This window comes from Corylus avellana, chromosome ca6 (assembly GCF_901000735.1).
Source record: "Corylus avellana chromosome ca6, CavTom2PMs-1.0".
NCBI classification, from domain to species: domain Eukaryota; kingdom Viridiplantae; phylum Streptophyta; class Magnoliopsida; order Fagales; family Betulaceae; genus Corylus; species Corylus avellana.
In genome coordinates, this window is record NC_081546.1 from 21,755,326 (window position 1) to 21,827,414 (window position 72,089).

Sequence of the window (72,089 nt, forward strand, 5' to 3'; positions counted from 1 at the left end):
AGATTGAATTGTAGTAATGTTGATTTATATAGTTTCTAAACCTATGTGTTCATAGAGTACCCAACAAGGCTGTGGCTCATTGGACCACAGAAAATGCTTAGTGATTTATTTCCATGGACTAATACAAGATGGGAAGTGCTGCACGTTTTTAAAATTTTTTTCCCCAAAAGTTGATTTTCAAATGATGTGTTACCATCACATGAGATTTATTATTTTTCTTACGTTGTTTTTTTTTTTAAAAAAAAAAAAAAGAAAAAATGTAAATCCATTATTTGAGGGATAAAATTTAATAAGACATTCTTTAACCTCTCGTATTTGTTTATTTCACAATTAGTTAAAAGCCATTTGAATTTTCACTCTTACGTGAAGTCATTGCTTCTTTATATGTGATAGTAGCCATGAGAAACGACCTCAATAAAAAGCCACTTCATGAAAACACCTATAAATTATGGATGATTTTATGCTCCATATCCACAAAACAAGAGAGGAGCCATGGCCACAAGTACAAGTGCTTTAAGCTTAATATTAATGCTTTTGGTTGTATCCATTAGAGCCCGAGAAGCTCCCATTCCTCTCCATTCGTCTGCACCTTCGCTGCTCTCTCTGCCTCCCCTTCCTCCTCCCCATCACCATCTCCATACTACTTCATATGATTTTAAACAAAGAACAAAACTGAGGATTTGTAAGGCAAAATGTTACGGGAAGAATATCATCAGATTACTTGATAGTTGGAAATTGGAAGTTAAAGCAGCCAAAACACGTGCTAGATGGTGTGTCTTCAATGAATGCAAGCAGCTCGAGTAACCTAATTAGGTAAGAATGTTGTTGTTTATTTTTTTTGGAAACTTCACTTTAGCCCATTAAACTTTCACGCGATTTGACAAACCTCTCAAACTTTCGAATTTCTCACTTTGGACTCCTGAACTTTCAATTTCTCTCAATGTAGACCCTTTCATTAATTTTAGCCCTTAAAAATACCAAAAAAGACCAAAATATCCCCAATTTTCGTTTTTTTTTTTTTTTAAATAAAATAAAAAAACCTTTGGAATTAAGGGTAAAGTTGAAATTTTATACAAAAGTCAGGAGTATAAACGCTGTGTAACTTTAAATCAATGATGGGTCCAACTGAGAAACTGAAAGTTTGTGTCTAAACGGTATTTAAAAGTTTCAGTGTCATTTAAACCCATACAAAGTTTTAGCGAACTCAAGTCCCCCCCCCCCCCCCCCCCCCCCCTTTTGTTTTTTTTTGTTTTAATTGAATGTTGTCTTTATTTGAAAATAAATAAGAAAAACTTCACAAATGACACTTGAACTACAATGCGATTTGAAAAGACCCCCTCAAATTAATTTCAAAATCTTTCAATTTCACCCCCCGGGAACTTTCAATCTGATGCAATCTACCCATCCCCGTCAAATTTTGAACTTTAAAAGTGATTAAATGACCTTTATACTCCTTAAACTTTTATAAAATTCTAAATTTACCCTTAATTTCAAATTGAAAATTAAAAAAAAACAAAATTGAAGGGTAATTTGGTCTTTTAGTGGTTTTCGTGAAGGTTTAATGGCAAAAATTGACGGAGATGAGTCAATTGCATCAAATTGAAAGTTCAGAGGGTAAAATTGAAAGTTTTTTAAATTTGAGGGGGTCTTCTTAAAACGAGTGGTAGTTCAAGGGTCATAAGTGAAGTTATCCATATAGAAATATGGGAAAAATACAAAATCAGCCTATGTGGTTTACTTGATTTACAATTGACTACATGTGGTATCAAAATGAGCTTAGTCTACCAAAAAAATTAATTTATTCCCTACAATCAAAGTCTGTTCACTGACTTAATAGATTTCATTAGTGTGATACTCACTTAAATAGGACATATGTTACAATTTTATTAGCTCTGATAGGTCACACTCTCGAAATCTGTTGTTAAGTCAGTTGATGGGATTTGACTGTAGGAAAAAAAAAAAAAAAAAAAAAACCTTATCTTTTCGGCATACTTCAGGAACTTCTGAGTTTATTTTGACAATACAAAGAGCTAATTGCAAATCAAGTAAACCACATTAATTAATTTTGCATTTTTCCCTAGAAAGTTTTTTAAGAAAATAATAAAAAGAAAACTATAATTTTAAGAAGTCATGAATATGTAATTCGCAACACTCCAAAAAACAAATAATGATAGTTAAAGGTAATTAGTAGCTTTGAAAGGCCAAAACTCAAAGGTATTAAAGGATGTCTTCAATAATAGAAATTATCACATAAATTCACTTGATTTCACTGCGGCAAATGCGATTGAAAGTAGGCCTGGGCAAATTCACCGCCTACTGACCGATAGCCAACCTCACTCTACCGACACCGATTGACTAATGGGCGGTAGGCGAAACATTTTTTTTTTTTTTTTCGACAAATTCGATTCGGTAGGCGAAATAAAATTTGTTAACCGAACCAACCGCATACCGACCGACTTCGCCCATAATTTTCAAATTTTTTCATATACCAACTTTATCGAACCGACTTTACTGACCACCTATCGATGTTAAAAAAAAAAATCGGCGGAATAAGTTGGCGAAATTTTCGACTTTACCGACATTTTGGCGAACAAAACTTTTTCTACCGACGCCCAGCCCTAATTGAAAAAGGGGGGGGGGGGGTGTTGATCATCTCTTGACAAGCATTTAAAATTGTTACTAAAGGAGCTTCGGTGATTTTGCATTGTTTGGCTTAATTAAATTAGTTAGGAAAAGCTTCATTTAACCCTCCTAAAGTTTTATCATTTTTGCAATTATTTTCTCCAAAAGTTTTAAAACTTTCAATTTAGTGAATTGATCTTCTATTTTTTTTTTTTTTGCAATATCACTCATCCGTTAGGTTTTTTGGTTAAATCCTGTCAAAATTCCCAAAATACAATTTTTTTTTTTATTAAAAATAAATTGCAAAGGTGTGGGTATTTTTGCACATTTCATTAAATTTGGGTCAACGCTTGAATCTTTGTAATTTATTTTATTTTTTCAAAAAAAAAAAAGGGATATTTTGGTAATTTTGACACTCCTCCGTTCGGATTTAATGAAAAAACTCAATGGATGAGTAATATTGCAAAAAATTAAAAATTTAATACACTAAATTAAGAGTTTTTGAGCTTTAAACTTTAGGGTGTACTTACAAAAATAACAAAAATTTAAAGAGATTAAGTAAAGTTTCCATAATTAGCTATTTCTTCAATCTTAACAAACTGTAAAAGGTTCTTGTCTATCAAACTCCCATCATCCCTAGCTAATTATAATAGTGACTTTGGCCACGTTAATAATGTTTTCAAATAATTTTTTGGGTTAAATACTAAAAACGTCCTTAGGGTTTAGACACTTTATTTTTTTCCCCCTAGGTTTTGATTTGTATCACAGGAGATACTTGTGGTTTTGATAAAGACCAAATTAGTCCTTCCATCCATTGACCGTTAGTTGACTTAACGGAAGTCCATGTCACTGACATGTGGACCAATTAAAATTCGACGCTTGGCATGAGTGGCCACGTCATCAGTAATGACGTGGCCACCTAATTAAATTTTTTATTTTAAAAAAAATTTAAAAAAAATATATATTTTTCAAAAAAAATAATTGCCACCCCTATCTCTGCCGATGGGTGGTCAAACCACCCCCAAACCACCATTAGGTTTCGGCCACCCCTTGGCTCCGCCTGGGTGGCCGAGGCACCATGGGCTGGCCCCCCAAACCACCCCATGGCCAAAGGTGGGTTCGAATGGCCAAGAGGCCATCCCCAATTTTTTTTTTCTTTTATTTTTTGAAAAAAAAATATATTTTTTAATTTTTTTTTAAAATAAAAAATTTAATTAGGTGGCCACATCATCACTGATGATGTGGCCACTTATGCCAGATGTCGAATTTTAATTGGTCCACGTGTCAATGACATGGACTTCTGTTAAGTCAACTAATAGTCAATGGATGGAATGATCAATTTGGTCTTTATTAAAACCACAGGTATCTCCTGTGATACAAATCAAAACCTAGAGGAGAAAAAATAAAGTGTCCAAACCCTATGAGGGTTTTTAGTATTTAACCATAATTTTTTTTATGAATTTGCTCTAAATATATAGAGAAATACTAGGGGTACTAACTCTTTTTGCTAACAAAGACTTACTAAATTGATATGTAGCTCCCTCATTGGTACTCGTTATATTTCTCTTAATTAATTGTTTTGTTTTTCTCCAATGAATAAGCTACACATCAGTTTAGTAAGCTTCTGCTAATAAAATAGTTAGTACCCCTAACATGTCTCAAATATATAACTGTAACGAGCAATCTTATTGTGGCAGATGTAGTCGTACAAGTGGAAGGTTAGGTCCAAAGTTGCTGCAACAATTGAAATAAGAACTACTTATATAATCAAGGAGAAGTGATGCTCTACCGAATAAGAAGTTGTTGCTTCCTATTTATTACTTTAATTAAAGGAAAAATAAAGAATTACACCACATATTTAATATTAATAGTGAGTTGTCTCCAATGGGTAACTCAATCGGCTATGAACCACGCCTCATGAAGCGGAGGTCACTAGGTCGAATCTCCCCTCACCCTTCCCTTGTATGGACATGTCAAAAATAAAAAAAAATAAAAAATATATTAATAGTGAGTTCTTTTAATCCATGAGCCGAGACAAATGGTTGTTTTAGCTATTTCTTAATGTAATATTTTTTCTTATTTTATTGCTCTAGTTGGAAATACTATTTCCTATCATCTTTGTCCACCAACTTTTAAACTTCATCAAACCACAAAAGGAATTGATGACTAAAATTATCCCTAAAGCTCTCTAAGTCATCACTAATGAGCGTTGGTGAAGAAATTTGTCATTGCTAGAATTGTCGAGGATGCTCATTAGCAACGACCTAAAGTAATCTATGATAACTATTATTAGCAACGACAAATGTCATCGTTGATAATAATATTCTTGGTCTTCGCTGAATGTTAGGCACATGAGCCGGCATGTCGTCACTGATATGTTCGTCTCAGCGATAAGAGGTCAGTGTCGCTAATAAGTTTGGAAGGAATGCTTCTTTTTTTTTGTTTATAATTTTTTTATATCATTGTCAATTGTCAATGGTTAGAAAAAGTAAGAAGGAAACTCATGGTGCACAAGGAGGCAACTATGGCTATTCACCAATATTACTAATTTGTACAATTTTTTTTAAAAAAATCAACTACATTCAAAAGAATGGAATTTAACAAAAGTGTCCAATAGCTGACAAGTAGGTTAACAATCAAGTATTAGGAAGAGAATTAGTTTCACATGCAAAAAATGTCCCTAGGACTTTCTTAATGCATGCTAAAAAATCATATTCAAGAATCGTTATTATAAAATTTACAGCAACACTATTTTGTTCGGAATAATTAAATAAAATACTTAACGTATTCCAAGTGACTTGCAACACTCCAACTATGATTCTAACATATTAAAGAACATGTCACAAAACCAAAATTGCGTTTCCAAGCTTTTACGTTTGTTGGAATCAAAATCCAACAAGAACACAATATAGCCGAATTTGAAGCCTATATATGTATGAAGTTTCACAAATTTTCATCTTTTCCATATTTTTAATAAAGCCTGCTCGAATACCATTTGTTGGGATCAGGTACATCAAATATGCACATCAAAATTATAACTTATAATCCCATGGAGCGGTACCTTACAAAGATAATGAAAAGATCATTTTGTACAATAATTAAAATTCAATAACAAGCTTTAGGCTTACTTTGAGGGAATCAATCATTTGGAGTTCTTGAATAACTTTGATTTTCTCCTTCTCTTCTTTCGAATTAGGATCCTCCCAATTTCAAATGAACTGATAGTATCCAATTAGTAATAGTGGAGGGGTATTTTTGTCCCCTCAAAAAATGAAAAGACAAAAATACCCTCCACTATAACTAACTGGATATTATCCAGTTCATTTGAAATAGAGAGGATCTTGTTCCCCTTCTTTCTTGCTACACAACTTTCTAAGATGATTGAGACCTATGATTTTTTCTCTTTAATGTCAGAAGATGACCAAAGAGTTCTGTGTGGGATCTTGAAGAGAGAATACAAATATTTTCTAGTGTGACTCAAGCATGAGAGGCTTCAAAATTGAAGTGGTGTCTAAAGCTCTTTAAGGCTCTTCTATTTATAGTGGAATTATTTGAAGAAGTAGAAAACTAGCTCCTACTCCACGTAGGAGAGGGTGGACGGCTAGAGTAATCCATAAAGGTGACGCATGGGATAAGGGCTTGACCTTAGTCCATGTTCCTCCTAGCTCTCTCCCATGGGCTTGTGTTTTGTCCCAAGCCCAATATTTTTTTGTCTCCTCTTAGACTGTGTCTCACACAAACTCAAATCACAGTCTCACAGTAATCTACATTTTAAATAAAACATAGCCTACTAGATAAATAAAAGAATGTCATCATGGTCAAATTATATCAGTTGAAAGAGGGACCAAAAGAAAAAAATATTTCTAGCTCCAAATAGGCATGTGAAACTTGTTATCTTATGACATGTTACAAATTACTATTAATTACAATTAATTTTACTAAATAATTGTAATCGAACTCTTATAAATATTTTCGAATTAATCAATTAATACCAATGACAAGTTTTATTTTGACATTTGATTCCTCTATAAATTCTATAGTCAAATTAAAGTCAATTAGATTGTCACTTTAATTCACTACATGATATCTTTGAGTGCCCAATTTAATCATATACCAGAAGTTAAGAATCCTACGCGAGTGACTGATTTTCGACCAATCAACCTTTGTAATGTGTTGTATAAGATTATTAATTTTCAAAGTGCTCACCAATATATTGAAATAGGTGTTCACCATATCATGTCTTACAACCAAAGTGTTGTTATTCCTAATCATTTGAGTTCTGACAACATATTGGCAGCCTATGAGACTTTACGTTCCATGCACAAAGGATTGTAGGGGAGGTGGGCTACATGGGAATTAAGCTAGATATTAGCAAAGCACATGATATGGTGGAATGGAATTTCTTGGAGGTTGTTAGAAGTCAATTGGGGTTTGCTATTCAGTGGATACGGCGTATTATGATGTGTATTCGTACAGTCTCTTGTGCAATAGTGGTAAATGGGCAACTAGTCGGGAGTATCAAACCAAAACGAGGAATACAGCAAGGCGACCCACTTTCTCCATATCTTTTCATAATTTATGGGAGGCCCTTAGTTCGCTCATTCATAATGCTGAGAGGTCAAGCTTCATTTCTGGAGTACCAACCTCTAAAATGGGCCCTCACCTTAGCCACCCTTTCTTTACTGATAAGAGTTTAATGTTCTGTAAGGAAAATGTTGTGGAGTGGTGTCGGTTGATGGGGCTATTGGAAAAATATGAAAAGGTATTTGGTCAGAAGCTCAATCAAGAGAAAACTTCTATTTTATTTAGTAGGAATACGAGTTCAAAGTGGAGATAAGAAATTATTCAGCTATCTGGACTCCCAGCAACACAAAAGTATGATAAGTATCTTGGCTCCCAGTGTTTGTTGGAAAATCTAGAATGAAGGCTTTCAAAGGAATCAAAGATAAAGTATGGAACCATTTGCACAATTGGAAGGTCAAGTTTCTATCTAAAGCAAGGAAATAAGTACTACTAAAAGCTGTGGTTCAAGCAATCTCATCATATAGTAGAAGTAACTCCCAATTAATTTATGTAGGGAAATAAATGGAATAATGATATAGAAATTTTGATGGGGGCATCAAGAGAAGGAATCCAGGATTCATTGGATGAGTTGGGAAAGAATGGAATATTCAAAGGATATAGGAGGTATGGGGTTCAGATACCTGGTGAGTTTCAATATAGCATTGTTGGCTAAATAGTGTTGGAGGATGTTGCAGAATCCCAATTCCTTGGCAACTAGCATCATTCGGTCAAAATACTACCCACACTAATATTTTGGAGGCAAACTTGCAGAAACGGCCTTCGTTTGCTTGGAAGAGCTTAATGTCTATGAGTGAGTTACTAAAAAATGATGTTGTATGGCGAGTGCGTGATGGAAGGGACATAAGGGTGTGGGGTAATAAATGGATCCCGACTCTAATATCTTTTTCTATCCAATCTCCATATAGAATATTAGAGACAAGGGCAAGGGTGTTAGAGCTTATTGATCAAGACACTAAGTGGTGGAACTCTAAGCTGATAAGTATAATTTTCCAAGAAGAGTAAGCATACACCATTTGTCAGATTCCTTTGAGCCCCTTCCAACCAAAGGACTTATTAATATGGTGGGGCACCTTTGATGGATATTTTTTAGTCCGAAGTGCCGATCATATAGATAAGGAAATGCACTTAATGAGGATAGGTTAAAATTTTCATGTGGACAACCTGCAACAACCTTCTACATACCTACAAAGCAGAATTCATTTAAAAGGGGTGTAGTTCCTAATACTTAGTGTCTATTTGTGCTAGGGAGATGAAACAGTAAAGCATATTATCAAGATGGCTAGGGGATTGGTACGGAGTTTGCAAACAAGTTCTTGTGAGGGGCTCACCTTTTATCATGTGATTGAGGAGATGTTGGGACAGTGTGAATTGGAGGATCTTGAGCTTATGGCCGTGGTGGCATGGAAAATATGATTTCAAAGGATCTCTGTGGTGCATGGGGGCGTTTTCAGCCACCCTAACCAAGTATTCCAAGAAGCATATAATTTTCTTGATGAATTTCGAAAAGTTAACATACAAGCAAATAATGTTTCCATGGCAAAAGCCTACCAGGTATGATTAAATTGAACTGCGATGTAATTGTAGACAAGTGTCATGGCCTTATAGCTTGAGATTTTGAAGGCGAAGTTGTAGCTGCACATTGTTTTACAAAAAGTATATTAGTATAACCTGTTGTGGCTGAAGCTTTGGCAGCTCTATATGTAGTGGATTTTGGGAGGGAGATGATTTTTTTTGATAATATGTTGGAAGGAGATGCCCTACAGATTGTCAATGTCGTTAAAGTGGAGAGCAAAAACTGAAGCAAATTTGGTCACATTGTGTACGACATCAAAGAGGGAATACGTCATGTTCGTTCTTGGAGAATTGATCATGTAAAATGAGATGCAAATTCAGCCACTCATTATTAGGCTCGTGAGGCCATTAAGAGTGTCATAGATAGAGTTTGGATTGATGAAATTCCAAAATATATCTATAGTATTGTAAGCGGGGAGAAACAAATCCATGCTTTATTGATTGTTTGTTATCAATAAAAAAAATAAAAAATAAATAAATAAATTCCAATAAAGATCAATCTCAAATTCAATGGTTATGTTAAAAGACACTTAAAGAAGTGAAAGAATGGGTATAGGGAAGTGGGAGTACAGGCAAGATTATGGTTGACAATTTTTGACATAACCCGCGAACCTGAAATGAACCCAAACACAAAATTAGAGGTTTACGGTTTGGCATAAACAGGTTCGGTTTACAAACGAGTCAACTTGCTTGACCCATTTAATAAACAGGCCAATCACATGTCAACCCGAGAGACCTGCTTGATTCGTTTATAAAATTATATATATTTTTTTATACAAAAAATATAGGTCAAAACAAGTCAAACATGTCGTGTTTGTGTAGAAACAGGTCAAATAGGTCATATTAGGTTAGTTCAAACGAATCAAACATATCGTGTTTGAGTTGAAACGTGACGAACAAGTCAACTTGTGAGTTATGTTAGGGTTGAAGGGTTTGATTCATTTAGGAGGGTAAACGAGCCAAGCTTGAGCGGGTAGTGCTTGCCCAAGCATGGCTCGTTAAATGTTTTGTTGAGCTCGAGCTTGACATGAGCCTCATTTCGTGTCCAAGCATGGCTAGGGTGGATACCGAGCTCGAGCTCAAGCTTTAGCTCAATTTTTTTGGCCGAGCTCGAGCCAAGTACTTGAGCTCAAGCTTGGCTTGCATCAGATTATTTAAATTTTGTATTCAAGTATAAAAAAAAATTCAAAGAAACATAAAAAAACTAATTTTTTAATGATACGACAATCAATGAAACAAGGTGAATGAGAGAGATCTATAGGGTGAGAGTATAAAGATTGTACCAAACAAGACCTATATTCACGTCATGTCACTGCCTCTTTCTCTGAACACTGTCATGACCACCGCCGCATGAAGCAGAGTTGGGTGGAGGCGTGGTCACTAGGTGTAAGGAGCATCAGACATTATAACTGATTTTGGATAATTTAGGGTTACATTCAAATGTGAATAGTGAAGACAGGAATAAGACGAAATGAAGAGTTGAAGCTGATTTGGGAAAAGTAAAGCAAAGCATGTGATTAATAAAAAGCGCATATCTCAAGATGATGTGTCAAAGAGAGATGAGCTCAAATTAAATAGTGGAATGCAGCTAGCAACCATTAAAATGAGCATGTGTTTTATGTGTTTCGGAATGTGTTTTGACGTGTACATTTTATGTGTTAATTCGAATTTGTTCTAAAGACTTAAGAGGGAAGATGTATCAAATATTCTTTTCCTTCTTATTTTTTATTTGCATTTTGGGCCGTCATGTGTCTAAGAGAAGTTGATTTTGTCTTATCAAAGTGCAATATAATAATAATAAAGTGCAATCTTCTTTCATCTATAAGAAAAATAGCTCTAATTGACCAATTTTGCAACTAAAATATGTTATAGTTTTAATAGATTAAATGTAATTTTAGAAATTATAATAAATTTATTCTTAAGCTATAATAATATGATTAAGTATAATAAGTTTCCATTCAATCATATGATTAACAATTCAAATTGCTAATTCAACTAGCGTTAGATACTTAATGGTTAGATCATTTAAGATATGACCATATGATTAACTTTTATCATTAAATTATATACTATATAAATCATTTTTATTAATTAATATATATACATATATTTATGAATTAATATATAAATATATAAATATATACGAGTCGCGCTAATAAGCGAGCCGAGCCCTTATACGAGTATGTTCACGAACTTTAAACAAGCGAGCTGAGTTTTACATGGGTATGTATCATTTAATATCGAGTATAGTTTCATGTCCACAAACGTCTCATTTAATGACCGAGTCGTGGACGAGCTGAGCCCAAGGGAGCACACAGGTAGTGTTGTGTCAAATTAAAATACTCGCAAGTGCACGAATCGTTTGCAATAAAGGGTTGTAAGTGCGAGGTCGATCTCACAGGGAATTGTGTTTTTGAAGAACAAATTATATATGAACTAATTAAATCTTAACCTAATTCCAAAAGAGGTTTTAATTTTGGTTTTTGAAAAAAAAAAAAAAAAACAACAACAACAACAATTAAATAAAACAAAATAAATCAAAAGATAAAGGTACTAAAGTTTTGGAATCCACACTCACCAAATCATAGTAACATATTCACTTAGGAATAGATTCACACTACAAGCCCACTAAATCTTGGGCCCAATGGCCATGGATAGGCCCACAAAGATATTAATTAAATAAGCAAGGGCTATTAATTAAATAAGAAGATATATTCCAATTAGGATAATATTGGAATAAATGACTCCTATTCAAAGTCTACAGAGAAAGAGGAGCACAATTCCAACTCAAGCTCCAGGAATCCTAATCCAACTCCAATAAGAAGATTCAGTCCAAGTCTACATCAACTCCCCAAGCATATAAATAGGCCCCTACACAAGGTAAAAAGAGATTCTCTCTAAGATCATAAATTATTGAGCATATTGAATTATTGTGCGCCGAAGCACAATATTTCTCTTAGATTCTAAATTTGGCATCGAAATGTCCACGACACATACGCCGTCAGACCCTTTGACGCTTTTTGCTCTTTTGTAGCAATTTGGAGTGCATACGATAACGTATTGAAGATCCCAAAGAACACGCAATCCACCATGAAGAAAACTGTTCTAATAGTTTGGTGCCGTCAATGGGAATGACTAGTTTGTTTCTCATAAAAAAAAATTCATCACGGTGTGAGAACGCATTCCGGCGACAACCAACCAGAAGGACTCGCCGATCTACTTTATCCATAGCAGATCTGCACAGATCTACCTCCAACATCTCAAATCCACATTCTAGTGAAGCAAATAGGAGTTGAAAGTTACCTGACAATAGCCAAACATGAAGCACGATTAGACTACCAGAGCCCAGACCCATAGCTCCGCCAACGTCGCCGTTCGCCAGACCCGCTGCCTTTGCCGACCTCCGGACCCGCGGCATCACTGATCCTTGGACTGCAGCACCGCCGAGCCAGCCAAGCAAATTCATCCCTAAAGCCGACCTCATCCTTATTCCAACTTATTGCATTTCAAGGATATCCTATCCTGGATATGAATAAAAGAAAAAAGCAAGAAAAAAAAAAAATTTTCGTCATGGTGGCCACAACACGATCAGGAAGCGTGGCAATCTGACAGTCACAGACGGAGCTAGCCAAACAGGTTGGAACATTGATCCAACCTAATCCAAAACCGGCCAATCGTACCCACTAGGTTGACCCAGTTCTCCCTCTACAATCAGACACAGTCATCCGCATCAACCATGTTAATCCCATAGTTCAGTAAGGACTGGTCCAACACAACATACCCCCTCCATCAACCGAAACCAGGAGATCCTGAACTTTTTGCGGCGATGGCAGCACACGGTAGAACGCATAACTCCTTCTACGGGTATTCGAGCAGTCTCACCGCAAGGAAACCCGTGATAGGTAGGAAGAAGAAGAGCACAATAGCCAGGTTGACACTCACAATCAACCCGAAAGAGGACACCAAGAAGACAACTTCGAGTAGCATGTAAAACGGGAGGAGAAAAATCGAGTGAATGATAACGAAGTCGGTGGCACCCGAGATAGAGATGACGAACTCAACCAGAGAATGGCAGAGTTTGACAAGAGGTTCACCATCATGGAGATGGATCGGAAGAGTAAAGTGAAGGATACTTTCGTGGAGAAGAAATTGCACGGAACCGGTTCACCTTTTTCCCCACATGTGGAGGAATACCAATTGCCCACAAAATTCAAGGCCCCTCCTATGGTGAGTTACAAGGGGGTCAGAGATCCAGTCAAACACTTAGAAGATTTTTGATCGCATGTGCGTGTCCTTGGCATCCCAAATGAGTTGGCTTGTCGGGCCTTCCCCCTCACTTTAGCAGGAAGTGCCTGAAACTGGTTCAGGAAGCTGCCCTCGGACTCAGTTGACAAATTTGAAGACCTAGGCTGGGTATTCCTAACTCAGTTTATGACTTCACGGACCCTAAAGAAAACGACGTCCTATCTGCTAACTCTAAAGCAGCGCAATGATGAAACCCTGAAGCAATTCATAACTCAGTTTAATCTAGAGAAGACGGAAATTGAAGAATCTTCGGATGACTTGATATATTCGGCGATTTATCACGGGCTCTTGACCAAAGAACCGGTGATGAGAAAGATGGTGCGGAAACCGCCGAGCAATCTCTAGGAATTGATGAGCAAGGTAAAAGAGTTCATCAATGAGGCTGATGTTTTGGAGGCGATATATAGCACGAGACATCTAGGACAAGAAGAAGATAAGAAGAAATAAGAAAAGAAGAAGGAAATTCGGAAGGCAGTGGAGGAACTTAAGCCCTCAAGGAAGAAGTTCCAGGATTATGACTTCACACCTCTCAACGCAGAAATTTCAAAGGTATTGATGGAGGTAAAGAGGGATCCAGAGTTTGTCCGGCCACTAAGGATACCGGGAAATCCTTTAGAGAAGAATAAGGATTGGTACTGTGACTTCCACAAAGCCAGTGGTCACTAAACCGAAGGATGCATAGCACTAAGGCTACTAATAGAGAAGCTCATCAAGAACGGTAAGCTGGTTCAATTCTTAGGAGAGCATAGGAATCAACCAAGGAATGACCGGGACAATCGGCCCTACAACAACAAAGATAATCGTAACTGAGAACACCGTCCACAGGATCACTCGCACCAGGTTGGAGGAGGTCAGGAGAATCACCCACACCAGGCTGGAGGAGGCTAGGAGAATCACCCACGGGGAGACAATCCTCGGGAACGCAGTCAAGGAAGGAGAGAGAGGAGTCGTAGCCGGCAGCACCGAGCGCTGAGAGACCAGGTTGTGATAGTAGAGATCTAGACAATAGCTGGAGGATTTTCCAGGAGAGGAGAGTCTAACCGCGCAAGGAAGGCTTATGCACGGCAAGTAAGAAACCAGGAGATATATGCAGTTGAAAGGCCAATGAAGGTTCAGAAGAAAGAATCATTAGTGATTGCATTCTCTAATGAAGACTATGAAGGGATATATGTCCCCCATACAGATGCTTTGGTAGTCACCTTAGCTGTGGCCAACCACAAAATGCACAGAATTCTAGTAGATAATAGGAGTTCAGCTGACATCTTGTACCTACTAGCTTTCAAACAACTCAACATAGGCCAAGAGAAAGTAGCGAAGTTCCCACTAATAGGATTCACGGGTGAGCAGGTTCAACTAATTCGCACCATTGATCTCCTGGTGACAGCCGGTACTATCCCTAATCAAGCGACAATAATGGTGAGATTTTTGATAATTGACCGGCCTTCATCATACAACACCATCATCGGTAGAGCGGCACTTAGCGAACTCCGGGTGATAACTTCAACCCCACACTTAAGGATGAAATTTCCTACTAATCATAGGGTCGGAGAAGTCAAGGGAGACCAGTGGGCAGCCCGCCAATGTTACAATGTGACCATGAAAGATGTTCCCGAAAAGACTACTTCTGGGACCAGGTGTAGCAGTGGCGAGAAATAGCAAGGAACACGGAGCATCTAAAGAAGTACTATTAGTAGTACGCCCAGGGTTTGGTTTATTTATGCTTTTATTATCTGATTGTCTTTCAATAATGAATTTGATTTGAATAAAGAGTAATGATGATTTAAGCATCGTAGTGTCCCCGGTCCCCGGGAACCCCCCTTTGACAATTACTATTTGGTAGATAGGACAAAGAGAAAACCCTAGGCAAAAACAAGAAGGCTCATACCTGGAGACAAGGAGAAAACCTTGGACAAAAATGAGAAAGTTCTCAGAGACAAGGAGAAAACCTTGGGCAAAAATAAGAAGATTCAGCAGGGTGCTATTAGTGGCACACTCGGGTACCATCGTTTGATTTATTTGTACTTTTTATTATGTGGTTGTCTTTCAATAATAAATTTGATTTGAATAAAGAGTAATGCTAATTTAAGCACTGGAGTGTTCCCGGTCCATGGGGACCCCCTTTGACAATTACTCTTTGGTAGGAAGGACATGGAGAAAACCCTAGGAAAAAATAAGAAGACAAGCAGACAACCTTGGATAAAAACAATTAACGGGAGACAACCTGGTAAAAAACAAGAAGACAAGGAGACAACCTTGGGTAAAAACAATTAACGGGAGACAACTCAGTAAAAACAAATAGGTTCACCCCTGGAGACAAGGAGAAAATCTAAAGCAAAAATAATGAATAGGGTGACAACCCTCTAAAACAAGGACAAGGAGAAAACCTTAGGAAAAAACAATGGATAGGGAGACAACCCTCTAAACAAGGACAAGGGAAAAACCTTGGGCAAAAACAATGGATAGGGAGACAACTCTCTAAAACAAGGACAGGGAGAAAACCTTAGGCAAAAACAATTAACAGGGGACAACCCGGTCAAAAAACAAGAAGATTCATTCCCGGCAACAAGAAGACAATGAGACAACCTTGGACAAAAACAAGAAGGTTCATTCCCAAAGACAAGGACAAAACCTTGGACAAAACGAGGAGCTACCCCAAAGCGAGAGGGAAGCAAAGGTTAATCTGTTGAAAGACTTATAAATCATTATTATTAGATTATTGTACAGGTTCACTCCCGGAGACAAGGAGAAAACCTTGGGCAAAAACTAGAAAATTCTCGGAGACAAGGAGAAAACATTGGACAAAAAAAAGGAATCACTCCAAGGCAAACGGGGAATAAAGGTTAGACTGTTGAAAGACTTGTGAATTATTGTTTGAATATTATTACGTAGGTTTGGAGCCGAGTTTGTCAAAATGGGCATTTGAAGAGAACCGGGCATGATCCTCGGGTGTCTCAAGGATATGACAGGCTTAAACCCCAGGCAAAGGAAAGAGTTGGGGGGTACTCTCGGCAACTAGGAGACAATGAGACAACCTTGGGCTAAAAACAAGCAACGGGGGACAACTCGGTCACAAAACTAGAAGATACTCAGAGACAAGGAGAAAACCTTGGACAAAAACAAGGAATCACCCTAAGGCAAATGGGGAACAAAGGTTAGTCTACTGAAAGACTTGTAAATTACTGCTTAAAGGTTATTGGATAGGTTTGGATTATCTTGACGACTCAGATAGAGACCTGGGCATGATCCCCTTGTGTATTAGAAGAATATCCGTATATCAAGCCCGAATGAATTGAAGGACGAGTAAACCTCCGAGCAAAGGATAGAGCTGGGGGGTGCTCCCGGGAACTCAGGCGATGCTAAAAACAGAGCTGAAGAGCTCCAACTGATGACCTCAAAGCACACTCACCCGAAGACACACGTCTCGGACAAGATCAACCAATGAGCCGCCTGAAGGCTTTGACTAAATTCCCGTTACCCAAATACCTCAGCTAAGGGAATTGGGGGTAACTGTTAAAAATAAATTCACATTACAAGCCCACCAAATTCTGAGCCCAATGGCCATGGATAGGCCCACAACGATATTAATTAAATAAACAAGGGCTATTAATTAAATAAGAAGATATATTCCAACTAGGATAATATTGGAATAAAGGAGTCCTATTCAAAGTCTACAGAGAAAGAGGAGCACAATTCCAACTCAAGCTCCAGGAATCCTAATCCAACTCTAATAAGAATATCTAGTCCAAGTCTACTTCAACTCCCCAAGCCTATAAATAAGCCCTTACACAAGGTAAAAAGAGATTCTCTCTGAGATCAGAAATTATTGAGCATATTGAATTATTATGCGCCGAAGCACAATATTTCTCTTAGATTTTAACTTTGACATCGGAGTGTCCACGACACATACACCGTCGGACCCTTTGAAGCTTTTTGCTATTTTGTAGCGATTTGGAGTGCATATGTCAACGTATTGAAGATCCCAAAGAACGGGAAATCCACCGTGAAGAAAATTGTTCTAACATGTTTCATGTTCATCAATATTATCTAAAGTTCTCACAATAAAATATTAGGTATGTTTTACTTTCGCTTCAAAAAGTTAATCAAAACCATCCCATGTATCCATTCTTTTACACAAATCATAAAAGAAATCCAATTTAATTTAAATCATCAAGCGTATCCATAAATCACAACAAGATATCCAAATTAAATCAAAACATCAGATGTGTCTGTAGAACACAAAAGATATCCAATTTCAATCAAAACACCAAGTGTATCCGTAGAACAAATCACAAGGGATATCCAATTTTTTTAGGCAATTAAAACCAAGTAATTAATTATGTGAAATTATCTCAAATCATCCGATATATCCTTGAATCACAAACGATATCTAAGAATCATTCCACAAATTGAAAAGAAGTAAAACAATTGAAATATTAAACCCAATAAAATTGGACAATAAAGACTTACATGAAAATACTGTTGCTCTTCATCGGTGAGGCTTCATCTTCAACCTCAGTTCAGAATTTAGCTCCATATAAATATGAAAAGTAAAACTTAAACCTAAAGAAAAACTAAACTAAAAAGAGAAAAGCTATAGAATTTTGTTCTCTCGAATTGTCTCTGGAATTGTCATCTTCTTCTTAAAGCTTAGAGATCTATTTATAGGGCTTATGAGAGTCCTAGAAGCCCTAGTAATCCTAGAAAATTTGGAGGTCTGTCTCTCAGTTAAATTAGGAAGCAATCCCAATACAAATTGGAATAGGATTCGTCCATATTTACATTGTTTTATTGCAGGACAATTTGGCATAGTAAACGTCCGAATTAGGAAAATCCTATTTCACAATAAATTGTGTATTTTGAGTTAGCTTTGTAATGCCTCTGGTTTCACCTCAATTAGATATTTTAGCGGAAAGTTATGGTCAAAATACTAAGATGTGTGTAGAATTTGAAATTTAATCAAATCCGATCTTGACTTCAATTAGAAAAATTCTGATTTAATCAATTCCTTGATTTGGTTAAACTTAACCACATCATCTAGGTCTTCTCATAGTATGCTTTCTTCCAAACTTTGCATTTTTTTTTTCCTTTAAAGGCATAGTTTTCCTTCAACAACCTACAAAACATCAAAAACACAAAACTAACACAAAACATTAGATTAAGACACTGCTAAAGGATTAACCAATCTAAATTAAGGGGTGCGAATATACAATATTCACCACACATCAAACACCCCCAAACTTACAATTTGCTAGTCCCTTAACAAAACAAAACAAAAAATAAAATGAAAGCAAGAAACATAAGTCCTCTATCGTGGGAGAGATGATTGCATTTAGCATATGCAACAAGCCTTTTAAACCCCTAAGCATCCCTAGTGGACGAGTGAAGTCTCGTGAGGGCTTAATAGGAATGATACCCACAAACATTGTAGCACTATGTCGTTAACAAGAATGAAGTTATACACAAACCATGGTTCTTATTCATGAGCAAACTTAAAAAGACAAACATCATCATCACAATCAAAAAGGCATCTAAAATCAAATCACTCACAAATAGACAATTGAGACATCATATGTTCTGATAAGTGCAAAGTGAAATTAGCATACAATCATAAGGCTTCCAATTTAAACTCAAAACAAGTTCCTCAAAATTTGTTAGAATTCCTATCAAATGAAACAACCAAGGCAAGATAAACATTTTTCTTCTTTTTCTAACTTCTCTTTTTTTTTTCTTTTTTCTTTTTTCTTTGTGTATGCTATGCAATGTTAAACTCCCTTAAGCTTTTTAATTGACCCATGTAACAAGTGTTAGGCCAGTGATTCCCAAACCAAATGGTTTTAGGACACTAGATGTAAACATCCCTAAGGACTTATTAACTCAAATAAAAAAGGCTACGAAACCAAACTAACGGTACCATCAATCAACTCAAACTTCACACCTTTTGACACGAATACTCAATGCTTAATGAGGCAAGAAGTCCGGTTACTCAGCAAAAAACTCAAAATGATATTTTTTTTTTTTTTTTTTTTTATCTTGCAAGCTAAGGTTATTCATCAATAGGTTATCTAACAAATCTCAAAGGAACAAGCTTAAGCTTAAACATCATACCTTACAAAAAACATGCTAATGTGCTCATTAAAATTCAACTCAAAACAAGTGAAAACTCTTTTACCTAAAAATAAGTCAAAGGACTTAGACTCCTAATGACATGATGATGTGTTCAACCTTTTAAGCAAGCCAATGAAATGAAAACCACATTTACAATTTAACTCAAACTTGACAACAACATTTTTTTTTTCAAAATTTTTTAGAAGAAAAGAACAAATAAAAATAAACAAATAAAAACAAACAAACAGACAGTGTCTTTTCATACCCCCAAACTTGATTTACACATTGTCCCCAATGTGTAGTATAGAAATACATTACCAGAAGTAAAAAAAATCTGAGTGTGAACAAAGCCAAGGCGTCCCCCAAAATTAGACATCAAAACACCGTCAACAAAACTAACAGCAATATTTTCTCACATAAATAAACATCAAAAGATTAATTGCTGTTCGAAACAAAAATAAAATGTAATTAAAAATAAAGTAAGAACTTATGGAGTGAAGTGCAAAAAATAAACTGGAAAAGAAAACTTTACAGCATTTTCCCCGATCATTCGGATGTCCAACCTATGGCTGACAATTTTGATACGACCCGACAACCCGACACGAACACGACACAAAATTACCTGGTTTGGGTTTACCTTAAACGGGTTTGGGTCATAAACGGGTCGACACATTTATTTCGTGTTTGGCGGGTTGTGTCGCGGGTTACCCATGGGTGACTCACCAGACCCGTTTAACTTCTTCTTCTTCTTCTTCTTTTTTTAAATATAAGGCATGTGGATGCCAGCTGGTGGAATATTGTTTTTCACGAGGAATATTCACGTGAAATGTTGTCCTCTTCCAGTGGTTTTTCATTTTTCCTTTGTTAGTCTCAACACATGGGTACTGTTTCCAATTCCCATTTCCCACTACTTGCTCCTTTTCTTTTTCCTTTGTTTTTTCTCCTCTCTTTTCTTCCTTTGCCGAGAACCTCCCCCACCCCCATTTGCCATCTCCTATTCTCCTTCATTTCTTTTTCTCCTCTTTCTTCTTGTTGCCAGTCCCAGTCCCAGGCTCCCACCTTCTCTCTTTTCTTCCTCTACCGACAACCTCACCATCGCAATCTCCTTAATTTCTTTTTCCTTTCTTTTTCTCCTCTTTCTTCTTGCTCCCAATCCCAAGCTCCAGCCTCCCACCTTTTCTCTTTCTCCCTCTCACAAACTTACTCTCTCTAGAAATCTCCTTTATTCAAAAATGGGTTTCAAACTTTCGAAGAAATCTTCTTCAGACGGACCAGAGAGAGACGGAGCCGAGAGAGAAAGCAAAGTTTTTTTAAAAAAATTAAATGGGTTAAACGGGTCGTGTCGGGCGACCCGTGAGATTCACGGGTCATGTCTGAGTTTGGTGGGTCGACTCGTTAACTAAACGGGTTGTGTCTGGGTATACCCTAAACGGGTGGTGGGTCATCACAGGTCGTAAACGGGTCGACCCGCCCGACCCTTTTTGCCACCCCTAGTCCAACCAATCCCTTCCACCCTTTCTTCTTCAAAACTTCATAGCACTCTGGAAGGATGTTTCGCCATCTTATATTGCCGACTTTCTTGTTTCGAAGGATATTCTTAGGAAAATGGTTCCAAGATTTGTGCACTTGGGTGCATAAGTCCTTGAGTATCTTGACATAAGATGGCTCTTTGAGACATTCAGGAGATGAAGCTATCGGTTCTTGATGTGTCTCAAGAAGGAGAGTGATTAGGCAGGAGCTTCAGTACTCACTTCCTTGTCACTGGGTAGATTAGGATATGTTGGGGGCTCACTGTTCTCAGGGTGCTCAACTTGCTCCTCTTTTTCTTCCTTCTCATTGTTATCCACTATTTCCTCACTCTCAAGTGTGGTGGTGACTTGAGCATGCTAATGATAAGAATTTTCGGGCTCATCCTCATCAATCATGTAGTGACCTTTAGCCATCAGCTAACCTTGAAGCTCTTCTTCCTCTATCCGATTGAATTCATCAACAAAATGATCGACCTGTCCTTCCAACCTTGCAATCGCTTGAGTGCTGACTTGTATAGCCTGACTATTGCTCATGGTGACATTCTTAAGCTCCATATTGAAATTCTTGAGCTCTTGTAAGGTTTGGGAGTTAATCATGTTGGTATTCTTCATCTCTAGCATAAGTGCTTGGAACGTGTCTTCCAATGATGACTGTTGAGAAGGATAGTTGCAGGGTGAAGGCATGGAAGATTGGTTACGAACTGCGAACATTTTGAATGGTGCAGTTCATCAGTTTGGGGAGCATAATTTTCTGTAGCCTGTGCTTGCCACTGGAAATCAGATTGGTTGCTCTAGTTCATGTAGATAAAAATTGTGAGGGTAGTTGGTAGGAGCGGGTGTCCTACAACTAGGAAAAGCATGTTGTGCAGGAAAATCATTAAATTCATTACACAGAAAATTCATGCTTCACTCTCACTCTTTAGCATGCAAATATCCCACATAAAACATAAAACATTAACCATTTGTTTGTTTGTTTTTTTTTAAAAAAATAAAAAATAAACAAAAATAAGTATTATAAAAACAAAAATTAAAACTAACACAAAAGCATAAAACAAAACTAAAATACCAAATATTAAAACTAAAACTTAAAAAATTCACAAAACGGACCAAAATTAAATTTTTCAAAATTTCAGGTCCTAATCCGTCTTGGTGTACTCTGCGAAGGTGCGCTCGAGCGAAGGATGGGAGGGATCGAGCACAGTTGCGCTGATCCGTCAATGATGCTGCGGTTGCGTGCGTGTGCTCAAACTTGTACAGGAGTTGGTCAAGCGCAGGTGCGCTGGATTCTCTCATGGTGTTGTCGGCTGCGCGAGTGCGCTCAAGCGCTGCTTGGATAGGATCGAGGGCAAGGGCGCTGATTTGTTTGCTGCTACTGGTGTGCTCAAGCTAAGGAAGGTAGGGATTGAGCGCAGGACGCGAGTGCACTCAAGCATACCAGATATGCGCTCGATTGCACTTGCATTGGTATGCGCAAAGATCTGCGGTAGAAGCTGCAAAACATGGAAAATAAAAAAACAAAACAAAACAAAAACAAAAAAAGCGAAGAAAAATCTTTTTTTTTTTTTTTATTAGCAACAGGAATAAAAACAAATTGCAAAATTAAAATCCTAACTATAACTAGTAGAAAGACAAAATCAATTTAGAAATAAATTGTTTTCAAAAATCAAACAATTTCCTGGCAACGGCGCAAAAAACTTGTTGTGTCAAAATTAAAATACTCGCAAGTGCATGAATTGTTTGCAATAAAGGGTTGCAAGTGTGAGGTCGATCCTACAAGAAATTTTGTTTTTGAAGAATAAATTATATCTAAATTAATTAAATCTTAACCTAATTCCAAAAGAGGTTTTAATTTTGGTTTTTGAAAATAAAAGAAAGCATAAACTAAGAACCTATTTGGGATTGCGTTTGAGAAATAAAGCTTTTAAGTCAAAAAGAGCTCTTGGGCAAAAGCTTCATTTTTAATCTAATTTTTATGCTTTTTGGACCCTTAAAGCGCTTTTAATTTTTTTACCAAATGATTTTTTTTTTCTTCAAATGGACTTTTTGAGTGTTAAAAGCACTTTTAAACCACTCAAACACAATCACAAACAGGCCTTAAATAAAATAAAATAAACCAAAAGATAAAGGTACTAAGGTTTTGGAATCCACACTTACCAAATCATAGCAATATGTTCCGTGTTCATCAATATTATCCAATGTTCTCACAATAAAATCATAGGTATGTTTTACTTTCGCTTCAAAAAATTAATCAAAATCATCCCATGTATCAATTCTTTTACACAAATCACAAAAGAAATCCAATTTAATTTAAATCATCAAGTGTATTCGTAAATCACAACAAGATATCCAAATTAAATCAAAACATCAGATGTATCTGGAGAACACAAAAGATATCTAATTTCAATCAAAACACCAAGTGTATCCACAGAACAAATCACAAATGATATCCAATTTTTTTAGGCAATTAAAACCAAGCAATCAATTATGTGAAATGATCTCAAATCATCAGATGTATTCTTGAATCACAAAAGATATACAAGAATCATTCCACAAATTGAAAAGAAGTAAAACAATTGAAATATTAAACCCAATAAAATCGGACAATATAGACTTCCATGAAAGTACTGTTGTTCTTCATTGGTGAAGTTTCATCCTCAACCTCAGTTGAGAATTTAGCTCCACATAACTATGAAAAGTAAAACCTAAACCTAAAGAGAAACTAAACTAAAAAGAGGAACGCTGTAGAATTTTGTTCTCTCGAATTGTCTCTAGAATTGTCCCTTTCTCCTTAAAGCTTAAAAGTCTACTTATAGGTCTTAGGAAAGTCCTAGAAGCCCTAGTAATCCTAGGAAATTCGGAGGTCCGTCTCTCAGTCAAATTAGGAAGCAATCCCAATACAAATCGGAATAGGATTCGTCCAGATTTGTGTTCTTTTATTGCGGTATGATTTTGGCATAGTAAACATCTGAATTAGGAAAATTATATTTCACAATAAATTGTGTTATTTTGAGTAAGCTTTCTAATGCTACTAGTTTTGCCTCAATCCGATATTTGAATAGAAAGTTATGGTCAAAATACTGAGACATGTGTAGAATCTAAAATTAATCAAATCCGATTGTGATTCCAATTAGAGAAATTTCGATTTAATAATTTCTTTGATTTGGTTAAACTTAATCACATCATCTAGGTCTTCTCAAAGTGTGCTTTTTTCCAAACTTTGCATTTTTTTTCCTTTAAAAGTGCAGTTTTCCTTCAACAACCTACAAAACATTAAAAACACAAAACTAATACAAAACATTAGATTAAGACACTGTTAAAGTATTAACCAATGTAAATTAAGGGGTTCAAATATGCAATATTGAGCACACATCAGGTAGCTTTGTTCGTTTACAGCCCTAAACTCGTTTAACTAAACAGATCGTATTTGGATTGGTTGATCAAACGGGTCAACTTGACCGCAACCCGCCAACCTGAATTGCAATCCCTAGGCAAGATTTAATTAGACATTCTTTAGCCTCTCGTTATTTTCGAGTATTTGTTTATTTTACAAGTTAATAGGCACGATTCATATAATAAGTTTAACAAATTGAAATCACCGAATTGTAACAATCACCTGATAAGTCTTGCGAGAAGTCATATATAATTAGTCTATGTAGCCATGAAACACGACTTCAATGAAGAGTCACTTTTTATCAAAGGCCACAAAGACGTATAAAATAATAATTATTGATCAAATCTTCACACATGCAAGACCTATAAATGAGGATGATTTATGCTCCATATCCACAAAACAAAAGTAAATTAATTAAAAAATAAATAAATAAATAAATAAAATCTCAATACCAAGAGAGAGGAGCCATGGATACAAGTGTTATAAGGACATTTATAGTGATTATGATAAGTTTAAATATTTTAATGGTTTTTCTTGTAACCGTTAGGGCCAGAGGCGACCCTGCAATTCCGCTCCATTATTCCTCTGCGCCCTTCGCCGGCCTACTCATCTCTTCCTCCTCCTCCTCCCGGCCTTTCTCCTCCCCATCTCCTTACTCCTCCTTCATATGATGTTGCCCAAAGAGCAAGACTATGGATTTGTAGGGCAAATTGTGCTGGGAAGAATCTTGTCATACTTGGTGATTGGCAAACAATCAAATTACTTACTAGATGGTGTATCGCCGATAATTGCAAGAATTTCATCCTCTAAGGTATGTTGTGTCGATATGCACGATTTTAGGTATGTTGTGTCGATATGCACGATTTTATGTATATATATATATATATATATATATATATATATATTAGAGATAACATGAATTTAATAATAATGTTGTCTTCATTTTCAAATAAATAAGAATAATATAGGAAAACTTTATAGGTAAAAAAAAAAAAAAGGTGCACTTTTGCAACCATTTAAATTCCTTTGACTTCGCAATTTACCTTATTTGTGTTAAAGTATTAATTAAATAATTAAATTTACCAATTTCTATTGACGTAAACTTTTAAAACAAATGACGATTTAACAATAATGGTGGGTTTGGCCCGTTAATAATGTTTTCAAATAATTTTTTTATGAATTTGCTCTGAATATATAATTGTAATGAGCAGAGCTTATTATGGCAGATGTGGCCGTACAGGTACTGAAGTGGAAGGTTACGAGCAAAGTTGCTGCAACAATTGGAAGAAAAACTACTTATATAATCAAGGAGAAGTCATGCTTCACCGAATAAGAAATTGTTGCTGCTTGTTTTTTTTTTTTTTTAATTTGTTTTAAGTAACCTGTTTATTTATTCGATTAAAGGGAAAATAAAAAATTTCACCACATGTATTATATTAATAATGAGTGCTTTTAATCCATGAGCTGAGACAAATGGTTGTTTTAGCTATCACTACTTAATTAATGTAATAATTGTTCTTATCTTATTGATACTACAAAAAATATGGGTTTCCCTAAAACCTTAACATTTGTGAGAATTTTTATTATTATTATTTTATTATTTCTTTTTGTGTTTTTTTTTTTTTTTCATTTTCCTAAAAAAAAAATCTCCCTACTATGTCACAATTAGGGGTGGCAAAACAGGTTGACGTGTCGAGTTCAGGTAGTTAACCCGCTTGACCTAAGTTGCCAACCCGTTTAGATCGACACACGACTCATTTAATAAACGGGTCAAACATGTCAACCTGAACACAATACCCTAATTTAACGGGTAACATAACACGACCCGTATGACCCATTTAATTAATGAGTCACATCGGGTTGACACAACCCAAATGACCCGAACTTAAGGTTTTTTTTATAGTTTTACCATTCACATTGTCTATATATAAACGGGTCAACCCGCAAATTTGTGGGTTGACCCATGTCACATATTTATTAAATGGGTCATCTGTTTATAACTTAAACCCGTTTAACCTAAACAATAACCTTAAAATTACGTGCTGTATTGGTCAAATTTGCGGATTGTAGGTTAAATTGCTGGCTCTAGTCCCAATCCCCCTTCCCATCTATGAGTTTTATGGGTTTTTTTTTTTTTTTTTTTTTTTGGAACTGTTGACAATGATATTTGGTTGTCTAACATTTTGAGTGGTTTCCATTGCAATGGAAAAATAATTTTCGTACCAAGCAAATAACCGAAATCATTTTCGGTATTATTTTGAGGGTCTTGATCAAAAAATGAAAAATTAATGATTATTTTTAATGGAAGATTGAATTGTATTGAGGTTCATTTACGTAGTTCCAAACCTATAAGTAGTTCATAGAGTGCCAAGAAGGTTGTGGCTCATTGGACGACAAAAATGTTGTGGGATTTATTTCCTTAATTAGAGTAATACAAGATTAGGGAATAATTAATTAAGGAAGGTAAAGGCAAATAAGAAGTTCTATCCATTGAGGGGCAAGATTTAATAATACATCTTTGGCCTCGTTTGGTTCGTGGAATGTTTTGTCCATTGAAAAATGATTAGCTACCGCTGGGAAAAGAAGAGTATGGAATATATTAGCTATTCATATTCCTTTGTTTGGTTGTAACGCTGGAAAAGACAAGCTAATTCTATTCTTTCGTTTGGTACAATGCAATATATTGGTGAATGAAATCATATTGTGATTAAATTTCCTAAAATACCATTATAATACAAATACAATTTATATTATTAAGGACTTTCATTCTTTTTTTTTTTTTAAACATAAACAACTTTACTATAATTTCTTTTTCTTTTTTGTTTTTAATTATGTCAGGTATGTGGCCTTTTTTTTTTTTTTTGCAATTATGCTACAAAGTCAAATCAATATTGAAATCAAAAATATAATTGGAGAATGTCTGGAGAATCAAAATAAATCAAAAAAACAGTTATATATTTATTTTATAAAAACCTATGATTATGTTTAGTCAAGGGAAAAAGAAAAACTAAGAAAAAAAGAGATAAGAGGGGCTATAATGAAAAAAAAAAAAAGAAGGGTACATAAATAAAAAAACAGAGAAACGGAGAGAAGAAAATCATAGAAAAATGGTATAGAGAATCAAAAGAAATCAAAAAACAGAATTTAAAAAAATAAAAAAATAAAAAATAAAAAAATAAAAAAATTTGGGGAAACTTCACTTTGACCCCTTGAACTTCCACTCGATTTTACAAACCCCACCTGAACTTCCAAATCTCTCATTTTGGACCCTTGAACTTTCAATTACTCTCAATGTGGATCCCTCAGTCAAATTTTAAAATCTACATGACGTTTATACCCCTGACTTTTGTATAAAATTCCAACTTCTAAAACTTTTTTTATTTAAAAAAAAAAATGAAAATCAAGGACATTTTGGTCTTTTTTTTTTGTATTTTTAACAGCTAAAATTAACGGAATGGTTCCAATTGAGAGTAATTGAAAGTTCAGGGTCCAAAATGAGAGATTTGGAAGTTCAGAGGGGTTTGTAAAATCGAGTGGAAGTTCAGGGGGACAAAATGAAGTTTCCCCAAAAAATTTCGTTTGCACTTGCAGAAAAACTGTATCAGAAGAATACGAAATATAGAGACGGAGAAAAGAGAAACGGAGATATATATATATAGAGAGAGAGAGAGAGAATGAAATTTAATCCCATAGGAAAGGATTAGCTAAGCCACTCATTTTTTAGTGGCTTAGCTAACCCTGTGTATATGGGATTAGTAGTCCCATAGAATAGAGTGTTACCAAACAAAGGACTAGCCATACTTAGTATTAGCTAGTCCAATCCAAGGGTCTATTCCGCAAATCAAACAGGACCTTAATGTTTTTGAAAATATAAAGAGTGTGAGCTTTTGGAGAGAATAAAATTATTCTCTAGTATGACTCCAATGTGTAGGATAAAGAATGTATAAAAACACCCTATAGTTTCCATTATTTATAGAGTTGAGTTTACTTGAAGAGAAGGAAAAACTTGTTGGTAGTAGAAAATGATTACTTCTTGTAGTAGTAGTAGAAAAATAAACTCCCTACTACAACTATCACTACAAAAAAAAACATGGTTTAGGGATGTTTTGTATTGGGGTTGTTTTAACAAAACGACTCCACCAGGAGTCATTTTAATAGTGGAACAACCCCTCTCAGTGAGAGGGGTCGTATTTACTGTAGCAACGTTTCCACTAATTGAGTGTCCCTAATTAAATAAAGACATTTTTTGACCTTAAAATGTCACATTAAAAATGTCCCTAAATCATGTTTTTTTTTTTTGTAGTGTATGTAGTTCACGGCCAAGAGGAGAGATGAGGTTTGAAAAATGTCAAACCTCATCTTTTCTCATAGAAAACTCATAGGGCTGGGGTTTTGTTAAGGATAATGATAAGCTAGTTCAAATTCAAGACAATCTCCAAGATTAGGATAAAGATCACACAGTTACAATTGATAAGTATTAGAGAGTTAGAATTTAATTATATATGTTGATCTATTTTAGAATTCGAAATGTAATCTCATATCTCATATCTGTAAAGTTGTTATCTCTTGTAATAACTTCCGGTATAAATACAAAAGCCTATACCAGTGTTTGGTAAGGCAGTACAATACAGAAATCATCTGAGTATTAAATTCTTTAGGTTTTGACCCTAGTCCATGTGCTCTCATGCTCCTTTGGCTTTTGGTTGTATCTTAATCCTAATCCTTTGTTTTTATTAAATAAACATGACAACTAAATAAATAAAAAGTCCGTCACCATGGTCAACTTACATTAGCTTGAAGAGGGATCCAAAGGGAAAAATATTTTAGCTTAATAAGGCTATAACACTTGTCATCAGGTTACTATCTAATTACAATTAATTTTACTAAATAATCGTGACTAAACTCTAAATAATTTTTTTGAATTCAATCAATTAATCCCAAGTGCAATTCTTAATTATTTTGATATTTGATTCTTCTATGAAATATTCTATATTTGAGTTAAAGTCAATTAGACTGTCACTTTAATTTACTACCTCTTATGCTCGAGTACTCAATTTAATCACATATGTGAAACTAAATTTCACAAAGAACAAGTATTTTAGTAATCCTAGTCAAATGCCATGGTGAGGGACTGAGAATAAATAATCCATTAACTCTATCTCAAGGGGGAGATTTATTGTCTCTTTGATCTAATCTAATAAAAGGACTTGGATTCCTTCTTGAGGATGGAGTTTCCACAATGCTTTATGTGATCACTCAACATTCCAAGTATGTTGACCACAAAAATGTCTCATTCTTTAATGCATCAAAGTGACTACGAACTTTTTAAGGTTTAGAATCAATATCATAAGAAACCTATAATGCATCAAGCTATGGTGGTTTGCTAGAGGTTCTAGCCTTTAAATAATGCTCCCCCTGCGCATTTCTAAGCTTTTAGATGTATTATTGTCGCATGCAACATTGTTAAGGTAGCATCGTCCATACGTTATATGGATTGTCCGAAAATTTTTCTTGATTCCCAAAATTCTAAGTATTTTCTAAGACTAAGTCCCTAATACTAGTGTTCCCTTGTTAATCATTAATCCATTTTGTGATTTCAAATTATCAAATAATATTAAAAACTACTTTCAATATTGTTTTTGGTTATTAATAAATTATTCCAAAAATTGGTTTTTGCCACGTGTTTTAGTGGGGTATCAGTACATGGCCACCAAAAGTTGATGAAGACCACCACATGTGCGTTAAAAGTTCAGGGCAGCAACTGTAGGGCTACTGGAAGTTCATATCGGCCACAGCAAGGTTGCCAAACATTCATGGTGGCCACTGTGGAGTGGTCAGATGTTTGTAGCAACCACTGCAAAGCCACTAGATGTTCATGTTGGCCACAGTGAGGTTGCTAGAAGTTCATAGCTGCCATCGTGGGTCCGGCAGAAGTTCGTGGTGGCTATTGCTAAAAGTTCCTAACGGCCACCATTGGGCCACCGGGCATAAGGAAAAAAAAAATACTATTAGCTCCAATGGGCATGTGACCATATTTATCTCGACCATGTCACACAACTCTATTTAATCACAATTAATTCCATTAAATAATTGTGATTGTACTCTAATAAGTATTTTTTATTTAATCAATTAATCATTATAACATACTTTATTTATTGCATGTTAACCTTTCATGAAATTATTCCATATTCGAACCAAAGTCTTTGTACTATCACTTTGTTCACTACCTATTTTCTTCAAGTCACTAATTTAAATTTATAATTATTCCTATGTACCTTATGAGAATGCATTTTATCTTGTACATGTATAAGTTTTCAGTATACCTATTGAAAACACTCAGACCCGAGTTTTAGGATAATTTTTCCCATTAAATCTAAAATAATGGGAATATTCCTTATCGCTTTGTTCTCTGACAAATGATTTGGATTCCTTCTTGAAGTGAGTGTTTTCACAATACTACATACGATTATGTAATGTATCAAGATTATTTTGACCGCTAATAGGTCTCACTCTTTGATATATCAAAGTAACATACACTTCACATCTAAGTTCACGAACTCCTCAGGATTTAGAGTAAATGTTATAAGTCGTCGTGTACGTACATCATTTTGTATGACAACATTTATAAACGAATGAGGCATGTAAGAATACAAATGTATATGTCTATTGTTCTATAATAATATTAAAAAAATAAACAATATTCATCAAAACACCATCCAACCAATTAGAGTTTTGGACACCATATCCAATGGAGGGTGGTGTCAATAGAAACAAAGGGTAAGCAGCAATGAAGGGAGATGGAGCGGTTGGATTGGGAGATACGGTGGATGTAGGAGGTGATAGTTGAGCTGTCTAAAATGGAGCATGTGGTGAAGAGGATGGTAATGGAGAGTTCGAGCCCGTAGTGGTGGAGGATGAGCTTGCCAATCTCAACCATGGACATTGTGGCTAATGCCTTAAGTTGGGAATAGGATTATTCTATCTTGCGCCATGTAATTTGGCTTCACTGAGTCTATTTTTTTGCTTGGTGTTTGAACAACTATCTAAGTGGTAGCAAGTCTACAGAATCATCATTAGAATTAGACGTTGGTACCATTTAAACAAAGAGAAATGCTAATTGTACTAACTTTTTTACTAATAAATGGGTACTAACATGATGTGGAGCTTATTTATTAGTATTCATAGCATTTTTCTTTATTAATTGTTTTGATCCTCACCAATAAATAAGCTCCACATCATGTTAGTACCCATTTGTTAGTAAAAACGTTAGTACCCCTAACATTTCTCTTAAACAAAATTGTTAGTTCCTTTAAAAGAAGATTATCGATTTTTAATAACAGTTATCCTGTTCTTTTATTTTATAAAGTAATGCTAGAAAGAAGACCTATTAGGAGTGAAAATGCGGTTACGATTAGCGGTTATTGTTTAAAACCGCTAACTGTAACCTCCTAGGCCGTTAACCGGCAGTTAATAACCATAATAATCGCTAACTGTTTTTTTTTTTTTAAAAAAAATGATGTCATTTCTATAATAATACGATAATACCCTACTATATACGACATCATTTTTAGATTTTTATACATTTTTATATATATATTTGAATACAAAAATGACCTCATTTCATTATTTGTATATAAAATATATAGGGGTTAGCGAAAACTGTTAACCATAACCGCTTAGGTGATTAGTGATTTTTCTTAATTGCCTTCATAAGCGGTTAGTAGTTAGTTGGCAGTTAATAACTACTTACCTTTTCACCCTTAAGACTTTTATGTGTTAGCTGTGTTATCTCAAAATTAATATGACTTTTAAAATTACTATTGAATTTGTTATAGATAATTAATGAATTTTGATAAAATCATAATATCGTATGCTACATAAATTTTGAAAGAACAAAAGAAAGACATGAATCTTCTCCTAACATTAGTTACTCTATTTTATAATACAGAGCGCAAATCCATGACAAGACATATAGCATTACTTCAAAATATGTATATATATATATATATATATATGCAGACATCGGTCGGGTCGACTACTGGACTGGAGGCCCAACCGCAATTTACCGATTATCAGCATAGACATATATTATAAGCGAACGCCACCCCACCCGTTGCAGGCTAATCGTATGTTCCAGACCCCCTCCGACCTCACACGCTTCCTTCACAGTAGAACCCTGCTTTTCTCTGTCTGGTTCTCATTTTTACAAAAACCCTAGTGTCCGTACCGAATCTTGTCGCCGACTTCACCATGGGTACGTCGCCAACCCTTTCTCTCTTGACTCTATTTTATTTTCAATTATCTATCTGAATTTGTGTTTTTAACTTTCACTTGTACGTGCAAATTTTGTGGTAATTTTGTGATTGATCTTTGTGATTTATCTGAGCTCTGATCTGAATTATCCTAGTGTTATTTGAATTTCTCCGTAAATTTTGTCAATTTTTGTTTCTCGCTTATTTTTTGTTTTTTATTTTTATTTTTTCAGGGGATTCCAATATCCTCCGTTTGGTTGATGAGAAAATAGAAAGAAAAAAAGATTGAATTAATTCGAAATTTTGTACCTTTCTTATGTTATGTACATTAAAAAAATTATAAGTAGTTAAACGATCTTGGATTATTGGAGTTTCTTTTTCTCTCAGGGTATTAATGTTGATGTTGTGGTGAATTAAAAAAATTAATGGATATGACTTGTTTAAACTTTTTTAAATGGTAGATGCTGATGAGAAGAAAATGATAGATATTGAGGAGGAGATACGTTCTTTGCAGCTTGACTCGGCAGGTACTATTGAGATGGCACATAAACTGGTTTTCAATAAATAATATGATGGCTGATTATTCTTCTTCATTTGAATATTTTTGTCTGTGTTGTGATTGGAACTTAGAAGAAGAAAATAATGGGGTTGTTAATCCTGAGGATGCAAAGGCAGAAGAAGTTGAGGAAGTGGATAAGATGGAGGAAGGTTGGTAGTCCCATTAAAGGTTTTCTTAGTCCATTGTTATTGTATATTATTGTGAAAGATTTTTTATTTTGTTTTGGCTTTGTATATCACCGTGTGATTTGTAGGTCACGAATATGTTGTATGCTTCTCTTCAAATGCATGTGGTTTCAGGCTGAGTTTAAATGGTATTGAAATGAGGAAACTATTGAATGGTTTAAATGAAAATGAAGATGTTGAATTTGAAAGATATTTCATGATTTAGTTCAAATATGATAAGTCTTAAAGTGGATACATGAATGGGCATGGGAAACACTTGCCTAGGGGAAAAAAATTGCATGGTAATACAATTACATTGCGTGTGCAAGAGTTCATTAGACCTCCATTGGAGTTGGACTTGGGCATGTTGGCTGCTGTTTTGTGTCAACCCAAAGGAATTGTTGTTTTGTGATCCAGCCGTTGAGGCCAATGGTTCCCCACTACCTCCGAGGGAGGCTAGTGCCAGCGTCTCTGGGATTGTTTTTGGGTTAGCCTTTGATCCTTCTAGTGAGGTCTCGCAGTTGCCGTTTCACCTGGAGGGGAGTAAGGCGAGATCTGCAAATCTTGCCAAAGATGCTGCAGAGCCTTTGGGTCATTTAGATGTTGTTGACAGTGATGGGTTGAAGGAGTCGCACATGCAAGTGCTTTTGCAACCACTTGCTCAACCTTTGGTGTCTTCGCTGGTTGATTAATGTTGTGGCCCATGTGGTGTGGAGGCTTATAGCGGTTCTGTGCGCAGTCTGGAGGCTCCTGGTGGTGGCGTGGAGGCTTTTGGTGGCCTAGGTAATGTTTTAACAAATCAAGGCCTTTGGGTGTTTGTTTGCCCGAATCTCAACCTGGTTATTGGTTTGAGAGCCTAGTTACAGGTAATTGTGCCTCCTTGTTGGGGGTTGCCTTCCTAGAGATGTTGAGGTTGGAGAGGCTCTTCATTGTTCTTTGTTCCCTCTCTTTGAAATTTTTCTGCGGGTGTTGTGGGGGAGGCTAATGTTATTGGAGATATGGGGAAAGGTTTGGCTATGTTTGCCTTGGCTAGGATGGATTTGGGTTGTGGTAGAGGTAATTGGCAGCTTGTGTATAATCCGTTTCTTTGTGGGGACGTGGATCTCTTAACTAGGGAGGAAGCCTCTCTTTGAACTCCTCTTAGACCGGTGTTGGGAAATTCCGGCTACTTAGATTTAGGGTATTCAAATTGGGTGGTGCAAATAGCGAAGGCGATTCATCGGGTTTTGGGGGTCTCATGTGTGGGTTTTGAGAAGCAATTTATGGCAATTCTGATAGTTATTGAAGCTAGCTGTACTAAGAAGGTTTATCATCCAATTCTAAGCCAAGGAACAAAGGTAGTTTTCAGAATTAAGACGGTTGGAGTGCTCCATCAATTATTATTCAAAAGGTGGGAGCTCAAGCCGTGGCAAAAGAAAGGAAAGGGGGTTATTAGTTCTTAATGAAGCCTAAATCGAATACATGGGATAGTAAGGTGGTGGAGAAGATCAACGAGTGTGGGGGAATTAATCTTGGTTGTCACTTTCAAAATCGTTGAGCATCATTTCACTTGGGCTTTTGCGGGTATTTATGGACCTAATTCTTATAGGGATAGAACTCAGAAGGCTCCGCTGGGATGAGTTGGCTGGCTTGCTCAGTTGGTGAAATGTGCCTTGGTGCATTAGGGGTGATTTTAATGTAACTTGATTCCCTAGTGAGAGATTGGGAGAAGCTTGTTTATGCTCACCTATGGACTCTGGCTTTATTTTTTATCAGGCCTGATGGACCTCTCTCTTTTTGGTAGAACTCTTACTTGGTCGAATAATCAAGACTTAACCTTTTGGTCTAGAATTGATAGATTCCTTGTCTCTTCGGTGTGGGAAGCCTGATTTTCTGGTGTGCCTTAGAGGAGACTTCCTAGGCTGTGTTTGGTAAACAATTTCGTTTCAATACCATTCATCTCACTTTTTTCATTTTTACAACATTCTCTTACTTTTTACATCATATCAATCACTTTTTATTACTATTCAAATAAAAAAATCACTAGAAAACAAAAAATTTTCATTTTTCCATACCAAACATTCTTACTTTTTCACTTTTTCAAAAAAAAAAAAAATTCTTACTTTTTTTTACATCAATCAATTTTGCTATAGTATCAAACCACTAAAACCCCAAAACCCTTTACCAAGCGGACCCCTAGACTTTGCTCGGATCATTTCCCAATCCTCCTTGAATGTGGTGACATTCTAAGGAGTAGTGGGTTTGAATTTGAAAACATGTGGCTTAAGTTGAAGGTTTTGTGGATAGGGTGAAATAGTGGTAGGACGCTTACCATTTGGAAGGTTCTCCGAGCTTCATTTTAGCGAGTAAGCTTAATGCTTTGAAAGTTGATTTAAAAAGATAGAATGATGAGGTGTTTGTCAATGTAGAGAGGAAGAAGAAGATCCTTGTGGAAGAGCTACGTGTTTTTGATATCATTGAAGAAGAGAGGGACGTTGGTGTTGAGGAGAGACTGAAGAAGGTAAAACTTGTCAGGGAGTTAGAAAGATACATTCTCATGGAGGAGGTGAATTGGAGGCAAAAATCTAGGGTCTTGTGGTTAAGGAGGGTGACAGGTGCTGCACAAATGTTTTTCACAAAATGGCCAACTTTAACAAAAGGAAGAATTCCATAGGCTCGTTAATCAATGGTACAACTTCCATCAACCGGTTGGAGCTTAGCGAGCATATAATCAAGTTTTTATAAAAAGTTATACACCGAGCAATTCAATTGAAGGCCTTTGTTGGATGATCTTTCCTTTGATTCTATTGATGAGGCTGGGGCTAGTTGGTTGGAGAGAGATTTTGAGGAAAATGAGGTGTTAGAGGTAGTGAAAGCTATGAATGGTGAGAAGGCGTCGAGTCCTGACAATTACTCTATGATGTAATTGTGTAACCTTTTTTTATTTTTTTTAGGTATATTTTATGGGTCATTTGTAGTTGTAAACATTAGGGGCCGTATCAGAAGATGGTTGTCTGCTCTTGTTTGGAGCAAAACCAGCCCTTGCTTTGCCACACAGAAAATAAAATGAAATATTTATTAGATGTTGATCATGTGTTCACTGATTCAAGATGCCTGCATGTTTTTTTTTTTTTTTTTTGCCATTTTATTTAATTGGTAAGTTGAACATGGACCTAGTGGGTTTTGAATCCATAATGCCATTGTCCACCCTATTCTTGTGGTGGGTGGAAGTGTTATTTGAGACAAGAAATATTTGCTTGAGTGATATGATTTTAGTACATAAAACTTCACCTGAAGATATTTTTTTTTTCTTTGGCTGGTTTCAGATTCGAAGGAAGCTGTCCATAAAGAGGCAGTGCAGGTTGAACAAAAAGGTGTTTGCAGAAGTATTTTTTTATTCTGACTTTTTGGTTATAATTATGTGCAATTTAGCTTATTGTTCTATATCTAGGGGTTTTTGTTGTTAATATTTACTCCAATTATAATTTTCTTGTGCTGACTTCTTGGCTTGGAATCATAGTGAAAGATAAGGAAATCTCTGCCTCAGTTAAGCCAGTGGTTGAGAAGGAATTACCCAAGAAGAGGCACTTGAATGTTGTCTTTATTGGCCATGTTGGTAGGTTGATCAATTTCATGGTTTTTCTTTATTTAAATCTGCTGGGTTCAGGATATATTCTGTCTATCTTTTGTGATGTTTATCTTTGAGTGACCATCGATGTTGTCATAGATAATATAGGCTGGTGTGTTGTCTGCAATACAGATTGACATAGCAGTAGTCTAGATGAGTTGTTATGACTGTTACTTTTCTTTTCTTTTTCTTAATTGTTTTTTGAGGGGAGGAGAGTAATGCTTCGTAGCCCTCATTCCCTGACCAAACTTGTACTAATGAAGTTCCTTTGTTTTCTTATGTCTGGAAATGAAAAATATTTTGGCTGTATTGTCTTGGTCAGGTTGAGAATGAAAAAGCAAAATTACATAAAAATATGGGAATGTATCTGCAATGCTAGAAATCTAATGCAAATTTTAGGGTGCGCGGAAGAATTTAAGCTGTAGGGGGCATATACGGCGAAGGGGGATCTCTAGGTTTCTTATGAAGTTCAATTATGTTTTCTGGAAATAAAGTGGATGTTACTACAGGGTTGATTGTCCATTTGGAACTTGCTTAGCTTGGTAAGGTTAAATGTAATTACTTTGCAAGAGATCATAGTGTCAAAGATGGTTAAGACGCTCTGATAAATTGGATTGAGCAGGACTATATAGTATATACTAAATGGGGAGAATTCTCTGGGATGTGATTCTCTTTGAGTGGTCCTAGATTTGGCTTTATTTTATTCACATATTCTTTGGATGGATTTTCTATGTTTTTAACAGGCTTCTATGCTGCTATCACAAATGTTATGGTGATGTAACTCCTCATTACAAATATCTATTACATGTAACAAGGTGGCAGTTGAAAGTGAAATGATATGGTGGATTCAACTTTTTAATTATCCGGTTGTTGGGTGAGAACAGAAAGGGATCTTGGAATTGCTAATATCTTAGGCTTCTTAAATGTGAGGTTTTGGTAGTAACATCAGCTCTCTCTAGATTCAATGGTTTTTTCTTTCTCATGTTTGCTGTGAGAATGTGTAGTTGGTGTGAATTGGGCTCATGCTCCAAATCCAATTTCCAATAGCTGCCCTAATTTTTAAGTGGGAAATGTACATAGAGAGGGAGTTAAGCCTAAGCCCATCATGATGTATTTTGGAGGTTTAAAAGTTTTGCTAAGTGTGAGATTGGTGGATTCCTCTACAGAGCCTCTCCGGTGCGTGCATTGGAAACCAATGTTTTTAAGTATTGTGAGAGGATGAAGGAACTTAGAAGGGTTAGTGCTTACATGAAAGCCTTTTCAACTAGAAATGAGATTTCATGGAAGGAGATACTTTCGTCAGCAGCAATTGAGATGGTTTCACAATTTAAGGAAGTGGTGAATTTGGCTTTTTACTCATTTTAAAGAAAGCAATTTGTAATAGTAGTCTTGGTTAGCAGCGCGTGCAGGCGTGTCCTGCTAGAGTTTCGGTTTCTAGTTCGTGAGATGCGTTCGATTAGGGTGAGATGGAACGTCGTTTCGTGGTGGAAGCTAAATCTTTTTCTCTCTCGGCGACAAAAGGCAAGTCAGAGATATGTTTGGAGGAAAGGAGAAAAAGATTCAGTGGATCTATTTCTCTGGGGATTCGGTGCTCCGATTGGTTGGCGAACATGGTGGAGGAGGCAATTATGTCTCAGGGGAAGGAGGAGTTTGTGAAATCCTTTCGTGTGGAGGTGGAGGTTCTGATGGTTTGCAAGGGCAGCAATAAGGCAGGTTGCTTCCTTCAGGCGACTGTATTTGCTAAGGGGGGCTGGAAAGGGGTTATTTGGCTAACCAAGGGCTGAGGAGGATGGGGTTGGTGTTGTTTCGTGGGTGAGCTACAGCATTTACTAGTGCTCATTGTCGCAAAGGAACAACAGCTGGCTTCTGGAGTTATTTTCGGCGGTGGTGGTTTCTCGTCTCCTCATTCCTATGCGGCAGTGCTTTTTGCGGCACCTAGTGGTCTGAAGACGTGGTCCATGAATCATGTAGATCTAGATCCGATGGTGGGTTGTAATGAGTTGGTGAATGGGAGTGAGGAGATGAGATTGCCACTTAATTGCTTCGAGTTTGAGTTTGGTGCGTCGTCTCTGGAGGAGAAGGCAGGACCGAGGCTGGGTAGGAGATCTCTACAGGGAGGCGGCGCTCATGTGAGGCAGATGATGAGGTTTCTACATTCTCTGCAGTGGACCCTCGAATCCTTTAGGGCTGACGTGGATCAGGTTCTCTACCGGGTTGGGCCTAAAGCGCAAAACACGTTGTGGTTTAAGAATGAGGGCTAGGCTTAAGGTCTTACTAAAGTAGGTAAGGCCTCTTATCCTAGGTTCGGATCTAAAACCTGTTTCTGGGTCATTTCTGGGCCTTAGTCCTATCTTGGGAGAGGAGTTGGCTCCCGGGTTTGGAGCAGGTCACGAGGATGTTTCGACGGAGAGGCCTCGTCTTTGCGGTGGAGTGGAGCCTGAACTGAGCTACCGGCGCTAGCTTCGATGACCTTAGAGGTATCCGATGGCTTCTCCGACGAACCTAGTGACATTATTGCCTTTGTAGTGGAGTGTTCGTCGAGTTTTCAGCCTTTGGTGAGTTCGGATCCAGAGAAGATGGAGGCTGCAGTGGCTTCTATATCTTCGGCGGTGGGAAAAGCTTTCGGCAAGACTGATCGTAAGCCTGCTCCGGCGACGAGCTGGAGCATGGTGAGTGTGGAACCTTTTGCGGCTGCTTTGGTTTTTCCGGGGGTGGAGGAAGCCCCCGCTAAGATTGATTGGAAACCTTCTCCGGCAAAAGGTTTGCTTCGGAGGGGATTTCTTGGGTCGAGAACTATTTCTCCATCTTCACTTGAAGTGAAGGAGGTGTCCTTGTAACTTGGACTGCTAAGGAAGACTCTTTTACTTTTTCTCATAAGATGGGTCCTCCGATAACAGAGTCACAGGCTAGTCATACAGTCTCGGAGGTTGCTCACAAAGGGCTTTCTGATGGTTCTTCCTCGGGGGTGACTGAGCTGGGTATGAGACTTCGCCTCTCTCATCCTGGAATGACGGAGAGTGGAACACCTACTTATTCTTCTGTTTCCAAGTCTCAGCTGGGGTATTCTTGGAGAGTGAAGAAGAAGATAGGTAAGCAGCTGAATAAGAATAAGAAGTTGCTGGCTGACACTGTGGAGGGCACTCCGGTGGTGAGGGCGGAGGGCTATTCCGAGGGGGTGCTCGATGCGATGGAACTCGCTCCTAATTTGGGATTGTGGCACTAGTAGGGTCAAAGGCTGGGTGGTTTAGGCTTGCCTTGTGAGCTTAGGGCTGTTTTGTGTGTTGGGCATCAAGGTTTGTTGAGGCTTCTTTTGAGTGTTAGGGTCCTTATTTGGGTTTTCTTTTGTGGGATAACGCTGGTTTTCCTATGTATACTTTTTGTGTACTTAGAGGCACATTGCATTTTTTTTTTAATATATACAACATTACTTATCAAAAAAAAAAATAGTAGTCTTGGTCAAATTAGAGTATTACTAGGTTAGGAGAGTGTTATCTGCAATAAAAGTCTTGGGTGTTGTGTTTAACGAGGAAAATGATCACAGGTCAGTTTTGTCAAAGAGCTGCTGAGTCAGGAATGAGGATATTGGTGGAAAGTGGGGCCTTCTGAAAGAATATTATGGAACTGGTTTCCAGGCTTCCACTGGTTTACTTTGGCAGTACATAAATGGGGGTCTGCATGAATGTCTCAATTCTTTCTCTGATCCAGAAAAAAAGAAAAAAAGTGGACATGCTCTATGTCAAATTTCTGGCATATTGGCTTGCTTAGTTGTAGGTATCAAATTATTGTTGATGTGTTGACAAGCAGTTAAAAGATGGTGCTGTTTGGGATTCTTATATTCTCTCAAAGGACCTTTATGAGAGGAAAGGCATGCTTTGACAGTGTTCTATATTGTATAAATGTACTCTTCCCAGGAAGCGTAGTAGTGAATCAGGTTTTGTTAGGATTTAACTTAAGAGGATTGTGTGGCATTCTATTTCTTGTTCTTGTGCCAAATGAAGTGTAAAAAATTAGGGAAAATTACAGTTTACCCCCCCAAAGTTGACAGCGTTTTTCAATTCAAACACCAAAGTTTCAAGTTTTGCAATCCACCTCCCCCAAAGTTCCAATTTTTTGCAATTTGATCAATTATATCCAAAACTTCCCATATTGCCCCTATTTTTTTTATTTTTTATTTTTATAAAAAATTAAAAATAAAATTCGGGGTGGCTATGGCCATCTGGCCATTTTTGCAACTCCAAATTTATTTTTTTTCATAAAAAATAAAAATAAAAATCAGGGGCAATATGGGAATTTTGGGATAATATTGGTCGAATTGAAAAAAATTGAAACTTTGTGGGGGTGGATTGCAAAAATTGAAACTTTGATGTTCGAATTGAAAAACGCTGTCAACTTTGGGGAGTAAACTGTAATTTTCACAAAAAATTAAAATGAGGGTAAATTGAAGGACGGAGATTACTCCAGAAATAAAACAAGATGATTTATGTGATTCACCAAATTAGTACTTGGTGCATGGGTGAACTTAATTTACCTATACATATTATTACAAAGTTTGCTTCAGCCAAATTTACTAAATTGAAAACATTCCAAAACAACCCCTGTATACAAGCAATTGTAAGACAGCAAGTGTTTGACCACTGAAATCACACTAAGTAATAGTCCATGCTCACAACCATAGGAGTCTGTCTTGGACAATGGGATTCACTGTCTCCCCCTTTTGGTAATAATGACTTGCTCCATCATACCCTAAATTTGCTCAAATCTGTAGCTAGATCTGGTAGCTGCGACTTTCATTAAGTCGCATAATTCTTGATGTTTTGGACAGTTGGTGACCGAAATAGGAACAATTGGATTTATTGGTTTTGTGGTATCTTGTTTATACATTGCTTTTTGCGTTATTTTATTTTGTTGTAGTGTATTTAGATGTGGTTGATCCATTTTTGTTTTGGTTGCAGATGCTGGTAAGTCCACTATTGGAGGCCAGATACTTTTTCTTAGTGGTCAGGTGGATGATCGTACAATCCAAAAATATGAAAAAGAAGCAAAGGACAAAAGTAGAGAAAGCTGGTGAGACCTTGCTTCATTTCATAGCTGCTGTTAATTAAGGCTGACAATGTGCGTTAGAACATTCAAGAAGGCAGATTTGGTTGTTATTTTACTGTTAGTTTTGTGTATAGAACTTTAGCGCCCTAGTATGGCTATACATTTATCGAATGGAAAAGGTGGGAGATGTTAGGTGACTTGAAGCAATTTATTAAACACTCACAACCATGTAATGGACTTCAATGACATGGAGTGCCATGAACTAGAGCTCAATGGTGAAAATCTAAACTCTCTTGAGAACTTATGTTTGAGTAGGACGTTCTGTATATACATTTCAGGATGCTTGAGCTAATGCTTTTCCTTGTTATTAGCTTAATAAGACACACAGCTACTTATTAAAGAGGTCCTAATAAGTTTTTTTCCTTGAGAAAAATTGTAATGCCAATCTTCCATAAGTTCACCATCTCAAAAATGTTGAGAATAAAAAATGGCCACGACTTGCATGCAAACTTAAGGCTCTTAAATTTGACTTAAAGCATATGAAGTTGAGTTTGGCAATATAGAGAAAAAAGTTCCTTTTGGTTGATCTATGAGTCCTTGAAGGTTTGGAGGAAGAGAGGTTTGGTTGAATGATTTGGAGAGGACTACGCTTTTGGAGGAGCTGAGTTGGAAGCATAAATCGAGGGCACTATGGTTAAGAGAGAGAGACAAGTGCCACAAAGTTCTTCCATCGAAGTGGCTAATTCTAATAGAAGTAACAATTTCATTGAGCACCTAGTGATTAATGACTTTGTTTGTTCAGTTTAGGCAGTGACCAGAGATCACATTGTGCAATTCTATGATAGCATATTCACCGAGTGGTTTAGTTGGTGCCCCAGATTGGACGGTCTCTCGCTTGACTCCACTGGGGGAGGAGGCCAATTGGTTGGAGAAACCCTTTTGAGGATGATGAGGTCTTTCGAGGTGACAAGGCCTCGGGATGGTTTTACTATGGGTTTTTTTTCCAACCTTGTGGGGAGGTGCTTAAAGCAGACATCATGAATGTCTAATCTGATTTTCATGGTAGAGGTGCGTTTGAAAAATGATTCAATGCTACCTTCATTTCTCTTATCCCAAAGAAATCAGGGGCTGTTGATATCAAAGAGTTTCGACCTATTAGCTCAGTGGGTGGCACTGGCAGAGACAGAAATGTAAGGTTGTAGGGGCGGAATTAAACTAATATGAACCAGTGATAAAATAATTGTTTTCTTAATATACTATGCCTTTTTTCTTTTCCCTCGAGAAACACCCAGAGCTAGGAGGTGAATGGTGACTAGTCTATTTACTCAACCTTATCTATCAAAAAGTGCGGAGAAAGAAATTATGTCAAAAATAATTTTACGTCAAAAACAAGCATACTGCACCTTGAATCCACTGTTTTTATTAGTCTTCCTGCATATCTAGAGTAATAAGCATACTTCAGCTTGTTTAGAAAGATACCACATGCACACATATTCCTTAAGGGTACCATGGTCCCGACAAAAACTCCCCACTTTTGTCATTTTACCTGGCAAGCATATGAAAATTGCACACCAACCAGCCCCCAACTTTTTCCTTTTTTCAGTGTCTGGCACAACTTCTATATTCCAGATTATGTTTTTTGTTCATTATGATAGTAATGTATTCTTGAATATGAATTCCAAACATCACCAGGAATTGGTGGAAATTTAGTTGTGATTTATTTTTGCCTTATTTGGTTTTAGTCATCCTTCCTCCCCTCTTTTCACCTTTGACCTCCTTTCCCCCTGATGCATGAATATCTTTGAAGTGTGATAAATAATCCTTTTGGTTGAAGTTGCATGTAATTATATAATCTGAATCCATAGCACATATGGTAATCGCCTGTTAGTTTATTTTCTTTGGATGACCACAACTACTGTTATTGTGCTAGGTATATGGCGTATATTATGGACACTAATGAAGAGGAGAGAATCAAGGTATGATTCAAATATTATGCTAATAGAATTTGCATAACTAGCCAGGCTATATTGTTATGTTTGGTTTGTAAAGCATTTTTATTTTATAGATAGTGTCTTTTGACAAGTATTAAGAGTCTTATACGAGAGGGGGGAAAATATTTCTGGTTGGAATGCTTTTTAACTTATTGTCTCCACCCTGTATATACCATTATTTAACTAATTTGTATTGCTGATTGCAGGGTAAGACAGTTGAAGTTGGAAGAGGTCATTTTGAAACTGAGACAACAAGATTTACAATTTTGGATGCCCCGGTGAGTGAAATTAGCATCAACAATACTGTTTCCAGACACTGTTTTTCCTTTTATTTTTAAATCAAATGCATCTACTAGAATAATTATACACTTAAGGATGGGTTGAGAAGCTAGAGAAAAAGCTTAATAAGCTTTATAGCTTTGATCACATTATCAAAGATGTTTGCACCACATAGTCTTAATCACACATGGCATATTACAGTTTTTAAAACTTTCATATGATGTTTGATATTTTGTGTGTTTATTGGAGACTTTTTTGGTCTGTCCTTAATTTTGTTAGCTTAGTTGGATTTCCACATAGGGAAATTTGGTTTGCTAGACGGATGCTTTTAGGTAATAGTTTGTAGTTTGTGCAGTTTGTTCATGTAAGATGTTTGCACCTCATGTTCTTAGTCACAAACTCCAGATTACAGTTCTTTTAAAATTACCATATGCTTGTTTTAATATTTTTTTTGTCTTTAAGATCGTTAGTCCTGTGATCAATTACTGGGCTTCCATATCTCAAAGCTTTGAAATGCTGTTTAAATTGAGTTTCTTTGTTTGGTTTTTCAGGGTCACAAAAGTTATGTCCCAAATATGATCAGCGGTGCATCTCAAGCTGATGTAGGCGTACTGGTAAGCTTTGTTATAAATTTCATTCTTGATACTCAATGATCCTGAATTTTGGATATCTATTCATTTCTGCATTGATCTTTGATGGGTCCTACGTTATGGATATTATTACTCTCTCTCTCTCTCTCTAGGTAATTTCTGCACGAAAAGGGGAATTCGAAACTGGATACGAGAGAGGTGGACAGACCCGTGAGCATGTTCAGCTTGCAAAAACCCTTGGTGTGTCTAAGCTGCTTGTAGTTGTGAATAAGATGGATGATCCTACTGTCAATTGGACAAAGGAAAGGTACTTTTCCTCTCTCTCTCTCTCTCTCTCTCTCTTGTGTTTTCTGCTCTACGCTTGTCTTCTCCAGTAGTATCTTCATGTTGCATTTCTCCCAGGTACGATGAAATTGAGTCAAAGATGATACCATTTTTAAAGTCTTCAGGATACAATGTCAAGAAAGGTATTGGAAGACATTTTTTTATGCCTTATATGGTTTTTGGCTTTCACAAATCTTATTATTATCTTTCATTTATACTAATAAAAAAAATTATTCTCTTTCATTTTGTGTTAGCTTCTAGATATATCATATATGTATGTGATTTTTCTAGGGGTATTAACATCTATTGATAGAGTTTTTTTCCCTGGAGTGTAAAGATTTAATTTAGTAGATAAAATAACTCTTGATGGAGGTCGACTGAAACAACAAATAAGATTGTCTTACACTTCTCCAAGAGCTTGCCTCCTGGTATCCTTTCAATGGTGATCATTCAATTTGATATTGGAACATATTTTTTATGGCATTTGTAGATTGGTAATGAGAATTCATCCATTGTGGGATCCTTTACTGTAATTGTCTATATGATATGACGGCTCGACTCCACCTTGCCTCTTTTGATGCTATGTTTGCTACACTGTGTTTCAATTCCTTAAAGAAGATTGTATGGCTTTTGGGTTTGCTATGAAAGTTTGTTCGACAATGATTTGTGTGCTATTGATGAAGTGAATTATTTGGATTCCTATTGAAGTTTAAGATTGGATACTTCTATACATAGTGAGATCATGGAAATCTTCCCCAAGTTTTAAATTTTATCTTTAAGGAGTATTTGAGCTAAATATCATTAGTGGTATTCAGTATGGGTTTTCTAAGTTGGTTTTATTTTGAAGCTAATGCTTTTAAGCTTTCGGTTGAAAGGGGCGTTTTGTATTTCGTATTGTCTACGAAAAAAGCATAGGAGCTTCCTGAATAGTGGGTCATGGGCAAGGTTAGCATGGAGTGGTTGTTGGCTACTGTGGAGGTGGAGGCACTGGTCCAAGGGGGAGGGGTTGAAGCAGTTTTTCAAATCTTCTAGGGGTCGGTAGTAAAGCTTTTCTTGCACAAAGGTGCTCACACAGTCATGGCCCGGTTCCTAGCGTTGGCAGAGTACAGGGATCGTGGCTGTAGGAGTTTCATTGCCATCCTGGCGGGTCTTGAAGGGAGGGGATGGAAAAGTTGCATCGCTGAGTTGCAAAAGGTGGCAACTATTCTCTAGTTGTCATTCGAAGAAGGAAGGTCACAGTCTCGTAAGTGCCCTCGATGCTCCATAGTCACTCGCTTTGGATGGCCCTTCCTCTTTGCCTGTGTTTAAGGCTTCGGTGGAGGGTGATGGTAGTGGTAGGGGTGGGAAAGCTTCAGATTTTGCCACGTCAACTAGGGAAAAGTGGGTAACCTGATGGACAGAGACATGAGGGACAAGGGTGGTAGTGGTAGGGAATGTTTGGCAACCATAATGTTTTCGTTGTTTCTGTTAGTGCGGAGCACACAAAGGATGTTGAGGGTGATAATGCAAACAAACAAATTTGGAGATAGCCTTGGAGGTGTGTAAGCATACATTGGGCCCATGGTAGATGGGTGCCTTGCGAAGGACTCTAAGCCTCAACCTGAGGTGAAGGAGAAGGCCCCGCTCATTTCACATGCATTCTCAGGTGATTTTATTCTAAGCCCAGGCATTCGGGAGGGGGGCCCTCTATTGTGGGTTTGAGCATAGGAGCTGGCCAAAGTTCTTGTCAGCCCGGTTTTACTAGTGTTGAAGCCCAATTCTAAAGGGAGGGCCCATTTGCCTGCAGGTCATGGTGTGCTCAACTCCAACCCTGCTAAGGCACGACCCAAGGGGCCATGTCCAAATCGGCTTAAGTCTCGGGTTATAACCCATGGCCGGTGTATCCCAAGACCACCGTAAAGTGGAAAATCAAAACGGGCACCATGGATCCTCACGAGTAACAAAGCTAGTTTAGAGCCTTCCTCTGTTGAGGCTGTTGATAGTTGAGTGCCTCGTCGCCTTCTCCAGACCTCGCTGCCAATCGTTCTAGTTGCTACCAACAGGGGTGTCATGATGGTATGAGGGGAGGGTTCTATTACTTATGTCGATGCCTCTCCATCAACGGTGGATCCCTCATTCTTCTAACGAAGCCATCCTCCTCTGTAGTTCTTGCAAGTGTCTCACCCCATGTTGACCATGCTTCTAGTGCCGGAGCTGAGGGCTTTTAGCCTGCAATCTAATGGGTTGTTGTTTATGGGTTCACTTTTGAACAATTCCTCCACTGATGTCTTGTTAGTCGTCCCTCCATTTGGACTTACAAGTGACATGGGCTTTCCTAAGGGCAATGGATTGGGTTTTAGTCTCAGAGATGGGAGGAGAGTCGTAGTCCCAAGTTTTAGTCCCGAGGCATTTCTTCCTCCTTCTGGGAAGAGCTTGGGAGAAAAAAGGGGACTATCATCAGGCATTCGTTGGGGTTTACGAATAACATTTTGGTTACTTTGTCTCATCTCCTATTCACGAGTGACACTTCGATTTTTTGTGAGGCTACTCTTGATCATCTCCGTAATTTGCAATGTCTCTTCTTATGTTTTGAAGTTGGTGTCCTGTGGCTGAAAATTAACTTGGTCTAATCAAAGTTAGTTTTCCTTGGTGTTGTGGTTGATGTTGGAAGCGTGGCCAGAATTCTTTGTTGTAGGGTGTCCTCTCTGCCTATGAAGTATCTAGGCCTTTTCATTTTAGCCTTTGTTTTAGGCAAAATCTATTTGGAATGGTATTATTAGAAAGATAGAACGACGTTTGGCAAGATGGAAATGGCTTTATTTTTCAAAGGGTGGCAAGATCACTTTGATTAAAAGCACTCTCTTTCATTTGCTTGCCTATTTTCTATCCCTTTTCCCCATCTCAATTGGAGTTGGTAGCCGTATCAAGAAAATTCAACAGGATTTCTTGTGAGGTGGAGTCAGTGACGAGTTGAAATTCCAACTTGTCTGCTGGTCTAAGATTTGTACTTCTTTGTTTTAGAAGGTTCGGGGGTTAGGAACTTGATTTTGTTAAACCATGCCCTCTTGGGGAAGTTGTTGTCGCATTACACCACAGATAAGGCTTTGTGGAGATCTATGGGGTGGGTGGTGCACCAATGCAGTGCATGGGTTCTACGGGGTGGGGCTGTGGAAAAACATTAGGATGGGGTGAAGGGATTCCTCTAGATATGTGAGATTTAAGGTGGGAAATGGGACTTAAGATTTTGTTTTGGCATGACATGTGGGTTGGAAAAGACCTTGAAGGAAGTTTTTCGGTGTTGGTCACTTCATTCTTCAACCTCTTGTACTCTTAGGTTCAAACGAGAAGGCTAGGATATATGATTTGTTTGCCCCTTTCTAAAAGGTAGATACTCGAGGTTAGATCTTTTTGTCATGCGCTTAGCCCCCCATTGATCTTTGTTTCCTCTGGAAGAGCATTTGAAGAAGTAAGGTGCCTTGATGAGTGACTTTCTTTGTTTGGATAACAACGTTAAGGAGAATCTTGAGCTTAGATACTCTTAAGAAAGAGGCATATCATAGTAATGGACTAGTGTTGCTTATGTGAGAAGAGTAGGGAATCCATTGATAATAATTCTGCTCCATTGCGCTTAGCCCTTAGTAGTCTTTCTCTTCAAGAGGAGCATTTGGAGAAGGTGGCTTGGAGAGTGACTGACTTTGTTTTGAAAACAATGTGAAGGAGAATCTTAAGCTTAGATGCACATTATAGTAATGGATTGGTGTTGCTTGTGTTAGAAGAACGGAGAATCCATTGATCATCTTTTGCTCCATTGCAAAGTAGCTAGAGACCTACGGATATCGGTTTTCCATCTTTTCCAGATAGAGTGGGTAATGGCCCAACTGGTAGTGGAGTTATTGGCTAGTTGGAAAGACCAGTTTGGTAGTCATTGCAATTTAGAAGTCTGGAGAATGGCTCCCCTTTGTGTGATGTGGCGTATCTACAGAGAAAGCAATTTTCGAAATTTTGAAGATTGTGAGAGAATAATGGTCGAGTTAAAAGATATAATGTTCAAAACCCTTTATGGGTGGACGGTTGCTACCAATAGTTCTCGTTTTTCAAATTTTCTCGAATTGTTGGATTTGTGTTCACTTTTTTCTCCCTAAGTGGGTGTCTCTCTTGCATGCTCCTTTTGTACTTGGGTTGTGCCCCTTTGCGCCTTCTAACAAGATTGATTTATTTATATATAAGAAAAAAATCATCATTTTTTCCCAGTGTTCATTGAAATTAATGTCGGAAAAAGAGGTTTTGAAGATATGGAGGTTGGCTTCTTTTTGTGTTTAATGTGAGGTATTTGGAGAGAACGCAGGGACCTTTGAAGAGCATGAGATTGTGATGTTAGAGATGAAGAAGATGATGTTTTGATCCCTTTATACTTGGAGAGTAGCATGGAATAGTTTGCATGTTTCTAATTTTTCTTAGTTTTAGGAGTTATGTTTTTCTTTTTCTACATTTTAGGGGTTATCTATGTATATTTCCTGTGTACTAAGGTTGCACCCCTCTGTACTTTGAATGAATTTGCATTATATATATATATATATATATATATATATGTAATAGGAATTTCGGGCAAGGTTTCTGATGCATGCTTCAAAATTATAGAGCATTTCTTTTTAAAATTCAACTCAGCTAAGTTTCGAGATCAATTTTTGATTTATTTGAATGCATTTCCTAAACAAATTAGTCAAAATTGTGGGGAGCTGGTATGCTCTGACCTGACTGAACTTTAATTAATGGGTTTCAGGAACAAAGCTTACTATTGGTTTACTTGATCCATATTTTTGAATTTGCTTCTGAGTCTGCCAACCTTTATTCAATCTAATTGGTTATCTGTTAATTGATCATTTCTTGGTGATGTAAATACTAGATATGTTTTCAATGTTGTTGGATTTGTTGTTTTGATTGAGTATTAGTTTAATACTTTTTAAGTATGGCACTAATCATAAATGGGTCTAGGACATACTTCACAGTTTTGATCCAAACCTCTCTTCAGGACGTGTAATTTTAGTTTTATTGTTGTAAGAAAAGGGGAAAATAGTAGTGTGGTGATCTTAATCAAGACAAGTCCATGTACAAAGCTTTTGTCTGTGTGGTACGTTAATTGGTATATATTGTGCCATGGGAAGGCTGTAAGAGAAAATGGTTTATAGGAATTAAACTTGTTAGAAAATCACATCATAAATTTAAGTTCAATTTCTTTTCTCTGCAGAAATGATATTATTTGTATGTTTTTTACATGCAGTAGTCTGGTTGCATTGGGAAATAAGTGATTTCTCGGCTGCGCTAATTGCTATTTGACTTGCAGATGTCCAGTTCCTGCCAATATCTGGTCTGCTAGGTACAAACATGAAAACAAGATTGGATAAAAACATTTGTCCATGGTGGGATGGTCCCTGCCTCTTTGAAGCCCTTGATGCCACTCACATTCCTCAACGAGATCCCGAAGGTCCATTTAGGTGTGATTCACTCTCTATGTTTCTCTTTTTTTACCCCAACTCTCTCTCTCTCTCTCTCAAGTACTATTTTCTCCCCATCCTGCTTGTGGTCGAGTGGAAGCCAGTTCTTTGGTTAACAAATTTGATTTTTGGTACATATTTCAAATGGTGTGTATTGGATTAGAGAATGCTTTACTTTGCCAACTGCTTTCATGCCTCTGTGTTGTTATGTTTATCATTAATTGTGTCTTAAGAGTACATTAAAATCACAAATCCTTATTTATTTCAAGAGTTATTTTATTTTTTAAAAGTATTAAAAGTTTCATTAAAAAGAAAGCAAAATGGTTGTCCTAAAAGTAATAAAAGTGAAAAAAAAAAAAAAAAAATGAACTCATTTCAAGAGATACATGAAAGGAAAAATAAATAAAACTAAAATTCTACAAGTTACAAATGTCTTATAACTCCAAGAAAGACGATGATAAAGTCCCCCACAATTGCCCTCATTCAATCCAAAATTGACATAAGATAAAACTCTTTCAATATTAAATTGGTCTTAAATGGGTTCTATACCTTTAGAAGTCCTGGGTCCTCTCTCTCCAAATACTTCACGAGGCAATTTGGTATGCATTTCAAACAATGCTACACTTTTTATGTACTTCAAGTAATACTCTCACAATTAGTTTTTAAGTATTAGTGGGCTCTAATGTGTTTTGGAATTGGTTGATCTCAATGTAATCTAGTTTCTCACCAAGTTTTTTTTATATATGAATTGGTTTTTTTAGAATCAAATTCTGACTGGTTCTGATGGGAATGTTTGTTGCATGACAAATTTGATTCAGAAATGACATAGGGTCCTATCCTGATTGCTTTAATCTTGTATCTATGGTTTGGAAGGACTACTGATGTGGATCGTATTTGTTAAAATGTCAAATGTGTAACCCTGTAGGATGCCTGTTATAGACAAATTCAGAGAGAAGGGAATTGTTGTTATGGGAAAAGTAGAATCTGGTACTGTGTGTGAGGGAGATTCCTTGTTGATAATGCCAAATAAGGTATCCTTCTGCTTCTTTTTTCTCTCCCACAGATTAACTTCCCAGCTTCTTTTCATTTTTACTGAGGATTTTATATGATAATCTGCAGGCTCATGTTAAAGTTATTGATATTTACTGTGATGAAGATGAGGTCAGATATGCAGGGCCAGGTGAAAATGTACGGGTTAGACTAACTGGGGTTGAAGAAGAGGGCATATTATCTGGCTTTGTGTTGTCAGGCATTGGTAAGTTTTAGTTGCCCGTATTACACAGTTTTCTATGTAGTTTCTGAGGTATTAAATTGCTTTTCTTTCATGCAGCTAAACCAATACCTGCTGTTACTGAGTTTGTCGCACAGTTGCAGATCCTTGAGTTGGTGGACAATGTATGTGTTTAAACTTCAATTCTCTCTCAGTGGTTGTCATTCATTTCCTTGATCTGTATCTTCCTCTTGTTGCTGTTGATAAATTTTGTATGTAATATCTAAAGTACTGTGAATGTTTCTGCTGTCTAGGCAATTTTTACAGCTGGCTATAAGGCTGTCTTGCACATTCATGCTGTTGTTGAAGAATGTGAGATTGTTGAGTTGTTACATCAAATTGATCCAAAGACAAAGAAACCTATAAAAAAGAAAGTTCTCTTTGTGAAAAATGGTGCCTTTGTTGTTTGCCGCATTCAGGTTTGCTTTGCTGCTTTGTTAGTAATAAAGTTCACAGAACATTTTCCTTTGAAAATGTTGAAACCATCTCGAATGTTACAAATATTCTCCAATCGAAAACTGCAACCTTTTTCTGCATGCTCTGGCAAATATCACAATTTTTTCTAGTAATTTACAAATAGAGTGTTCTCATCCCCTTATCATTCCTTCCAGATATGTAAAGTGTCTTTAGTTTTGGCTATACAGTTCTTGATCGAAGTCACTGCCAAATAATTTCCGATTCTTTGTCATAGTTTGTTGATATTGATCCCTTGTGCACTTGCGGTTCTTAGGTGAATAATTTAATATGCATCGAGACGTTCACAGATTTTCCTCAACTTGGAAGGTTCACTCTTCGTACTGAAGGTGAGAAACTGATATTGCCCTTGTATTCATGTGGCGTTCATGATGTTAGTATTGGTTGTCACGTGGATATTACTCTGTTGTACAGGAAAAACAGTTGCAGTGGGAAAGGTCACCAAGCTTTTATCAAGTATTTAAACAATTTTGGCACAAGAGGTGAGGAACTTTTTAGTGCTTTCTTTCATCATCCTTCTTTCATATTACATTGTTGGTTTTCTCTTGTCATCATTCATCATTTTCAGTAAAATGAAAAAGTTAGTGGTTGAGGTATTTTCAAGCTAAAAGTTTTCTATGTTGTGTGCCTTGTAAAGATTTTCTGGCTTCCAACTGCCTAATGAATTGAAGGCTGGAAATTTGATTTTGGCATTATTTTGACCTGTTTGAGATGAACATATTACAAGTAAAAAATTTTGAACTTTGTTGTTTCTGAAGAGATTGAAATTTTGAAATGGTGAAATGACTTCTCGAAATTGGGAATCTGGGATTGACCCTGTAATTTTTTTTGGATTTTAGTCGAGTCTTATTTTACTTGGTTATGACCCATGACTCTATTCCTGGGATGCACCGATACTGAGACACAAGTACACAACGGGTATGGGTATAGTATAAATCTTGTGAAAGTAGGACATGATCAATTGATTAATTGATAAATAAATGTTTGTAGGTGTATTTAATGTTAATTTTAGGATTAGAAAATAGATAACAAGCATCAGACTGTTTTAAGACATGCTAAACGAAATAACAGATACCAAAAAAGCACATTCAAACTTTGTAAAATGACAGGAATTAACAAGTCTCAACTCATGTATTACACTAATTTATATCTCCAAGTTCCAAGTGCATGTGAAAGAAAAATAAGATGAGAATTGAGAAGTCTCTGTTGACGTAAACTAAACCCAATTTACCTCGTAAGACTTTCAATCTTACTTTATGATGCTTCTAGTAACAAGTTTTATTACCATGGAAATTAGAAAGGCATTTACTTGAGGTTCAAAAATATATCCCATATGGTGTTAACCAAAAAACAAAAAGGCTGAAAGCACATGTGGGGAGAGTGAGAATATCTCAATCCCAAATCAGAAAAATAGGATGGACCCTACCTATAGTTGGGTCAAATATACCAGCCTGTCAAGCTCATATTGTATTTTACAGACTTAAAACAGATCGTGGGCTGGCATGTCCTTCGCTCCTCTTTAGACTTGTATGGGCCGTGATATTTTGGAGCTGAGCCACTTTGCAGTCAACTAATATGGATGCCAAAGCAAGTCCACAATCTGAATTCAGGAAATCTCTTTTAATTCTGCCCATCTATGCACCAGAAGCCATTTTTGTCCTGTGTTGATAGAGATCCTTAGTCCTTACCCCCCAACAAAGTAATAAGAAACTGATTGACGTACAAGCGTGATGGTGCTTGACCCCAAACAAAGCCCCTCATGACGAGCCAAGGCCACGATCGAGTGTGAGAGAGATTGTTGGGGAGCATTGGTGGCACAACTGTGATGAGAAAGTGGAACAAAGAGCATGAAAGAGATTTAGGATCTGACTTAGTTTATGATCTTTTTCTTTTTTAGTTTAAATGATACACGTCATCAATCTGGGCCATGTCTGAAATTTGAAATTTATTTTTTTAACTATCCGAAATGTATTGGATACATATCTGGCCACGCCCAAGTCATATCATGTTCGATACATATTGGACATTGACACAGCTGTGCTTTTGGAGTATCTGTGCTTTGTTGCTCCACTCTATAGCCAAACCTTCTACCAACACGTTTAGCACAATTTAGTTCCGTAACATGTTCCACTCTATAGCCAGGCGTTATATCGCAACTTCTGTTGCATGTTAATCACCATAGTTTCATTTGCAATTTTTCTAATCTGTGTCTACTTTCTTTTGACCCCTTACTCTTGGTTGCTTGTCACTTGTTCCAGCGTTCTCGATTTGAATCTGTTTATCTATCCTTCTTTGGCTGCATTTTCATTGCCATATATGATCTCTCTCTTCCTCTCTCTCTGCCAGTGTTTCTCCTGATTGTTTTTCCTTGTGAATACAAATTTATGTTTTTTCTTTTTCCGAAACCCCAACTTTGTTAAGTCAGCATTCTGTTCTATGCAGTTCATTCTTTCACAAATTTGTCAAATTGTTTTGTGGGAGGGTTGCCTTCAATTCGTCATCTCTTGATCAAAGGTGCATGATTATTTGTGATTGTTATCTCTCTGCCCGAAATTTGTTTGTGAAACCAAATCAAATGGCTTAATAGACTGCCCTGTATGACTTTGATGAATGTTAGGGGAACTCTTTCCACAAATCTTGGATCACATAAACGAAGGAGACAACTTATCACAATCCCTTTATCATGGAATTACTTTATTTGGATTTGGTTTATATGTTTGACAGTTTGACGTGGTATTTATGATTGTTAGGCATTCAGATACGCTGATTAGGAAAAGATGAGTCTTTTCTGATATCATATGATTATTTTTTGACAGGCAACCTTACTCTGGGACATAAATGTTGCTGCATTTCATGGCAGCCTTAAGGGGTCCTAATTTACAGCAACACATGCAACTCATCATGTCTATGAAAATCTGGTATTGCATTATACAGCGAGTAGTTTTTATTAACAGTTAATTTATACGCCCATGTGTTCTGGGTGGGGCTTTACGGGCCATTGTTGCTTTGGGGGTTTTTTTATGGGTGATATTCGACCTGATTCACCAATTGCCCTATTTTAGCTTCATATGATTATGAATAATGGTTTTGAATCAGTCTCATCTGATTAATCTTTTAGTTAAATTTGGAGCTTTTTGATCCGCTTAAAAGGCAAGGCCCCTCTAAATTGATTATTGTGAATTAATAACTTTTACAAAATTATGAAGAGACAACTGTGGTTAAGAAACAGCGACTGTTTTTCTTAAAAACAAAGTATGTGAATCAAATTAGCTACTGGACTTCTTGAATATTATAATTCAATGATAAAGCCTTTAGCTTGTCTCCGCTTCCAAAACTTTTCGTTTTCTTTTTCTTTTTTTTTTTTTTTTTTTTCTGAAAAAGAACAAGTCACAAAGAGGGGGGAGGCCCCACCAAAGACCCTGGAACAGTTTAGTAGTGGCCTAAAAAACATAAAAGATTTTGGAATTGGCTAAATAAATGGTGTGACCCAACAGTTTCTTAGCACATAGGTCAAAAGAGGGCTGTTAGAAACAAGCATTTTGAGGTAGTGAAGAGGATGATTTGTGATTTGGCTTCCAAAACATGAACAAAAAGAAAGAGGGAGTAAAAGAAAAATTAAAGGAGAAGGGAAGGGGGAACAAAAGAGAAATGATAGGGGTCAATCCCTTCTTGCATCGCCAAGCCCACCTGGCTCAACCCACTGCCTAGAATTCGACCATGCCGACACGCCTAAGTTGTTCCACACCGCTGCGCCTCCACCCAGGCAAATGTTATATCCGATTTGCTGCTCTGGCTGAGGGACTCAGAAAAACTGTCGGCATCTTCTTTGAGTAATTACTGTAGCACAAATTTTTTTTTTTACTCTGTACATATTTGGAAACATCTCTGTGTTAATGGCCGACATCACACGTGGCTAGTCAAATACAAGGAAAGAATTCGTAGTAAAGGAATTGGGAACAATTACGGTTTATTTGAATGATTGAATGGAAGCAAAGTAATTAAGAGATTGATAAGAGGGAGATTGGCAGAGGAATGGGTTTTTCTGATTCCCTTGGCCGGAGCAATGGTGGGCTGGGCATGGGATTCTCTAAGGTTGGGCGGTGACGGCGTGTTGCAGTGTCAAGGTTTGGTCTTTGTTTTTTTGATTTGATGTTGCAGTTGGTAATATAAGGTGTAGTCAAGACTATTTTGTAACTTATAATATGCCGATTTGTCATTCATTGAGTGGTGGGCACAAAAAGTGACTTTTGTGCCACGACTGCATTGAATCTTCTATACTTTTTTTCTTGGCGAGAGAGATTTTACACTTGCTTGTCCATTATTTATACGAAGAATTCTCCGTATTTTTTAAATTTGAGGCTTTTTATATTTTAATTATTACATAACCATTCAATTAGAGATAGGACAAAAACAGTCGAAGTAGGAAGAAAACACGAATCAAAAGTTTTAGCATGCAAAGATATGTTGCAAGGAAAAGATTTTGAATAAATGTGTCTTGAATCCATATCACTATCCCGCCAAGTGAATGTCAACTAATTGCTGGTTTCTTGACCTTGAATGCAGATTGTATATGGTTTGGTTTAGCAAAATAAATTATGGTTTTGCTTCCCATTTTCAAATGTTTAATCCCACTTGATGAAATCCCTAAGAAACGATGTCAAATTGTTAGTTAATGGACTCCTAGCCATCTTATAACTCGATTCTCTTTATGCAAAACCATGTCTACGTGCGATCAATATGGTGACGAAAATACTATTATCAACAAAGAGTGAATTTTGCTCACGGAAAAAAAAGAGTCAATCTTCGTGATGATCCATTCGTAAATAGTACACTGGTCACACACAAAAAAAAAAAAAAAATCCTTAGATTCAAGGCCAAGCAATAAAGTAAAATTTTTTTTGACCATAAGGTAAGTCTATATATAAACATGTACCATCATCACGGTTCACATAATCTTCACGTGCAAGTGGAAATCCACACACCCACACTGGCCACACATGGGAAAAAGGGATGGCTATGATCAATTCAATAACCTCCCTCTCGTGAGTTGTTATAGCTTAGAGAATTAGCAACAAATACTCTATAGTCCATTCCATTTATTATATTTAAGATAAAAATTAAAAAAAAAAAAAATCACAAAAACTCACCTATATTAGTTTCCTTAAATTTAACCAATACCCTTGGGTAGCTACATACATTATTTTAATATAAACATTTTTTTTTTTCCTCTTTTATCTTTTATCTTTTTGTCTTTCATTGAGGATTGTTGAAATTTTGTAAAAAATATGAAGATAGATATGGAACTTATATTTCATAAAGAAATAATATTTTAATGGTATAGAAAAAAGTAAGGGAAGATATTATAAAATAAATTTTAATATGGAAACAAAATGTAGTTTTATTCTCTAAACTTTTTTTAAAAAAAAAATTAAAAGAAAAAAAGAAAAAAAAAAAAAAAAAAAACAGCTACCAGTATTCTTAAAAAAAGGTTTAAATTGGGCTCAAGGACCTTTGGAGGGTTGTACTCCTTTTACCTCCTTTTGCTGCCCATATCTTGGTTTTTGATCAAGACTTAAAGAATTGAATCATTTTCTTTTTTGCCTTTTTTTTTAAATAAATAAATAAATAAATAAAACCCTGTTGGATTAACTTTTACCAGCTATTACCCAAAAAAATGCTCTGAAAAAAATAATAATAATAATAATAAAAGAGAGATAATCTGCACCGTCCACGTATCCTAAAGCTAGATGAGCGGACAAAGTTAGGAAGAGGCCAAAAGGAAAGAATTGAAAGCACATGTAAGCTTAATTCGTCAGACCGTACTCATTGAGATCTACCTCTAGATTTTGTCACTCCACTCCTCTGCTCAGACAACACACTGCCACGTCAACTAACCCTTTTCTTCTCTATAAATTACCATTTTTAAGTTGTCCAAGAAAAACAAGGAAAATCATACTACAAATAATTTCTTACTTTACTTCACATGTCTAATCTTTTGCGACATATTTTTTTGTAAAAAAAAAAATTAGTTAATTAGAAATTTGATTAGCAATTCAAAGCAAATGTGACAGTGTCGAGGGTTGATGAGTAGAATAATGGTGAGATGAAAGTGTGATTTGTTTAAGTAGATTTATGGAAGGTGTACAATAATGTATTGCTTACAAAAACAAATTAGTTCAAAAAGAAGATAGTTTAGGATTCGTAATACCCTCTATGTGGCTTAAACGCGGAGGCTACGAGACATATCTTGTGGAGTTGCTCAGCAACAAGAAATGCATAGAGTATGAAAGCAAGAAATTCTGTGATTTATGAGAGTTTATGTAGTCATCTTACTCAATTGGTAAGGAAAGCATCGGGCTTTTAAAAATGCTAATGCAAGGATGCATGAACAAAGATAAAGTAGTAATTATTTGAATCAATAGTGGTTCGTGCCAAACATGGGTTTTGAGAAGATCAAAACTGAGATCTAGTCATGGAAAAAAGTCAAAGAGAAGATGAGCATCGGTGTGATTGTGAGAGATAATGAAGGGGGAGGTATTGGTAATGTTGATAGACTCTACACAACACATCATTAATCCTACTATTGCAGAAGCAACGACAGCATTGCTGGCTGCTATATTTGCTAGGAAATCAGGACTACAAAAAGTGAAACCAGTATAAAGAAAAAAAAAAATATATATATATATATATATATATATATATATATATTATTATTCTTCACAATCATTTACTATAGTCATTTTAAAAATGTTGATTTTATGTGTTTTAAATTACTTTTTATTTATTTATTTAAAATAATTGATATGAAAAATTACTTAAAATATACATTGATTAGTATAAAATATATATATATATATATATATATATATATATATATATAAAGAATAATATTATTTAAGAAAATGTCCTATTTTATTCTCAACTTTATGGCTGAAAATAAAGGTGTTTTTTCATGGAATCCACGTGGCAGAAATCTGCTTAGAATGTAAAGGCATTATAGTATAACTCATTATACGGAAATAAAACCAACAAGGTGAAAAACACACTCTGTGGAAATGGGTCAGTGATAACATGCACACTGGGACAGAGGACCCCGACCAGCCTGTAATGTCACATCAACTTTTGTTTTTGTTTTTTTTTTTTTTTGGTCTAATCAAGGAAAAAATTAACTCCTTTAACTACCATTCATTCATCTCAGACTTTTCATGCCATTTCACCGACACGTGTCCACTACCTACTCCCAAGTTGGTCTGAATCTGATAATATCATGAGGAAAATATTGATATTTGATAATAAGATTGTATAGGTAAATTTTAATTTAATTTATTTAATTAAATAAATTAAATTTTTTAAGTTGTGTCGAAATACGTGTATAAAATTTTATAGATAAATTTTAATTTAACTTATTTAATTAAATGGGTTAAACTCATCAACCCTAACCCTTTAATTTTATGTTAAGTTCGTATCAAATTTACGAATCGTGTAAAAAATTGTTAATTCTAATATCTCCATGTGTGTATAAGGCTCGCAATTTAGCCTTGTAATCCGTGAACCCGATACGTAGTTTTAGGGTTAGGGTTGACTCGTTTAATAAATGTGTCGTATTTAGGTTTAACACGTCTATACAATTTATTTATTTTTATTTTTTTAAGTAAATTTTAAGTTTAACTTAATTTAGAGTTAGTAATTTACCCGCAGATAGGGGTGAAATTTAAAACCGCTTAATCGCAACCGCTAACCGTTATAACCGTTAACCGTTAACCGCCTAACCGCTTTGAAAGCGGTTAGTAAAAACCACTAACCGGTTATGCGGTTGCGGTTAGCGGTTAGTGGGTTTTGGAAAACCGCTAACCGCTACCCACTATATATATATATATATATATATATATATATATATATATTTTCATATTTCATATAATAAATAACAATATATATTTGGAAATTGGCCTCAAGCTTCAAGTTCAACCATGTTGGTTTTTTTGGTTGCTTGTGAGTTTATGAACTTGTTTGTGTTTTATTTTATTTCTATGTTGTGTATAAGCTACAAGTGAAGTAATGATTTTGTTGTAATTTTATTTGTATATTGTATGATGTGTTGATTTGTAGAAGGTGGCCAACAAGATTTTGGTATATAGCAATTTTTAATGCTAAAATGGCAATGAAAAGGAAAAAAAAAAAACAAAAAACGTTTAAAATGAGCAAAAAAATGTTTAAAGTGAGCCCAAAACCAGTCAAAAACCAACCCAAAATCGGTCCAAAAAAAAAAGCCCAAAAAAAGCGGTTAGAAAAAAAGCGGTTATCTCAAAGCGGTTAGCGGATGCGGTTAGTAAAAATTACTAACCGCCTAGGCGGTTGCGGTTAGCGGTTTTAGCCACTAACCGCTATTTCACCCCTACTCGCAGACCCAACACATAATTTTAAGGTTAGAGTCGAGGCTAAACGAGTTTGTGTCGGATTGAGATTTCTTAGAACTTTTTTAAAATTTGAGATTCTCAAATTTATAAATTTTAATCATTTATCTAATTTAAATGTCTAAAATAAGCTATATTTCAACCTTTAAGAACCATACGTAAGAATCTTAAATTCAAAAGAAATTTGAGAACATAAAGACTTGTGAAACCTGTTAGAAGCACTGTAGGGAGTCAAACCAACGATAAATTCAAAATTGTGAGTAAACATGGTGGAGGTACAGAGCAGGCACGTGAAAATGATCAAATAAATAAAAGCGAATCTTACAAACAGTTGCCGGTTCCCGAGACTTTTTCGTGAAAAGGAAAAAAGAAAAAAGAAAAAAAAGAAAGAAAACAGCGCCTGCCGACCCCCACCATTATTTAATTAATCATCTCCATAAACGCTATAAAAATACCCTCCTCCTATCAACTTCATCCTCATCTTTACGCCAAAGGTCGCATTTCTTGCTTTTTTTTGAGCGGCATAAATGTTGTGGCTCTGCTTCTTCTTCTTTGTATATTTATCTTTTAGCTTCTTTTCTCTCTTCTTTTTCTTCTCTACTTCTTTTCAGTCTCTCTTTGGGTAGGTTTTTTTGTTGTTTTTTTTTTGGTTTTAGGGTTTGTGGAGATTTATGGAGTCGAGCTCCTTGAAGTCCAATGGAGGGTTTTGCTGGGTGGACTGAGCTGCTGAGTTATGGATCCCACAGCCCTATCCTCCATTTTTAAGGGTATTTGGATAGGCTTGCGGTTTGCATACCTCAGGAGCTGCGTTGCCTCAAGTTTGATCCTTTTTTGGATTGAAGGGAGCTCTACACCCTCTACTCTTTTAGATCTGCTTTTTTTTTTTGTTTTTTTTTTTTTTATAAATTATATCTGTGATTTTCATTTACTTGTCTGTTATATATGAACTGGGCTTTGTTTATTTATCTTGTTTTACTCTTGATATTAACCTAGAATTTTGGTAGGTTTATTTAATGTTCGTTTCAGATTGTTGAAGTAGTATTTATGAAGCCATGCATCCGAGTGAGTGCTTGAAGAAGTATTTTGTTCAGTTCAGCTCTTTTCACTCTAGGCTTGGAGTCAACCCACCAGGATACATGTATTTGTGCACACGTTTGAGGGAAATATATACTCTATTATTATTAGAAGAGCAAGTTTGTGACTTTTAACAGCAAAATTTAATTCTTGAATTGGAATAATGAGGACTAATAAATGAAAAAAAAAATAATAATTGAAGGTTGATTTCTGCTGTCATGAACTAGAATGATGATATTTATGTGTAAAGTTTTTTTTTCTGTTTTGGTCTCTTCAATATTATAGTTGGAGATTGTTGTAGGGTGTTGAAAATGTACAGATTCTAGTCTGTTTTGGTTTTGAGGTTACAATAATCATAGTTCTGGGTCTATAATTGATGTCCTGTACTTCAATTTCAGTGGAAGTTGTCACTTGTATGGAGATAAAGAGTGTAATTTATTTGGGTTAATTTTATCATCCTGCATTTAAAGGAGCAGCTGATTATAATAAGACTTGAATTTCCTTTAAATGCAGGGAGATAAAACCTGAATCTTGTTCTTAATTACTTGCTTGAATATCTATTCTGAGATCCTTGTACTTAATTTTCTTTTGTGGAAGCAATTTGTAGTCCTTTGTTGCTTATCATTTTATTAAAAAAACCAAAGAAATTTACTTGCCAGCTGATTTTTTTTAAGCTGCCCAAGGCCCTAAAAACAGGAACTGCTTTCCCCTTTAGGTAAGTAATTCTTTTCATTATAATGAAGAAAAAAAATAATAATATCATTAAAGTTCATTATATTATTATGAAAATATTTAGTGTTGTATTTAGACTTTGATTTTCCAAGACTAAGATTGAAGATAGTCTTGTGAAATGGTTTTTTTTTTTTTTTTTTAAATCTGGTTAATTTTCTGAAATGTTTGCAAATGAAGAGTTTGAGTTTAGAAAATTTTGGGTGGAAAATGAACTTCATCAAATACATGGAAGGTTTTCTGTAAAATCCCTAGGCTAGCTCCTCAATATAAGCAAGTATTACTCAATACAGGAATATAAGCTCACATGCTCTGTCAAAATCCAAGCAATTGTTTAGGGTTTATGGCAAAATTTTATTATTCTAACGTGAGATAATATATGATATGCTATTATGTATAATATAAATATATTGATATTAATTTTTAAAATTCTCTAGTGGAATGGTGAAAGACTGTCATCTTTATTTTTATTATTATGAAGTAGTGCCAATTTAATGTCTTCTCTCCATAAATTCTCTTGTTTCCATGATTTCAATAACTTCAAAAGCTGCTAGCTGTAGGCACCCTTTCTTGATGATTAAGTTGAGATATGAAACTACAAATGTTAAATCTAGGGGAAAAGAATGCGAAGGATTATAGTGAAGAAAAAGAAAACTTGTTGAAGCATAATGGAAGTTGATTAATGAGCAAGACGCTTTTGTAATAGAGAAATGTTATGAGAAATTCTATGAATTTTACGCAAATATTGTTTTCTATAATAAATAGGTGAATTTTTTTTGGTTTTTTGAGATAATAATATCCCCGTAAGATCGGGATAACACCATAGAAGAATGTAGCATTTCTCTTTATAATAATACAAAACTTTGACTGCAATATCAATTAGTTTCCACAAATGGTGCGCGGTAATACTTTATTAAAAGCAACTTTTTTGAGTTACTATGATAGCAACCACTTACCAATAAGAAAGAATCCTGATTTTAGGGTTGGCGAGAGCCAAAGATGTATATGAGATCCTATCAACCATTGTTTTAGCTCCCTATTTGTATTGAATGCTCCCTTCTATGGCCGTAAACGAGCCGAGCTTGAGGGAGTCAGGATTATTTAAACTTGGCTCATTTAAAAATTTCACGAGTTCGAGTTAGATTCGAGCTTCAAAATTTAAGCTTGGCTTGGCTCGCCAAGGAAAATTCCTTGTGCAAGCTGAGCTCGAGCTCGCCTAGTAGGTGAACTAGGCCTGCCGAGTCGAGCCGGCTCAACTAATTCAAATTTTTTTAAAAAAAAATGACAAACTTAAATGACTCATCAATTAATTCAAATTTTTTTTAAAAAAAATGACAAACTTAAATGACTCATCTTCTTAATGAGACAAATTAAATTAAATTTAATAATAATAATAATATATTAGTAAAAACGTTTTACTTCCAAACCAACAAATTGAGGACAACTTTTTATATTAACCAAGTAACTCTCTCTATATATAACTAAACCAATTAACTAATTACTTAACTTGGTTTAATACACACAATACACTAGTTAACTATAAATAGTTATAGATTACATTATTAATATTTTAACTATATATATTTAGAATTTATGCTACATACTATATAAGCATAAATACTATTTATAATATATAAACAATTTAATGAGTTATATATATACATATATGAGTCGTGCTAATAAGCAAGTCGAGTCCATATACGAGTATGTTCACGAACTTTAAATGAGCGAGCCGAGTTTTATACGAGTATATATCGTTTAATAATCGAATATAGTTTCGTGTCCACGAACAGCTCATTTAATAATCGAGTCGGGCACGAGCCGAGCTTTATCGAGCCGATCCCGAGCGAGGTCACTGGTAGCTTTGTTCATTTATAGCCTGCAGAACCCAACTTTTTTCTTATTTTTTATTTTTTTAAAAAACAAAATAAAAAATAAAATTTTCTTTTCAAGCAATATCATCAAATGTGGTTTTTTTTTATTATTATTATTATTATTTGGTATTTTTTTTAATAAAAAATGGTATTTTTCTTCATAAAAATAGTCATTTTTTTTTTTAAAAAAAAAAATAGTCATTATTATGAAGAAAAAGACCATATTTTTTTTTTTTAAAAAAAAAATACCAAATAAAAAAAGGACCACATAGGGTGTTATTGCATTTTTTTTTTTTTAAAATGACCACATAAGGGAAAAGTTGTGCCTTTATCATTTTCCTTTTTTTAATAAAAAATAAATGGCAAACATTTTGTTCAAATAATACTATCTCACCAATACAACTAGGAAAATCCTCCATGAATAATGGGTGTTTAGAACCAGTGCAATCAACCAATGTTTCTGCAGCTGTAAATAATCAGATATCAAACCACAATATAATATCAATCAAGCACACATCAACACATAATTTTGTTGATGAAGTTTAAACCATTTGAATACTAATATATCAAATGCAAAATCACACTCTAAAGCAGCCAAACTGAAAACCATTTGAAACTTATTGTTTCTTAAAACCGTCCAGAAATGCAAGAACATCCTAGCAAACAAAACATTCTGTTTCTTCAAGCTGTTCGAACAAGTGTGAAGGAACAAGCAGAAGAGACATTTTTTTTTTATAGCAATTTTTCCACACATCTGCGAGTGAACCAATAGACTATACACACTACCTTCACATTTTGTCGAAAACACCTACAAACTAAGTTGCAAATGAAGCTTGTTGATTTTCTTGAACATTTTTCAACTCAACTTCAAACTACAAATCTACCCAACCACAAATTGCATTTAGGCACTTGTTTTGAGCACCGAATCGGCCAATCAAAAACCTAACAAATTTCCACTTTGGTCATTCGGTGACAAAACCAATTACAATCAAATAAAATGAACAAGATTACAAGATTTACCCCAAGACTCAATCTAAACCTAACAAATCACAAAACTAGGTTAGATTTGAATTCTTAAAAGTATATTTCCCAAAATCATGAACAAACTCGAAAAAAAATTGTCCCAGGAATTTAACTAAATTTTGTGTGCCTCCCACGAACTCATTTACCATGTAAATAAGTCTCAAGTGATAACTGACCAGAATTCATTAATAGAAATAATTAATCTAGGAGTTAAAAGCAGAATTTCCCATAGTAACTAACATGGAGTTAACCGGAAAAAACTACCTTAAACACCTATTAGAGTAAAAGAAATGCGAAATAGGAAATGAAATACACTGATTTGAGCTACATTAAAAATCTTCAATACATCTCTGAGCATAATTACAACAAAACCTCATTAATCAAAATAATCTTACAAAATACATCAATCCGAAATAAACTTAATCATCTCTAATAAGACTCCTTGCTCGTTCTCAAGCCTGACGAAAGATTCTAATCTGCCCACTCTGCACGAACATGCTAAATCTGCAAAACAAGTAAATGTCCCACGGGTGGAAAGAAAACAACAAGTAAGTCCACTACTTAATAAGTAGGAAAAACTTCACTTAACCCCCCCTAATTGTCGTCACTTTTACAATTATCCTCAAAAACTATCAATCTTTCAATTTTACACCCCCCCTCCCCGGTTAAGATTTTTCGTTAAATCCTATCAAAATTCCCATGATATATCTTCTATTGATTAGTTTCCGCTACAATGTGAAACTTGCTTATAATGTCAATCAGGATAATACATGGGTTCATGGAATACTGCGGAATTACCATGCCATTACGACGATTTGCTCCTTCCATGATGTGTTTTAATATATATATATATATATATATATATATATATAATCATTGGTTTTTTTTTTTTTTGGGAAGAAGTATAAGCTTCTCATTAAGAAATCTAGCAACCGGAGCAAATTGCTCCAATAACAAAGCATCACGAATACAATCAGGAGGTGATACATGCCATGAATTATTCTCAACATGTTTCACAGCATACTTTGCAAGTAGATGAGCCACGTTGTTCCCTTCCCTTCTAACAAAAGAAATTTGCCACTGATGGATTGGATCTCCACTTTTATATCTTCTATCACATGCCCCATCCAACTACTATCTGCATTCGCCGAGTTAACAGAATCAATGACTGATTTTGCATCCCCTTCGAAGTGGATAGTAGTCAGACCCATCTCTCGACAAAGCTGGACCGCAAAAAGGATTGCCTTTGCCTCAGCCGTCGCCGGGGCAAAACAACCCCTCTGTACAACACACCTCACCACCAACATATTGCCATGAGGATCTTGGATTACCACGCCCAGCCCCATGCGGCCCAATTTCTTGTCCAGAGCAGCGTCCCAATTTGCTTTTACCCAACTCGGCAAAGGAGCTTTCCAACAAACAGCATGCAGCGTCTCACGAGAAGGCACACACTACCCACCTCGATCCTGGGCCAAGCTGAACTCCTGCATAGAAGTATGAGTTTGTTCCACGAGTAACTTTGGATGTGAGAAAGTGCCCCCATGAGCAAAGTCATTCCTCCTCATCCAAATGCGTCGTGCCAAACCAACAAATTGACGAAGTTCCTCCTGAGTACACCTTTCAAATAGAAAGCACACCACCTGCAGAAAATCAGGACTAGTGAAAGAGCTTTTTTGAAATATTACGTGCCCCATAGACCACACATCCATAGCCGACATACACTACCACAAAATATGGAACCCCTTCTCAACTTCTAGACCACACACCGGATAGAGAGGATCCGAGATAATCTCCCATTTATAGAGATTTTCCCTAGTCGGGAGAATATTGTGACATGCCCTCCATAAATTTTTTTTTTCAACATTAGGCACGAGCAAAGCCCATAACCTCTTCCACACTGCACATCCCATCTTAGTATTAGAACCTGAAGCCATGGCACAAGTTTCCCTCTCCTTTTGCAAGTGATAGGCACTCCTAACCGAGAAAACCCCATTCTTGGTAGCCCTCCATAGAGTATCCGCTTGGTAATCGGGATCTTCTGTATCTTTGCTATCTCCTCTTCGGAAAATAACACTTCTAATAGAGGACAATTCCACCATTTAGTGTTTGCATCAATAAGTTCACTGGCCATAGCATTCGGGCTTAATAAAGCCGGTGGGGAGATGACTTTGAAAGTAGTTGGGATTGGGACCCACCTATCCTTCCAAATTCTTATTTTACAACCATTACCCACCCTCCAAATCAACCATTCACTAAGTAAATCACAAGAACTTCGTATGCTTCTCCATACAAAAGAAGGCCGCCTTCCAACACAAGCCTCCAAAATAGAGCTACCCGGATAATATTTTGCCTTCATAATTTGGGCAACCAAACTATTCGGTTGATGCCATAGCCTCCAACTCTGTTTAATAATCATTGTTTAATCAAGCGGGTTGTCACAATGAGCCCAACTTTTAATACAATAAAACAATAAAATAATTGTCAACTTTCAATGTCATTTATTTTACAATACATTTAGAATAATATGTTGTCTCTACTATTACACCAAGGGAAAGAGATAAGGTGAGTTTAGAAAAGAATAATAAAGCATAATCTTAGTCAACAGTTTTCAATATTTAAAATTATAAAGCATGATAATACATTCATAAGCTATATGCTATACTTCTCAGCCATAACTTTCCTTCATACAACTTGCTTTTGGTGGATAGATTCATTCTATCAACACTATTAGTTCAATTGTTGAAAGTTGGCCAATATCACTAGGAGCTTTAGTTTACTTTTGACATCAGATGGGTAATTTGGAAGTTTTCTATAGTTTTTAGCTCCGTTTATTTTGATGTAAAATGTATTATGTTAGAAAATATTTTTAGTGAAATCATTTTTTTTTTTACCTGAAAATATTTTTTGACATTTGGCTAGTACAAAAAATCAACGACGAATTTCGACAACCTCCGGCAAACTCCGGTGGCGGCAACTGATGACAAATACTTGCGATCTCCGACAGACAGATTTTGGCAACTAGTGGTGAACTCCGACGACCGGCGACTAATTCCAAATCAATGGCATAAAAATGGTGAAAATGGATGATTTTCTAAAGAAGTTAAATTTGGGTCAGTTGGTGGACACTAATTCGAGTTAAAATCTGGGAATGGATGGCAATTGAGAGAGTTATTTTGTTGAATATATGTTCCTAGTTTTGAAATTTTACCTCATAATAATAATAATAAATAAATATATAACTACTAACTCAATCAATTTAGTGAATTCGATAAACGTAAAACAACCATTAATTCGATTCATGTAAAATTTATTGGATGAACTTAAAATTTGGTTAGAAGTTGAAAACAACATGGATTGGAAATTGTTCGTTTAACTTTTTAAAAATAATTAGTCAGAATCTTCTATTATATAACCGTTCCCTTTATTTGTATTTGCTCAGGAGAAAAATAAACTAAATATTTTGGATATATTAGCTGCTCTTCCATATCCAAAAAAGTTGATGAGTAATCATAAAAACTGTCATTGTTTTCTTTAAAAGAATTATATAGAAATTAATTGAGACTGTCACGTTAACATTATGAGATAAAAATATGCACTTTAGCATTACTCACATTTTATTACATTCACAATCTTTATAAAGGTCACCCAACAATAAATAAAATGGTCTAGCAACCATTTTTCCGGCCCAAACAAATTAATGAGTAATGCTATCCAACCTCCCTCCCCCTCAACCCTCAAAGCCTATGTAGCGTAGTCCACCATACTATTTGGTGCATGAAAATTGATTTTTTGGTTGGAGAGATCATGCCACATAAGCTTTGGGGGATGAGAAGGGGATTGGAGGGGTGATGAATGTAATTACTAGTGGCGTGATTCCCCATAGGATGTGATGCATGAAATGGGTTTTTTTTTTTTTTGTTGTTGGAAGTTTTGGAGGGATAAAATGACAGTGTATAGAATTACTCATATAGTAATATATTCGAGAGTAATGCTATACATTAGGAGTGTACAAATAGAGGGTTATTAACTGGCTAAGAATCGCGAACTGCATAATTATTTTTCCAAACGGTTGGAAAAAATCGCTAACCGCTTATGATGAGGTGATTAGTGGTTTTAAGGATAGGCAGAGGTGGTTAATAAACCCTTATATAATAATAATAATACTATACAATGTATTATTATTATTTGCAATGTTCATGCAACTTGGATGTGATTTTTTAATGTTGGTGTTTATTTGAGTTGTTCTAACATGATAGACAAACTATTAGAAATTTTTCTTGCAATTTTTACATAATAGATAGATTATGTTTTTATAACCGTCTAAGGTGAAGCGGTTACCAAAATTCAGTAACTGTCTAAGACAATTACGGTTGGCGGGTTATAGGCAATAACTGTTAACCGCTTGTACACCCCTATAATATACATTAACCTCCACCTCCCAAAGCCTATGTTATATGGTCCCTTAGCATTTAGTGCATAAAAATTAATTTTTTGGTAAAGGTGACCATACTATATAAGCTTGAGATATATGCAGCATTACTCATGTACCCAATTAAATATCAATATTAACCGCCCCCAAAAAGAGCACATCAAAACCATGCAAAAGAAAACAAAAATAACTCAGCTCAAAGAGAGAATCAATTATAATTAGAAGATTATGATGTTGGGTTTCATCATTATTAAACTTTAAAATGTGTTAATTTAGGGTCATCTTTCAAAAGTTTGCAAAGTCGATCCTCTTATAAAAAATTCAGCATAAAATCAAACAGATAAAGCCAAAATACCTAAAAGATTGCAATATTAATAGCATAAAGATGACTTAAAAACAGAAATTTTTACTTCACTTTTTTTTTTTTGATAAGTCATTAGAAATCTGAACTTAATCTTTTTTTTTTTGAAAAATTATCAGTCACAAGTAAACTCTTGACAATCACTACAGCTACATGGGAAGAAATCCCTTCACTTAAAAATTGATACAAGATACAAGGAGAATCTTTAAGCCCCACGTGGAATGGATCTCATCCACACAACTGGGATGACCATATGATCCATCTAATGGCCAGTCACATCCAGCAGCATAATGAAATTAGAGCCGCTATACTATACAGATCATCCCAAAGTCTCAAGATCCCATTAAGTCCATACCACCATTTTGAGGAGCCTGCAACACAACCAATGTTGGTAATCAATGTAATTGAGATTAAAGGCTCTGGCCCAGCATTAATTAGACAGTTAATTATGGAGACATAAGCTACAGTGATTTAAGGCGTTTAATAGCTTAATTACAAATAAAATTTTCCATATCACAAGAATAAATAAATAAAGGAATATTATGAAAACACAACTTTTACAGGATAAGCAAACCCAAACCCTAAATCCAAACTCAAGGATCTCTCTCTCTCTCTCACACACATTAACATAAAGAAATTTGAACATATAACTTAACACCAGTCTCACACAATCTTCAAAGCTCCTCGCATTCCTCTCGCTCCGAATGCATCATATTATATATTAAATATAGAGAAGTCATCCTCCAAACTTCTAAAATGCAAAGGCTTTTCACAGCCAACAACTTCACCACCTTCTACGCATGATCCACTCTTTTGTTAATGTGGAAAGTCACCAAGACAAGAACCACTCTTTTGTTAATGCGGAACTTCATCAAGACAAGGCCTTTCGGACCCACCTCTGAGAAGTAAAACCCCAGATAAATGATCTCACCTGCCAGAACTATGTATCAAGAAATCCAAGATAACTCCTATGACACATTTGGTATGTGGAACAGGCATATGGAATGGAATAGTCATTACTTTATTTGGTTTGACACTATTCCAAAGAATAACCATTCACATGGGAATAGCTATTCAAATTAGAGGAATAGCAAGGAATAGAATGAGTTTTTCAAAAATCCATTTTTTTTATTATTTTTAACCTAAAATTTATATTAAAAAAAAAAATAAAAAATTAGAACATTGGTGATCTACCACCCCATGGCTCGGGTATTGGCTACAAGAATGACGAGGAACAGTAGCATATCCAGTCTTCAAAACAGAATTTGCCCAGTCTTCTGTGCCCATTACAATCAGACAGAAACAAAGCCTTTCGACGAACTAGCACAAGGATGAAGTACACATTATATGTCCAGCACTTACCACAAATTATATATCCAGCATTTACCGCAAGCTGAACTTATTAAGAGCCTATTTGGGATTGTGTTTGAGAAATAGTGCACGGAACTGGGGCTTACTCTGCAAGAGTGGGTCCGAAGGGCCCTGCCTTAGAGAGGTTCCCCAACATAAAAAATAAAATAAAATAAAAAAATAAAAATAAAAACAATGTTTGGAAAGTTTTTTTATATATATTTATATAAATCTTTGGTATTTGAAAATTTTTGATTCAATTCTAGTAACAAAATGTGTTGTCACTAAACTAAAGACTAGGAATGGTCATTCCATTCCAACTCCTCATATTCCTAGTAATAGTAATTCTTATTCCTAAAGAAATGACAATTCTGCGTACCAAACGTGCCCCTAATGCTGAATTGAACCCAAGATGTCCAAGCCTACGGCTCATCCCAAGCCCGCCCTTTGACCACTAGACTACACCCCGATAGGTAGGCATGATCTACTCTACACCAAAAAGACGAAAGATTGAATCCCACAATTCTCTAGCCACTTCACAATGGAGAAGAAGATCTATGGCCTCCTCACTCCTTTTGCCATCCAACACCAATCCCCCACTATGATATAGATCTTTCTCAGGATATCCAAAGTTAAAATCTTCCCTAGCGCTGCGGTCCACACAAACAATACCACTTTTGAAGGAGCCTTATTTCTTTAAATGCTCTTC

The 72,089-nt window shown here is 36.0% G+C and overlaps 2 protein-coding genes across 4 annotated transcripts in view; one reads left to right on the forward strand and one right to left on the reverse strand.

The window, feature by feature from the left end:
* The first annotated feature begins 32,212 nt into the window (after window positions 1-32,212).
* Window positions 32,213-55,224, forward strand: LOC132183941 (uncharacterized). 3 transcript variants are annotated; one of them, XM_059597410.1, is made up of 19 exons: window positions 32,213-32,362; window positions 32,822-32,887; window positions 32,991-33,068; window positions 36,389-36,436; window positions 36,583-36,678; window positions 41,643-41,754; window positions 43,661-43,706; window positions 43,928-43,999; window positions 44,552-44,614; window positions 44,743-44,897; window positions 44,993-45,057; window positions 50,235-50,385; window positions 51,311-51,416; window positions 51,505-51,640; window positions 51,716-51,780; window positions 51,910-52,074; window positions 52,386-52,458; window positions 52,544-52,611; window positions 54,946-55,224. In XM_059597410.1, the coding sequence occupies exons 1-18, from the start codon at window positions 32,359-32,361 to the stop codon at window positions 52,591-52,593; spliced, it is 1,551 nt and encodes a 516-aa protein (XP_059453393.1). In that variant the 5' UTR covers window positions 32,213-32,358; the 3' UTR covers window positions 52,594-52,611; window positions 54,946-55,224. The 3 variants fall into 3 exon arrangements, with proteins under 3 accessions (XP_059453393.1, XP_059453395.1, XP_059453394.1); XM_059597412.1 differs by having other exon boundaries at window positions 32,994-33,068; XM_059597411.1 differs by having other exon boundaries at window positions 54,572-55,029.
* Window positions 55,225-70,055: 14,831 nt separating this feature from the next.
* The window catches only part of LOC132184611 (pre-mRNA-splicing factor SPF27 homolog), an 8,553-nt gene continuing 6,519 nt past the window's right edge, over window positions 70,056-72,089 (reverse strand). Inside the window, exon 7 of the mRNA XM_059598303.1 lies at window positions 70,056-70,401. The gene's annotated coding sequence lies outside the window, so the exon portion shown is untranslated. The remainder of the gene's footprint in view (window positions 70,402-72,089) is intronic.

Bases quoted from the DNA above. Each gene is read 5' to 3' on its own strand.
- LOC132183941 (XM_059597410.1), top strand. The intron at 51,417-51,504 runs GTATCCTTCTGC...GATAATCTGCAG, and splicing joins TGTTGATAATGCCAAATAAG to GCTCATGTTAAAGTTATTGA. The intron at 52,075-52,385 runs GTTTGCTTTGCT...TGCGGTTCTTAG, and splicing joins TTGTTGTTTGCCGCATTCAG to GTGAATAATTTAATATGCAT.